Source organism: Muntiacus reevesi, chromosome X (assembly GCF_963930625.1).
Source record: "Muntiacus reevesi chromosome X, mMunRee1.1, whole genome shotgun sequence".
In the NCBI taxonomy this organism is placed as follows: Eukaryota; Metazoa; Chordata; class Mammalia; order Artiodactyla; family Cervidae; genus Muntiacus; species Muntiacus reevesi.
In genome coordinates, this window is record NC_089271.1 from 84,888,480 (window position 1) to 84,960,568 (window position 72,089).

Consider the following 72,089-nt stretch of genomic DNA (forward strand, 5'->3'; position numbering starts at 1 on the left):
TTTCTATGTGAGTATTAAAGGTTTTTTTCTCCTTTAAACTGTATGCATTTTGTCTGTTATAGCTATTAACCTTTCATCTGCCTCATTTATGTTCTTAATTTGTCCCCTGCCTTTTGAGTTGATTCGTGGTGTTTTTCAATGTTCAGAAACTTACAATATTACACATAGTTCACTCTATCACACAATTTGTATCTTTTTTCATGACTTAGGTTATAAAAAGTTCCTATCCATTCTAGACTAACCTATATTTAACTAATTTTCAAAATGTTATCTTTTGGGAATTTATTTTGAGGCAATATATGGTAGAAGTGAAAATCTTACTGGATATTTTTTGGCCAATTACATGGACAAATTTCCACTCTCAACTAACCTTTACTATTGGTTTATAATGCTTCCATTGCTGTATATTAAATTCCTGTCTATTCTCTCTTACGTGGCAATTTACTGTATTCTATTTATCTGACTATAGATTGCAGCACTATTATGCTATGATTTTAATTATTATATTTAAGAAAAAGTCATATTTTGTGGTAAGATAAGTACCTTTCTTTATAACTTATTTTTCAAAATTCCTTTAGGTATTCTTCAAGATTGACTTTAGAACAATTTCAGGAATTGTGCTAATTCTATACATTCTACAAATTGATTTACTTATTATATTTAATATTCCCACCCAAGAACATGACATATTTCTTTTTCTCAAAAAAATTTAAATGTATTTCAGCTATGAATTTTATTTTTAATTTTCTTACTGTTTTGGGGGTATTCCTAGGCATATTGTGTTTTTGTAAATTTAAGGTTATCCCAACTAGAGCTACTATTATTGGTATATAGGAATGATATTGATTTATATATATATATATATATATATATATATGTATATATATATTCTTGCCATGGGTCGTTTACTGCAATGTCACTCTCAATTTTACACTTTATTTTCATGGGTTTTTAGGTGTATAGTTATATTTTCTACAAATAATGCTACTTTTCTCCTTTTAACCAAATTTTTTCATCCTTGATATGATTCTCTTTTTCAGCAAACAAAAGACACTCATCACAAAAATCATTTTTAGTTCCATGAGCATCTACTTTTCTTGATCCTTTAACCTCTCCACCTAAAAACTTAGTTCTGCTTTTTTCCTCAAGTTTTACCATCAGATATCACTCACCTTTCCCCAGCCCTTTCTTGACCCTATGGTTGTATATTCTGAGCACATACTTAATTACTTTTCCAATAGTAACTCCAGTGTCCCAGTACCTGACCTTTCGGAAATCTGTAGGGAAGTCACTAAACTACTTTAAGTATCGACTCTTTCTCTTCACACTGTGCAACCTAGCATATAGAGGGAAAGGTAAATTGTGTGTGTATTTGTGTTATGTGTGTGTGTACTGGGAGAATATAGGTTGAGAGATTCAGGGAATGAATAAATGATGTTTTTGTCCTACCTCTCTTAGTAGCTCATTTTTCTCCGTTTCTCAAATCTTACACCAACTCCTATTTCTTATGTGCACACTAAGATGCTTCGGTCATGTACAACTCTTTGCAATCCTATGGACTATAGCTTGCTAGGCTCCTCTATCCATGGAATTTCCCAGGCAAGAATACTTGAGTGAGGTGCCATTTTCCTCCTCCAGGGAATCTTCCCAACGCAGGGATCGAACTTGCGCCTCCTGTGCTTCCTCCAATGCAGGAAGATTCTTTACTGCTGAGCCACCAGCCCCACAAATCAACGCTCCCTCTCATACCTGTATACAGAACAGGGCTATGCACAAAAAGATTACCAAATGCCCTGACATGCTTTCAAGACTACCGTTTTCATAAGGTCATAAATCTCATTTCTTATATTTACCACTGAATGCACAATATTTAGCAAAATCCCTTGTACATACTAAATATCACTTATTCTATATTTATTAGACACATTAAGTCCTCCCACACCTCCTACAGTTTCTTTTCAGTAATTATTAATGATGGCATAGATTGTTTTCTAACCCCACAATCCTAAGATCTATCTAGGAGGTAATGCTGAAGCAACCAATCCAGTCAATACCGCAGTCACTCAATTTATTAATGCATTCATTATGTACTTTCTGAGCACTTATTATGCGAAAAACACTGTGCTAGTTGGCTAAGCACCGAGGATACAGCACTAAACATGAGACACACAGTGCCTGCTCTTATGGAGTTTAAATTATCATGAAGGAAAAAAACAAAAACAAGAAAATGTTGTTACAGTACATAATTAAAATAGCAAAGTTGTGAAAGAAATAAAGAAGTCTAAAACAGGGAGTAAGGGGGGAAAGCTAGTTGAAATTTGTGGTAATGAAAGTCATGTGATGATTTAGGATAAAAGATTTGGGGCAGATGACTGCATGCAGTAACAGTTCAGTTCAGTTCAGTTCAGTCGCTCAGTAGTGTCTGACTCGTTGTGCCCCATGAATTGCAGCATGCCAGGCCTCCCTGTCCATCACCAACTCCCGGAGTCTACTCAAACCCCTGTCAATCGAGTCGGTGAGGCCATCCAGACATCTCATCTTCTGTCGTCCCCTTCTCTGCCCCCAATCCTGCCCCCAGTCCCTTCCAGCATCAGCGACTTTTCCAATGAGTCAACTGTTCGCATGAGGAGGCCAAAGTATTGGAGTTTCAGCTTCAGCATCAGTCCTTCCAATGAACACCCAGGACGGATCTCCTTTAGGATGGACTGGTTGGATCTCCTTGCAGTCCAAGGGACTCTCAAGAGTCTTCTCCAACACAACAATTCAAAAGCATGAATTTTTCGGCGCTCAGCTTTCTTCACAGTCCAACTCTCACATCCATACATGACCACTGGAAAAACCATAGCCTTGAATAGACAGACCTTTGTTGGCAAAGTAATGTCTCTGCTTTTTTAAATATGCTATCTAGGTTGGTCATAACTTTCCTTCCAAGAAGCAAACATCTTTTAATTTCATGGCTGCAATCACCATCTGCAGTGATTTTGGAGCCCCCCAAAAAATAAAGTCTGACACTGTTTCCACTGTTTCCCTATCTATCGTCCATGAAGTGATGGGACCAGATGCCATGATCTTAGTTTTCTGAATGTTGAGTTTTAAGCCAACTTTTTCACTCTCCTCTTTCACTTTCAGCAAGAGGCTTTTTAGTTCCTCTTCACTTTCTGCCATAAGGGTGGTATCATCTGCATATCTGAGGTTACTGATATTTCTCCCGACAATCTTGATTCCAGCTTGTGCTTCTTTCAGCCCAGCGTTTCTCATGATGTACTCTGCATAGAAGTTAAATAAGCAGGGTGACAATATACAGCCTTGATGTACTCATTTTCCTATTTGGAACCAGTCTGTTGTTCCATGTTCAGTAACAGTAGTTAGTAAAAATTATCTACGCCTGGCAAAACTTTATAAGTTTCAGGAACAGAAAGAGAGCTGCTGTGATCAGAACATTGCAAATGAGGGAAATCATGATGGATAAGGTCAGAGAGGTAGACAGGGGCCATATTCTAGAGGGCCTTTTTAGGCCACATTACAGACCACAGCGTCTATTGTAAATTCAATGTGTAGCCATTGAAGGGTTAAAATAGTGATGTGGTGTGATTTCATTCAAATTTTTAGAAAAAGAATTATCTGCTTTCTCTGCATAGAATAAACTATAGAGTTATAAAAAAAATTGAAACAGATAATCAGTTAGATGGCTGTTGGAATAGTCCAGGTAAGGGGTTCTTGGTTTGAACTATAAATGTAGATAATTGTATGGATTTAAAATATATTCTGGACTTCCCAGGTGGCACTGGTTGTAAAGAACTCGCTTGCCTATACAGGAGATGTTCAATCCCTGGGTTGGGAAGAGCCCCTGGAGGAGGACATGGCAATCTATTCCAGTATTCCTGCCTGGAGAATCCCATGGACAGAGGACCCTGGTGGATTACAGTCCACGGAGTCACAAAGAGTCGGACACGACTGAAGCGACTTAATATGCATACCTGATATATTACAGGGACTTCCCTGGTGGTCCAGTGGTTAAGACTACACCTTCCAATGCAGGGTTTGTGGGTTTGATCCCTGGTCACTAAACTAAGATCCAACATGCCTCACAAGCAAATAAATAAATAAAATAGAAGCAATGTTGTAATAAATTCAATACAGACTTAATAAAATATATTCTAAAAGAAATTTATATCATACTTATGAAGAATTATATATAAATATGAGGAGAATGAAGCAATAAAGAACACTTTAGTCTCTGCCTTGTAGAGATGAGTACCATAGATTTACTGAGTCAGGAGATCAGCTTAAATGGGAAAAATAGAGTCTACTTTGGACAGTACATTTAAGATGTTTTCAAGGCATGCAAGTGGAAATGTCAAGTAGGCAGTGGTTCAGGAAGATATATGAGTAGGGAATATACATCCAGTGTAGCATTTAATTAATGAATAAAAATCAATAAGACCAACTTGGGTTTTAAACCAACATGGGTTTTAAAAATACCTAAGAACATACCATAAGTTATTCTAACATTTAGAGGATTTGTAGAGGAGTAAAATTCAGCAAGAATGAATGGATATAAGATCCAGGTTATGATCACTGCAAACAGTAACTTTGATAAAGTGTATGAAAAGATTTCTGGAAGAGAGTGAGATCAAGGGATTGAGTTACCAAGCCACTGAATGATTCAGAAAGGTATGTAAAACTAGGAATCATAAAAAGCTTATGTATGAGGAGGAAGAAAGTGAGCAAGATGCATGATTCAGGGAGCCTGACTAGGATGTCAGTGGTTGTTGTTGTTCAGTCAGTAAGTCCCCTCTATCTCTCTGCGACCCCATGGGCTGCAGTACTCTAGGCTTTCCTGTCCTTCACTATCTCCTGGAGATTGCTCAAACTCATGTCCATTGAGTCGGTGATGCCATCCAACCAGCTCCTCCTCTGTTGCCCACTTCTCTTCCTGCCCTCAATATTTCCCAGCATCAGGGCCTTTTCCATTGAGTCGGCTCTATAAGGCCTATAAGGAAGGCTTTGTAGGTCTTCACAGAACCATTCAACTTCAACTTCTTCAGCATTAGTGACTGGGGCATAGACTTGGATTACTGTGATGTTGAATGGTTTGCCTTGGAAGTGAACAAAGATCATTCTGTCATTTTTGAGACTGCACTCAAGTGCTGCATTTTGGACTGTCTTGTTGACTATGAGAGCTAGTCTATTTCTTCTAAGGGATTATTTCCCACAGTAGTATACATAATGGTCATCTGAATTACATCTGCCCATTCCTGTTCATTTTAGTTCACTGATTCTTAAAATTTTGATGTTCACTCTTGCCATCTCCTGCTTGATCACATCCAATTTACCATGATTTACCTGACATTCCAGGTTCCTATGTAGTATTGCTCCTTACAGCTTCAGGCTTTACTTTTACCACCAGACACATTCACAACTGTGCATTGTTTCTACTTTGTCTCAGCTGCTTCATTCTTCCTGCAGCTATTAGTAATTGCCCTCTGCTTTTCCTCAGTAGCATATTGGATGTAGATGACAAGAAGAAGAAGGATTAGCAGATGACAGTGAGTGACAGCATTATAGCATGAAGGTAAAAAATGCAGAGAGTATTAAATAGGAGAATGAAGGAATAATGATCTATAAAGAACAATGGGGATCAAGGAATATAATTATTCAATATATTTTATCTAAGGCTTATGTGATATAAGAACAGTGTCTTTGAATTTGAGAAAACTGTAAAGAGTCTGGTTTTATTTAAGGTAAAGAAGTGAAGAAAACAGACTGAGAAAAGAGGAATTTGTTGCTCATAGAAAAGGAATATCAATTTTCATTGGTGTATAATAAAGCATCCCCAAATTGAGAAGCTTAAGAAAACAGCTATTTTATATATTTATGATTCCATAGAATGGTCTCAGTTAGGTGATCCCTCTGATGCTATCAACTTCAGCTTCCTATTGACTCAGCTGAGAATGAATCATTCCATATGGCCTCACTCATTTGTCTGGAAGCTGATATGAGCTGTAAAATGGACCATGTGACCTCATCCTCAGATACCATCCCAGACTTTATTGACAGGAAAGTCTCCGGGCAGCACTATAGTGAGAGCAGAAGTTCATAGGGTTAAGGTTAGAACTCCAAAACTCACTTCCACCACATTTTATGAATCTAAGCAAGTCAAAATTTTAGCCTAGATTCATAGGGAAATGGATATAGAGTCTATCTCTTTGGAGGAGCAGCAGAGTCAAATTACAAAAGTACATACATATGGGATAGATAAACTATAGCAACTAATTTTCCACAATCTATCATAGTATACTTTATTTTAAAAATAGTTCAACCTGCTTTTCTTTATTATCAGTTTAGTAGTGTTGCATTCTAACCAGATAGAATAAAAGTAAAGAGAGAAATATATACCAAGGTAACATAATCAAATAAAAGATGGAGTAGCTATATTAATTTTATGCAAAAAAAATTTCAGAGGTAAGAAAATCATCAAGACTAAATGGGGGTATTACATAATGATAAAGGGATAGATTCTCCAGAATCGCTTAACAGTCCTGGATGTGTATGTATACAGATATAGAACATGAGAATATGTGAGGCAAATGTTGATAGAACTGCAAGGGAAAATACACAAATCCACTATTAGAGTTGGGAGATGTCAACACACTTCTATAAGTAATTGACCAATTCAGCAGGAAGGAAATCAGTAAGGATATACAGTAAATCACCTACACACAAATACATACTATGAATGTGTATATACTACATAGTTTAAAAATATTTTGAATTAAATGAAAATGGAAACACAGCTTACTAAAATGTGTAGGATACAGTGAAACCAGTGCTTAGATGGACGGAAATCTATAGCACTATATAGATAGATAGATAGATAGATAGATAGATAGATAGACAGATAGATAGATAGATAATTATATAGATATACATGCACACATGTATGTGTGTGCCTGTGTGTATGTATATATTAGGAAAAAATATCTGAAATCAATAATCTAAGTATACAACTTAGAAACAAGAGAAAGAAAAGAAAATCTAAAGCAAGAAGAGGAAAATAAATAATAAAAATGATAAAATGTAAAGATAACAATAGAGAAAAATCAACAAAACTAAAAGTTCTCTGACAAGATAAATAAAACAATTGATCTGATTTTAGCTTAGCTGGGCTTCCCTGGTGGCTCAGATGGTAAAGAATCTGCCTGCAATGCAGGAGACCTGGGTTCAATCCATGGGTCAGGAGGATGTCCTGGAGAAGGGAATGGCTACCCACTCCAGTATTCTTGACTGGAGAATCCCATGGATGGAGGAATATGACAGTTCATGGGGTCGCAAAGAGCAGACACGACTGAGTGACTAACAAACCACCCTGGCTAGAGTTTATTATATTATAATCAAGAACAAAGAGATTACACTAGTTACTAATAACAGAAGTGAAGAGAGATCATCGCTACTGATCACATAGACGTTAAGGAATATTATGTCCATACATTCAACAATTTAGTTGAATTTCAGTTGAAATTGGAAAGACAGTGAAAGACATTGTCTTAATTCATTTGAGCTGCTGTAACAAACTTCCATAAACTGGGTGACTTATAAACATCAAAAATTTCTCACAGTTTTGGAGGCTGAGCAGTCCAAGACTAAGGTGCCAACAGATTCAGTGTTTAGTGAGGACTTTATGGTTCATAGATGAATGGCTGCATTCTCACTGTGTGTTCACACAGCAGAAGGGGCAAGGGAGCTTCCTGGGGTCTCTTTATAATCTCACTAATCCCATTTATCGAGGCTTTGTCTTCATGAACTAGTAACCTCCTAAATGGCCCTACCACCAAACAACAAAACATTGAAAAATAAATTTCAATGTCTGAATTTTGATGAGATACAAACGTTAGTAGCAGACAAAATCGACCAAAACCCAGAAGGAAAAATGGCTAATCTGTTTTGACTATATCTATTAAAGAAATTCAATCAGTAATTAACAACCTTTCAAAAGAACACACTAAGCTCAGATAGTTTCGTTAGTAACTTCTACCAAATATTTAAGGGAAAAAACATATCAGTTCTGTACACCTCTTCTGAAAAATAGCAGCACAGTGAACAACTCCCGACTCATTCTATGAGGTCTGGTTAATACTGAAAAAATACCTTATAAGAAAGGAAAACAATAAATCAATCTCTCATAAACATAGCTGCAAAACTCAACAAAATTTAGTAAATCATATCCAACAATGCATAAAAGAATTATGCACCATGACTGAATGGAATTTATTCAAAGTGTTCAATGCTAATTCAACATTTAAATTTCAATTAATTTAATCCATCATATTACCAGGCAATAGAAGAAAAATAACCTGATCTTAACACTAGATCAAAAAAAAAAAAAAAAAAAAAAAACCCCAACAGTCATTCATGATAAAAGCTCTCAGCAAATTAGAAAGAGAGGAACTTCTTCAAGTTGATAACTTAAAATCTACCAAAAAAAAAAAACACTAAAGTTAATATTATGGTGAAAAACTAAATACTTTCTCATTAAGATCAGGAAAAAGACAGGGAAGTGCCTTCTCATCATACCTATTCTACATTGTTCTGGAACTCTTAACTAAGTGTAACAAGACAAGAAAAGAGAATAAAAGATGTACAGAGAGGGAATGAAAAAAATAAAACTGTTTACAGATGACATAATTTTGTAGAAAATCCTAAAGAATCAACAACAAAAAACTTCCAGAACTAATAAGTAATTACAACAAGTTTATAGGCTACATGACTGATAAACAAAATCAGTGGCTTTCCTATATACTAGTAATGAATAATTGGAATTTGAAATTTAAAAAACAATACCAGTTGATTAACACCTCATAAAATGATTTAGAAATAAATCTAACAAAATATATGCAATATCTATATGAGAAAAATTATAAATCTTATTGACAGAAATCATAGAAGTCTTAAGCAGATGAGGAAGTATTCCATGTTCATGGATAGGAAGACTCAGTATTATTATAATGTTGATTCTTCCCAATATTCAGTATTAACTTAAACAAAAGCTCAATTATTAATTTTGTGGATACTGACAAACAGGTTATCGAGTTGATATGCAAAGGCACAAAATGCAGATAGCTAACACAAGACTGAAGAAGAATAAAGTCAGAAAATTGACATTATTCAATTTCAAGAGTTACTATAAAGCCACAATTATCCAGTGAGTGTGATATTGGTGAAAGAATAGACAAATAAATCAATGGAACAAAACAGAAAGTCCAGAAATGGACTCACACAAATATAGATAACCAAACTTTAACAAAAGAGCAAATGCAATTCAATGAAGAAAAGATGGTCTTTTCAATAAATGATGATGGAATAACAACACTCACATACAAAAAATGAATCTACATACAGACCACTTATCAAAAATTAATTCAAAATGAAGTATAAACTTAAATGTAAAACGCAAAATATAAAATTTCTAGGAGGTAATTGTGATATTATGGTTTATAGTAAGAAATATATATATTTGAATTTCATCTCTGTTTCTGGCACATAACTCCTAAAACTTTTTAAAAATTTTCTAAGTAGTTGGAGTGCTAAAAGGTGTCTTTTTCATGTTAATGATGTAACTTGGACCCCACCTAGGGATGAGTACTGATTGCTTGCCTCTCTCTTCCACCAAACGGTGGCTAGAGGTTTGAACCAGTCTCCAACAGCTCACATGGGAAATTTCCACTAAAACTCAAAAGAACAGTGTTTCTGGGTTGATGAACACATGGAAGTGCTGGGACAGTGAGTGACATGCCTGAAGAGGGATGGAAAATCCTTGCTCCTTCCCACCCTTGCCCTATGCATCTCTACCATCTGGCTGTTCCTGAGTTTCATCTTTTTGTAATAAATTGGTGATCTAGTAAGTTAAATGTTTCTGAGTTCTGTGAACTGCTCTAGCAAATCAGTCGAACCTGAGGAAAATGTCCTGGGTTTGCACCTCTGATGTACAGTCAATTGGATAGAAGCTCAGGCAATAACCTGGACTTGCATTTCATATATGAAGGGCAGGGAGTAGGGGGACATTCTTATAGGACTGAACCTTTTTTGTTAGAATTGATTTAACTATAGTACATCCAGACGATGCTGAAGAATGGCTTGGTGGTGTGGGGGAAACTCCTATTCATTTGGTTTGCCTATGGCTTTTTTTCACAATAGTAAAAGATGTTTATCAGTTTTCCCAGCCAACAGTCAGACAAAAAATAATTACAGTCCCAAGCCATAATGGAAGCATGATTAACCTAACAATATAAAATAATTACATACAATTTGGGGGTTAAGTAGAGTGATGTGATAAGTGGAAGTGCATACATCTACATGTTTTCATCTGCCTGGGCAGTCTATGTCTTTTGGTTGGTGCATTTCATCCATTTGCATTTAAGGTAATTATCAAGATGTACGATCCTATTATCATTTTCTTAAATATTTTGGCTTTGTTTTGTTTAGGTTTTTTCTTCTCTTCTATCTCCTGCCTAGAGAAATCCCTTTAGCATTTGTTGTAAAACTGGTTTGGTAGTGATGAATTCTCTTAACTTTTGCTTGTCTGGAAAGCTTTTTATTTCTCCATCAAATCAGAGAAAGGCTGCTGGATAGAATATTATTGTATAGGTTCTTCCATTCATCACTTTAAATATATAATACCATTTCTTTCTGACTTACAGAGCTTCTGTCAAGAAATCAGCTGATAACCTTATGGGAGTTCCCTTGTATATTATTTGTTGTTTTTCCCTTGTTACTTTTAATATTCTATCTTTGTCTTTAATTTTCTTCATCAGTTTGATTACTGTGTGTCTCGATGTGTTTCTCCTTGGGTTTATCCTGCTTGGGACTCTGATTCTTGGATTTGTTTAACTATTTCCTTTCCCATGTTAGGGAAGTTTTCAGCTATTATCTCTTCAAATATTTTCTCAGATTCTTTCTCTCTTTCTTCTCTTTCTGGGATCCCTATGATATGAATGTTGGTGTGGTTCATGTTGTGCCAGAGGTCTCTTAGTCTCTCTTCATTAATTTTCATTCTTTTATCCATATTCTGTTTTGTAGCTGTGATTTCCACCATTCTGTCTTCCAGGTCACTTATCTGTTCTTCTGTCTCAGTTATTCTGCTTTCGATTCCTTCTAGTGTAGCATTCATTTCTGTTTGTTGTTTAGCTCTTGTAAGTCTTTAGTAAACATCTTTTCTATTCTTCTTCTGAGATCCTGAATCATCTTCACTATGGTTATTCTGAATTCTTTTTCTGGAATCTTGCCTATTTCCACTTCATTTAGTTGTTTTTCTGGGGGTTTATCTTGTCCTTTCATCTGGGACATAATTCTCTTCATTAAAAAAAAATAATTTATTTATTTTAATTGGAGGCAAATTACTTTACAATATTGTGGAGGTTTTTGCCATACATTGATATTAATTAGCCATGGGTATACATGTGTCTCCCCATCCCGAACCCCTCTTCCACCTCCCTCCCCCTCCCATCTCTCTGGGTTGTCCCAGTGCACTGGCTTTGAGTGCCCTGTTTCATGCATCACAGAGTGAAATAAATCAGAAAGAAAAACACCAATAGAGTATATTAACACATATATATGGAATTTAGAAATATGGTAATGATGACTCTATATGCATTTTTTAAATAACTATCTGTGATGTAGTTTTAATTTTGGTGGCTGTCAGACTGTAGTTCTTCTTGCTTCTCCTACCTGCTCTCTGGTGGATGAGGTTAAGAGGCTTCCTGATGGGAGGGACTGGTGATGAGAAAAACAGGATCTTGTTTTGTTGGGCAGGGCCATGCTAAGTAAAATGACCATTCAGTTGTCTGCTGATGGGTGGGGTTGTGCGCCATCCAAGGTAGCTGTTTTACCTGAGGCAACCCATTCTACAGGCTATCAGTTCAGTTCAGTTCAGTCTCTCAGTCATGTCCAACTCTTTGCGACCCCATGGACTGCAGCACACCAGGCCTTCCTGTTGATCACCAACTCCCGGAGTTCACTCAAACTCATGTTCATTGAGTCAGTGATGCCATCCAAACACCTCATCCTCTGTGGTCCCCTTCTCCGCTTGCCTTCAATCTTTCCCTGTATCAGGGTCTTCTCCAATGATTCAGCTCTTCGCATCAGGTGGCCAAAGTACTGGAATTTCAGCTTCAACATCAGTTCTTCCAATGAATATTCACGACTGATTTCCTTCAGGATTGACTGGGTGAATCTCGATGCAGTCCAAGGGATTCTGAAGAAGCTTCTCCAATAGCATAGTTCAAAAGCATCAATTCTTTGGTGCTCAGCTTTCTTTATAGTCCAGCTTTCACATCCATACATGACCACTGGAAAATCCATAGACTTGACTAGACGGACCTTGTTGGCAAAGTAACATCTCTGCTTTTTAACATGCTGCCTAGTTTGGTCATAACTTTTCTCCCAAGGAGTAAGCATCTTTTAATTTCATGGCTGCAATCACCATCTGCAGTGATTTGGAGACCCCCCCCCCCCAAAAAAAAATGTCTGTCACTGTTTCCACTGTTTCTCCATCTATTTGCCATGAAGTGATGTGACTGGATGCCAATATCTTAGTTTTCTGAATGTTGAGCTTGAAGCCAACTTTTTCACTCTCCTCTTTCACTTTCAACAAGAGGCTCTTTAATTCTTTTATAATTTCTGCAATAAGGGTGGTGTCATCTGCATATCTGAGATTATTGATATTTCTCTCAGCAATCTTGATTCCAGCTTGTGCTTCATCTAGCCCAGCGTTTCTCATGATGTACTCTGCATATAAGTTAAATAAGCAGGACGACAATATACAGCCTTGATGTACTCCTTTTGCTATTTGGAACCAGTCTGGTGTTCCATGTCCAGTTCTAGCTTTTGCTTCCTGACCTGCATACAGATTTCTCAAGAGGCAGGTCAGGTGGTCTGATATTTCCATCTTTTTAAGAATTTTCCACAGTTTATTGTGATACACACAGTCAAAGACTTTGAAGCAGAAGTAGATGTTTTTCTGGAACTCTCTTGCTTTTTCGATGATCCAGCAGATGTTGGCATTTTGATCTCTGGTCCCTCTGCCTTTTCTAAGTCCAGCTCGAACATCTGGAAGTTCATGGTTCAAGTACTGTTGAAGCCTGACTTGGATAATTTTGAGCATTACTTTACTAGTGTGTGAAATGAGTGCAATTGTGCGGTAGTTTGAACATTTTTTGGCATTGCCTTTCTTAGGGACTGGAATGAAAACTGACCTTTTCCAGTCCTGTGGCCACTGTTGAGTTTTCCAAATTTGCTGACATATTGAGTGCAGCACTGTCACAGCATCATCTTTCAGGTTTTGAAATAGCTCAACTGGAATTCCATCACCTCCACTAGCTTTGTTTGTGGTAAAGCCTCCTAAGGTCCACTTGACTTCACATTCCAGGATGTCTGACTCTAAGTGAGTGACCATACCATCGTGATTATATGGGTCATGAAGACCTTTTTTGTACAGTTTTTCTGTGTATTCTTGCCACTTCTTCTTCATATCTTCTGCTTCTGTTAGGTCCATACCATTTCTGTCCATTATTGAGCCCACCTTTGCATGAACTGTTCCCTTGGTATCTCTAGTTTTCTTGAAGAGATCTCTAGTCTTTCCCATTCTATTTTTTTCCTCTATTTCTTTGCACTGATCACTGAGGAAGGCTTTCTTATGTCTCCTTGCTATTCTTTGGAATTCTGCATTCAAATGGATATATCTTTTCTTTTCTCCTTTGCTTTTTGCTTCTCTTCTTTTGACAGCTGTTTTTAAAACCTCCTCAGACAGACATTTTGCTTTTTTGCATTTCTTTTTCTTGGGGATGGTCTTGATCCCTGTCTCCCTTACAATGTCTTGAACCTCCATCCATAGTTCATCAGGAACTCTATCAGATCTAGTCCTTTAAATCTATTTCTCACTTCCACTGTGTAATCGTTAGGAATTTGATTTAGGTCATACTTGATTGGTCTAGTGGTTTTCCCTACTTTCTTCAATTTAAGTCTGAATTTGGCAATAAGGATTTTATGATCTGAGCCACAGTGAGCTCCCAGTCTTGTTTTTGCTGACTGTATAGAGCTTCTCCATCATTGGCTGCAAAGAATATAATCAATCTGATATCAGTGTTTACCATTTGGTGATGTATATGCGTAGAGTATTTTGTATTGTTGGAAAACGATGATTGCTATGACCAGTGCGTTCTCTTGGCAATACCCTATTAGCGTTTGTCCTGCTTTATTCTGTATTCCAAGGCCAAATTTGCCTGTTACTCTAGGTGTTTCTTGACTTCCTACTTTTGCATTCCAGTCCCCTATAATGAAAAGGACATCTTTTTTGGGTGTTAGTTCTAGAATGTCTTGTAGGTCTTCATAGAACCATTCAGCTTCAGCTTCTTCAGCATTACTGGTGGGGGCATAGACTTGGATTACTGTGATATTGAATAGTTTGCCTTGGAAACGAACAGAGATCATTCTGTCATTTTTGAGATTGCATCCAAATACTGCATTTTGGACTCTTTTTTTGACTGTGATGGCTACTCCATTTCTTCTCAGGTATTGTTGCCCACAGTAGAGGGCTCACTCCAAGGGGAATCTCTCAGGACTGCTGCTACGAGGGCCTCCATCCCTGCAGTGAGCCACTGCTGACGCATGCCTGCACAGGAGACCCTCCAACACTAGCAGGTAGGTCTGATTCAGTTTCCTGTGGGGTCATGGCTCCTTTCCCCTGGGCCCTGCTGTATGTAAGAGTTTGTTCACAAGATTGGGGTCTCTGTTTCCCCCAGTCCTTTTGAAGCCCTGCAATCAAGTCCTGCTGGATTTCAAAGTCTTATTCCCTGGGGATCCCTAGTCCTTTTGCTGGATCCCCAGGCTGGGAAGCCTGATGTGGGGTGCAGAACCTTCACAACAGTGGATGAACTTCTTTGGTATTATTATTCTCCAGTTTGTGTGTCGCCCCCCTGGCCAGTATGGGATTTGATTATATCATGATTGCACTCCTCCTACCATCTTGTTGTGGCTTCTCCTTTGACTCTGGATGTGAGATATGTTTGTTTGTTTGTAAATTTCTTCATCCTTTTGCCAATGGTTGTGCAGTAGCTAGTTGTGATTTTGGTGCTCTCACAAGACATGCGTGCAGGTCCTTCTACTCTGCCATCTTGAACCATAAAAGTCTCTTTAGATTAAAAAAAAAAAAAGTACGACTCATGAAAGGAAAAACTGATAAGTGAACTTCATGAAAATTAAAAATACGTATTCTATAAAAGACACCATAAGATAATGGTTAAAAAAAAAAAACTGGGAAATATTTCAACAATGTATATCTGATAAATAACTTATATCCTAAATATGAAAAGAACACTTAAAGCTCAACAAAAAGAAAACAAGCAACTCACATAAAAAATGGACAACAGTTGTGAATAGGTATTTCTACAAATAGGATTGCAAATAAACATATGAAAAGATGCTCAACATAATATGACATTAGAAAATTGTAAATTAAAATAATGAGATACTACTACATACTCATTCAGTTCAGTTCAGTTCAGTTCAGTTGCTCAGTCGTGTCCGACTCCTTGCAACCCCGTGAATCACAGCACGCCAGGCCTCCCTGTCCATCATCAACTTCTGAAGTCTACCCAAACCCATGTCCATTGAGTCGGTGATACCATCCAACCATCTCATCCTCTATCGTCCCCTTTTCCTCCTGCCCCCAATCCTTCCAAGCATTAGAGCCTTTTCCAATGATCTAACTCTTCACATGAGGTGGCCAAAGTATTGGAGGTTCAGCTTCAGTATCAGTCCTTCCAATGAACACCCAGGACTGATCTCCTTTAGGATGGACTGGTTGGATCTTCTTGCAGGTCAAGGGACTCTCAAGAGTCTTCTCCAACACCACAGTTCAAAAGCATCAATTCTTCAGCGTTCAGCTTTCTTCATTCATTAGAATGACTAAAATCATAAAAAACTGGCAATATCAAATGCTGACAGGGATATGGGGCAATAGGAGATCTCCTTCATTGTTGGTGGGAAAGTGCAAAGATACAGGCATTTTGGAAGAAAACTTTGCAGTTTCCTGCATAGTTAAAGGGCTTCCCTGATAGCTCAGTTGGTAAAGAAAATGCCTGCAATGCAGGAGACCCCAGTTTGATTCCTGGGTCAGGTAGATCCTCTGGCGAAGGGATAGGCTACCCACTACAGTACTCTTGGGCATTCCTTATGGCTCAGTTGGGTAAAGAATCCGCCTGAAATGTGGGAGACCTGGGTTCAATCCCTGGGTTGGGAAGATTCCCCAGAGAAGGGAAAGGTTACTCACTCCAGCATTCTGGCCTGGAGAATTCCATGGACTTCGCAAAGTCCATGGGGTCTCAAAGAGTCGGGGACATGACTGAGTGACTTTCACTTTCACAAGATTAAATATCATCTTACTGAATAATCCAGTAATGACACTCCTAGCTTTCAGGCAGACCCACATAATACAGAATTCAGAACATAATACAGAATCCAGAAATTGATTTATAAATATATGGTCAATTAGTTTTCAATAAAAGTGCCAAACTGTTTCAACAGAGAAGGGAAAGTCTTTTCAACAAATGGTGCTAGGAAAAATGGATATTCAAATGGAAAGTAATTGCCATAGAACTTCACCTTATACAATATACCATAATTAATGTGTGGTTCAGGCATCTAAATATACAAGTTAAATCTATAAAACCTTTATAATGACAGTACTTAATACAACAGACAATCATATATCTCAATTTATATTTAATGTTAAAACTAAAGTAAAATTTAAAAATAAGCTCTTCAGCCTCACTAATCATATCTCAAGCACTTGGTAGTCAAAATTAGCTAGTGATTCCCATGTTGGACAGTGCAGCTATTGAGTATTTCCATCAATCAGAAAGTTCTATTGAACAGTTTTATTCTAGAAGAAAACATAGGAGAAAATCTCTGTGACATTTAGGTTAGGCTTCTTAAAGATACAAACGAAAAGCACAAATGGTAAAATAAAGAATTGATAAATTCTACCCTTTAAAAATTTAAAAACATTGATCTTCAAAAGATACCAAAAAAAAAAAAATGCAAAATGGGAGATAATGTTTTCATTAAATTTTTCTGAGAAATTATTTACATTAGGATATAAAATGACTCATAATTAAATAATCACAAGACAAAAACAATAGAAACATGAATAAAAAGTTTAAACAGGCTCTTCACAAAATACATAAATAGCCAGTAAGCATATGAAGAGATACATGACATCAGAGAAATGCAGATTAAGAGAACAACATACAACTATAAACCTTTTAGAAGTCTATTTCTATAAAAAGAAAAGAAAAATATCACAAATTAACAAGGGTATGGATTGAATAGCACTGTTGTAGCAAAGATGTGGATCAAATGGAACTATTGTAATGTCCATGTGGGAATGGATATTACAATAGTTTAGAAAACTGGTCAGCAATTACTTTAAAAAACTGAACATACACCTATCATATATCCTACCCACATTCCATGAATGATATTTATCCCAGAAAAATCAAGATATATGTACACAAAAACACTTGTGCATGCATGTACATAGCAGCTTTATTCAGAGTGCCTAAAACTGGAAACAATCCAAATACCTATAATAAGTAGATGGATAACCAGTGGTAGTACTTACTCATCAATAAAATGAATGAATAAATGGAACATGTAACAGCAAGCATAGATCTCAAAATAATTATGCTGATTGAAGTCAGACACAAAAGAATACATAGATATGATTCTATTAATATAAAACTCTAGAAGATGCTAACTAATCTATGATGACAGAAGGCAGATCAGTGTGACCTTGGGATCAGCGACAGAGGTAGGGGTAGAATACAAAGTGGTATGAGGAACCTTTTAGGGTGTTAGAATTGCTCTATATCTTGTTTGAGGTAATGGTTTCACAGCGGTAGACATCTGCCAAAATTCATCAAAATTTACATTTTAAATAGATGCATCTGATTGTACATAAGCCACCCCAATAATATTGATACAAAAATACTTAAACTTAGAAGCAGCAAATTTTCAAACAGAATGTAGACCTTTCATTTGGGGTCCAAAGATAATCCACTGGGAAAACCTGAGTAGGATATGTTTTGAAACTCACTGAGACACTTATTTTCCAACAGATGGCTCTCTTGTAGGCTTGAATCAGATTCCTAGCAAATCTATCCAAGGAGCTCCTACTAAAACTAATGAGTAAAATCACATCTAAAATTATCATCACTAATCAAAGTCATTGGTTTAGCTTATTGTGACATGACATATCCCTTTTGGAAACTGGTAAAATATAAATTATTGACAGGCAAATGGCTTAAGCCATTCAAGTGTTAGACATTCAGTCGTGTCTGACTCTTTGGGCCTCTCTAAAACCACTTCTGAAATTCAAAAATAGTATTTGGAAAAGTGACATTAGTATGATTTTGTTACCTTGTAATTCTTTTTGGTTTTTTTTGAAAATTAAAAAAAATTAAGTTTATTTATTTATTTTTGACTCTGCTTGGTCTTCGTTGCTGCAGGGGCTTTTCTCTAGTTGTGGTGAGTGGGAGCTACTCTCTAGTTGAGGTATGTGGGCTTCTCATTGCCATGACTTCTCTTATGGTCGAGCACTGGCTCTAGGGCACAGGGGCTTCAGTAGCTGCGGCACATGGGCTCAGTGGTCGCAGCTCCCAGGTTCCAGCACATAGACTCAGTAGTTGTAGAGCAGGGACTGAGTTGCTCTACAGTATGTGGGCTCTTCCTGGATCAGGAATTGAACCTGTGTCTCCTGCATTGTCAGGCCACTGAGCCAATAGAGAAACCCACCTTGTGATTCTTATAGTATGATCCTAAAGATATATCACAGATATATTTCAAAGCAGGTTGAACAGATATGAAAAACACTGGAAGTGTAAAAACTCATTAGGAAAGAGACTCAACAGTTTAAAGGCACTGGGAAAAGGTAAACAGACAAGAACAGGAGGGACACCAAAGTCAAATAAAGTCATTTGCTTGACTGCTAAAACTTTTGATTTAGGAAATATCGAGGAATCTTATGTAAGATTTTACTATGAGAAAATCACTGTCACTCATTTGAAATCTCAAAATTCTTGGTAAAAGAGATGTTTCCTTTTTCTAATCTGCTATTCCCTTATGCTACCATCCTTACCCTTGTTTGTTTTGTAGCATAATTACTGAGTATTTACACCAAATGCTATACTTGCCTACCTAGTTTCTCATTTGATACTTACAAAGATAGCATCATCTTCATTTCAGAGGTAAGTATTCACCTGATACTCATCATAAAATTATTTAAACGGAGAGGTTATATCTCTATTTTTTCATACCTATCCCAATTTTAGCCTCTTTCAAGCCACTGTTTGTTCTCAACATTTCACTGAAACTAACGTAACCAAGAACTGGTAACCAAATCTAATGGCCTCCAATCCATTCTTTAAGGTCCAGTACAAGTGTCACCCCATTCCCAATGTCTTTCCTGGTATTCCTACCTTTCCCTTCTCCAAGCTAGAAGTAATATTTCCCTACTCTACATCCCTGTACCCATCGCTACAAGGATGATCAGATTTTTCAGTCATATGATTATGCCTTTATTTACATAGTCACATTTAACATTCATTTATTGAACACATAATGTGCCATGCTTCCCTGGTGGCTCAGATGTTAAAGCATCTGCCTGCAATGCAGGAGACGTGGGTTCGATCCCTGGGTTGGGAAGATCCCCTGGAGAAGGAAATGGCAACCCCCTCCAGTACTCTTGCCTGGAAAATTCCATGGACTGAGGAGCCTGGTAGGCTACACTCTATGGGGTCGCAAAGAGTTGGACACGACTGAGCGACTTCACAATTCAAAAATTCAAGTCAATGTGTCAATCACTGTGCTCAGTAAGGGGAGTATAGAGATGACTAAGGCATAATCTCTCCTCTCCTAAAGAACATAGGGAAAAAGGTAAACAATAATTATAACTCAGTGCAATGAACTACTCAAAAGTGGCACAGGTTAGACAACCAAAAATATTTGTGGCCCAAATGCATTATTCTTCCATTTTCAAAATAACTAAAGGAAAGCATGTATGAGGTATTCCTATAGTCATGCTAATTCTTACCATTTTGTGGGAACTGAAAGGCTATGAGTTGATTATTTTTAGCCAAATATTATATAGTAATTATCTTAAACTCTCTGGGGGCAAGTTCTTATTGTTTAGTCACTAAGTCGTGTCCAACTCTTTTGCAACTCCATGGTCTCTAGGCTCCTCTGTCCATGGGATTCTCCAGGCAAGAATACTGGAGTGGGTTGCCATGCCCTCCTCCAAGGGATCTTCTCAACCCAGGGATCGAACTCATGTCTCCTGCATTGGCAGGTGGATTCTTTACCACTGAGCCACCAGGGAAGCCCCTGGGGGCAGGTATGGACATCCAACTGGAAAACTTAGATTTGGGCTGTGAACATAAAACATTACATATACCCATCCTCTCCTCCAAATCTACACAGAAATCCACTGCCTTAGCACATAAAAGCAAATCTTCTAGTTAGAGTATACATAGATAAAGCAGTAATAAAATATTTATGTGGAAATCTTATTAGATTTGAGAGAAGTACAAACTTGATGCCATGAATTCTTAAGACAGCTCTGAATCAATCAAATCAATTCTTAAGACAGCTCTGAGTATAGCCATTTTGTGGGATGAAATAGTTAACGATGATGCACACCTTGGCTGATTTTCTGTACAGAGTATATACCACTAAACATCTCATCTGTGCTCCATTTTTCATTTGCTATAGTCATAAACCTTGAGAAAATTTAAGAGCTGCTTGCTATTTAATAACATCTAAAAATTTCCACGATATTAAACCTGTAGTCTAGATTCCCAGGCCCTGACTTCTGAAACTTAAGTGCTTAGATATTTGGAGTTATATGGATACAGTGAAAAATTGAATGCAGTTTCTTGAGAGATCTATCAAAACGAAGTCATCTGGAAATAAACAGCTATGGCTTGGCAGATAGGTACAGCATCAGCTTTTGCCTCTTTAATCTTGGCATGAAATAACACACTTATAGTGACAAACCAACAAATGCACTTCTCCTGCTCTCTTTAAAAGTAGCATTTTTGTTGAAAACATTACAAAACAAATGTTTAGAAAATAATTATGTGTTCATCAAATGCCCATATGTTCATTAAATATCTGCCTCTGTGGAGTAAAAACATGTGTCGTTCTCATGGATAACTGCCCATTTTAAACTTCACTTAACAGTTACAAACTATTTCATGCATAGCAGGCAAAAAAAAGATAGCAAGCTACATAGGCCTACAATGGACTTATCCTTTCTGTTTAAGTTTCCTCTTTCAGGAAACAAAGGTTTGAGCAAGAGGAAAAAGTGACAGATACTATAGCATCTTCATGCACTGATGTTCTTCTCCCCAAATATTTTATTCTAGAATATTTTTTTGTCCAACCTGGAACAAACATTCCATTAAGACAAACCATAGTCCTATAGAAATGGTCTTTACTAGTTGACTTGATGGTTCAAAAATGATTAGCTCATGTATGAAAGAGTATTACTTTGCTTCACTCGAATTTCGCCATAACCAAAGCAAAACTAAAAGACTGATATCTGGACCATGGCTTAAATGTTCACTTATTTTAATACATGAATTTTTAAAAAGGGAATATTCCTTGCAGTGACAGTACAGCTGAATTTGAGTAAAGCAAGAATATGAATACAAATGTATGACTCTACATGTACAACATTTTTTTTGCATTTTTTGCATTTTTGAATCCGAATGTCCCAAAAGGCAAGGCAAACTAATGATGCTATCAATCTCATTTCACCCGTTTCATTTGACACTGTGTATTACTGACAGCATCCTTTGAAATTCATCTCTCTCTCCTTTGTGGGTCTCTTTCTCCTTCCAAATTCATTCCACATTCAAGGACAACCATATACAGCTGCTTGCCTACCACATATAATTACCACCTTCCATGAGGCTATGCTGACAAAGCCAAGAAAAGCAAAGGGCCTCGCACTTATTTAGCTAAATTAATCACATTCCTACTGTCAATCAAGGCAATTCAGACAGGGGCAACATGTTGGGATTTTTCAAAGCCAACAAATAAGTGTACAACATGTTAGCTCTATAAACAAGGCTGGGCAGAGTTCATAAGTTGAATGGCACTGGCAATGATTACTGTAATCACAAAGCAATCCTCAGTATTGGTAATAGAAACAAACCATCACAGTCACTGTATTCAACGTCTCTGGCCATCATCCAGTGAAGGGTCCTACTTGCTGTAGTTACTAAAGCACACAACTCAAGTAACCAGAAGCTGAGTCATTAAGTTTCATTTTCTCTATATTTTTAAACCACATACTCCCAAGGCTTTCTGACTGGTGACAGAGTTAGACACATTTTGGATAGCTTCTCTAACACTAAGTATCTTATAAATTCTTGAGAGCTTATTATTCAAAGGGTACTAACTGTAAGAATTTTCAACTGTTTTCTACTGACCAGAGTTAGGCATTCATTTCATAGAAAGCTACTGGCAGGTTCTTATTTTAATGCAGCATCATTTAAATGTGCCAAATGTGTTCCTCTATCTGAGCAATAAAGCCAAATGAATTTTATTCACTGACTTATCACATAGCAGTCAGTTCCTATTCCTCAAAACAAATGCATTCCTATCATCACACAAGTGTAATGTCAAAGTGAAAGGATATACATTGTAGTGATTAATGACATGACTTCAAATTTAGTCCTAAGACCTTCCCTATGTAACTTTGGGAAGCTTTTTAACATTCTGAAAGTCATTTTTGTCATCATTAAAATGGGTACAATGGTGTTAACCTCATAGATATTTGGTAGGAATTAAATAATATAATTAAGCAATGTATCTGGCATGTATTAAATACTCAAAAAATGCTAGCTAGTAGTGGTGGGAGGGGAGGTAATATCTATGGTGGTCCACATATTATTTAACATTCCTCCTACCAAGACGTGGAAAATGAATCCTCCTTCCCTGAATATGAGTGAGCGTATATCGCTTCTTCCTCATGTGTTCACTCTCTGCCTCATGTGTTCACACTTCCATTGTAGGCTAAGGCATGAAGTACCACCACCACCACGGCAAATGTTTGTTGACAAATGTATAGCTTACAAGGGCTTCCCTTGTGGCTCAGCTGGTAAAGAATCTGACTGCAATGTGGGAGACCTGGGTTCGATCCCTGGGTTGCAAAGATCCCCTGGAAATGGGAAAGGCTACTCACTCCAGTATTCTGGCCTGGAGAATTCCATGGGATCCATATAGGCAATGGGGTTGCAAAGAGTCAGACACGACTGAATGACTTTCACTTCACGTCATAGTTTACAAAGCAGTTTCTTAACTGTCATCTCACTTGATGCCCTACAACAACTCTAAAAGACAGGTAGATTTACATGTATTCCCCATCCCCATCCCTCCCACCTCCCTCTCCACCCGATTCCTCTGGGTCTTCCCAGTGCACCAGGCCCGAGCACTTGTCTCATGCATCCAGCCTGGGCTGGTGATCTGTTTCACCCTAGATGATATACATGTTTTGATGCTATTCTCTCAAAACATCCCACCCTCATGTCAATGTATGACAAAAACCACTACAATATTGTAAAGTAATTAGCCTCCAACTAATAAAAATAAATGAAAAAAAATAAAAAATAAAATAAAAAATTCCAAATAGGAAAAAAAAAAAAAGAAAAAAAAATTCCAAATAGAAAAGAAAAAAAAAAAAAAAAAAGACAGGTAGAATCACTGACTCCTTTTATAGAATAGACAATCAAGGTTCAGAGAAGTTAGCTAATTTGTACAAAATCACTCAAATATTAAGTGATACAGTCAAATATGGATTCTACATACTGATCTTTATTATGTGTGACAATACATAGGATTCCTCTTAGGTTTTATTTTCTTCCCTAGAACCAGTTGGTCTCATATTTGGTGGTCACTTCTATGGGCTTCCTTTACTTTTATTCCCAAAACAGTTATTGGCATTCTGGAGTCTGCTTGATACACGGAAAAAGGGCTTTTCCATCAGACTGCTAATAATCTAATAAGAGACTAGAAACATGTGACACTATATGAAAGACACAGTTAGCAAAAAATGGCAATGACACAACACCAACAGAGAATATCACTCTTGACAAATCATTCAACTAGCAATAATAGCATAATTATATGGTGATATGTCTGTCAGGCACAGGCAGAATTGCATGGAGAAGATTCTAGGCCAAAGGATGAGATGCTAGAAAAAATTTTCACTATGTCCATCATCGGGCAATGGGAACAATGTGAAATGGGCTATTCTGACCTCTATGATTGGAAATAGATGGCCATATGTGGCAACACGCTGATATTTTAAGGTTGTGGATGGTAAAAAAATAAATAATGATAATAATAATTTGAGAAGTTAAAGGCAAGGGAAAAGACAGAGAGGGCAAAGATCAGAAACTTTTTCAAAATCCTATTTGTATACTCAGCACATATATAGCAGTTTAATATTTTTGAAATATGAAGTACTCTTTTTCTTTGCCTTCCTCTCCTCCCACCAGTTTTTCAAACTTGGGCAATTATGATCCAATGAAACAAAAAGTTAATAAAAGTAGCTAACATTTGTTGAACACAAACTGGACCATGCACTTGCGTAAGAACTTTACATTCATTATTTAACCCACATAACAATATTCTGAAGTAGGTCTTCCTTTTACAGCTAAGAGAACAGGGGCATGAAGAGGTTGAAAATGTTGCCCAGTGTTAAACTGTCCTTGGTACTTGGGTACTTGGTGGGGTTGGAACTTAGAAATTTGTCTCTAAAGGGTATCCTCTTAATCTCTACCCTGTACCACATCGACTAATTTAAAGTGCATGGCTGAGTGTTAGTATCATTAGAGAGCATTGTGAAAGAGACAGAGTCTTTAATTTTCCTTTCTGGATGATGCTGCATGCAAACCATGCCAGAAATTTTTTAGTTCCTTTCTCATTGTGGGCGCATATTAAGTCCATGTCATTTTCTCTGTCCTCTGCCTAGTATATAATCTCAGACACCTGGTGTTTGAAAAGTACAATTTTACAAGGCTAAATAGATGTCAGCTATAATCAGTATTATTAATATAGGGTAGTTTTCATTGTACAATTAGTGACCTCTTTACATGTAAAATAGATTTTTATGTCTCTACTGTTAGGATACATAGATTTATAAACAATAAGTGAGAGGCAATTTTAAGTCATGGTACAATTAAACCCGGAAATACAAGTCCATATTTTCTTTACAGAAATGTTGCATCTTGTCCATGAGAATTTCAGCTTGTATTTCAACCAGATTCATTTTTACCACTCTGCGTGCTAAGTCGTTTCAGTAGTGTCTGATTCTTTGCGACCCTATGGACGGTAGCCCACCAGGCTGCTCTGTCTATGGGGATTCTCCAGACCAGAACACTGGAGTGGGTTGACATGCCCTCCTCCAGGGGATCTTCCCCACCCAGGGACTGAACCCATGTCTCTTTTGTCTCCTGCATTGGCTGGCAGGTTCTTTAGCACTAGCGCCACCTAGGAAGCCCTCTATCACTCTAGTGTCTACACAGCTGCAATCAGATAACAATAGAATAGTAACAGCGCTATCAGGCATATGATCAAGTCAGTTCTCTCTATCTCATGGGGAAGAATGGAGAAGGAAATGGCAACCCACTCCAGTGTTCTTGCCTGGAGAATCCCAGGGACGGTGGAGCCTGTCTGTGGAGTCGCACAGAGTCGGACACGACTGAAGCGACTTAGCAGCAGCAGCAACAATGGGGAAGAATTGTCCACTGTGAGTTTTTAAAATGTTAGACCCAAAATAAGGAATTTCATTAGTTTGGGAATCCAGCCAGTACTGCAGTAAAGTGGTTTCACAAAAACAACCCAGAAGAGAGTGTCAAACTTTGACCGACCTAGAACCCATCCCCTCCCTATCCTCCACCAGTATGTTCAGTCACTCATTAGTGCCGACTCCTTGTGACCTCATGGGCTGCATGCAGCACACCAGGCTTCCCTGTCCTTCACTATCTCCTGGACTTTGCTCAAACCCTCCACCAGTATGAGGCTAGTTAAAAGGTAATGGAAGGCCAGTTCCCTGGCATTCCACTCCTACTCGGCTCCACCTTAACCACAATTACCATGAATAGATGAAGTAGGTGAGGCAGTACCGTGTGACACCCCTATTCTTCTGGACTTGAGAAACAAGTTTCCTGACCATGAGAATAAAGCAGGGCAGGAGCCAGAGTGAGGAAGGCAGACACAGCAGACTTGTGATTTTTTCCCCCCATTATCTTGGCTTGACTAGAAAAAAACTCCTTTGCTGAGGAATAAGAAAGATCACGCTGAAAACAATGGAGTTCAGCCCCACTCCTAGTCACTCAGCCGTCTCCTTCATAAACCTTCTGGTAGATTTCTGGTTATTATTAGTACCTCCAATATTATTTTTTCTCCCTTAAAATGTGGGCATGGAATATCTTTTCTTCGTTCCAAGCCCATGCAGTTAAGTTCACTCCTCCCTGAGAGGATAGATTAGAGCTCAGCAAGCAAACGGCTGCTTATTCTTTGACAAAGATAGTAAGAGTAAAAAAGAAGCTTCCTGTAGCACTGGGGAGAGAATGAAGGTAGCTTAAGAAAAGGAATATAAATAGAAAACAACCATTTGCAATATAATAAAATCATTAATATGCTTCTCAGCAATATTACTGTTGTATTATATGCATGTCACTTATTTTCTGCATTTCTTAACAGGAATTAAACATTAATCCCCAACACATGATCCACCCCCTCCCCGAGTCTGTCTTCTCTAGATACAAATAATAAAGCCTAGAGCATATGGATAGTTCCTTCTCTGTATTTTTTAATTTCTTTTACACTTATGTCATAGTCATTATATTTAAACAAAACGCTTTTTCTTAAAAAAAAAAAAAACAAAAACAAAAAAACCTATGCTACATTTTTCTTTCGGTCCCAGCCAAGATTCAGCTTTTACATTCCCAAACATTTTTTGTATCATTGCATCTGGTGATTACATTCTATTAATTAGATTTTTTTTTTCCATTTTTACATTTCTATCCTACCAGATCAGCTCAAGTTATTAGAAATGGAAGGTTTAAGCATTGCAGGCACCAGTGACATCACGGTTACCATAGAAATAAAACTCTAGCAACAATAATACTAGGTTTCTTTATCAGCCATGCTGCATTGCTGGTGTTCAAATCTCCCACCTGAGGATAAAAGCTCAGAAGCTCCCTGTCATTACATAACCTATACTACTCCAAACACATTTTCAGAATTTAGAAATGAGAAGAAGAAGAAAAAAAAGGAGCGAAGATTACTTATACCCAATCTGTCAACTTACATAATTAGTCACAGGTACTTCAAAGCCCTAAATGAAGATAAGGTAAATAAAACATACACTTGAAACCTGGAGATAAACAAGACTTCTATTACGTGGTATTCATGACCAAAATAAAAAGCTGTATCGTAAGCTAAATGACAAATTATAAAATCCCTAGGTGTGAAGTCTGCCTTCCTTTTACAAACTCATTCTAGATTCTTTTCTATACCATTTTAATGAGTGTCTGAAAACTGGACTGTACCTTTAGAATATTTCCATTTTGAAAGCAAGAAAAGAGGTTACTCTGGGCTGTTTTTCACCTTCTACTTGAATTCTTACAGCAAGCCATCTGCTTTTAGACTGAATAGCTAGGTATTTTCTGTCAGTTACATTTCTGAGAGAAAAAAGATTACTGTCAGAAACCAATTACTCAACTTGATTGTGGCCTGGTAATATCAGGTTGCTATTGACCTTGATATGACTACATACACACACTTCACCCTACTCTGTTTAACAAAATGTAACACAGAATCATTTTTGTAATTTTAAAATTTTAATTTATATTCTCACTTTCTCTCTCCTTTCTCACCTCCCTTGCCCTCTACCTCTCCCTCCTCCTCCCTCCCTTCCTCACTCTCTCTGAGAAAAGCTGTGGCTCAAATTGGGAATGATTTTGAAATAAGTTTTAAACTTGCCAAAACCTCCAACCAGTTTCCATAAATTAATGACTCTTTTAGTAATCAATAACAAGACATGATTTCCCACTGAATCCCAACACTGCAGATCAATCTTCGGTTGCTACTATCTCCATGACTTAGTGTTCCAAAGATTTATGATGGTGGCAAATATGCTTTATTGAAATACAACATGAACCTAATTGAGTACAACCCTGTACAAATTTCAAAGATATGTAATGCTACAATTAATGTAATTAGAGAGGAAAATTGATGGTCATTACAAATGCAATCAGAGTTTTTACATTATTATATTTATCACACTAATGGGCTTATTGTCACTATAAAATACATGCTCATTTTAACAGTAAAATTGAGTAAAAATATCAATAAAGTAAAATAAACAATAAATGGGGTATTCTTTGAATTATTTAGGAGTAGCTTTAAGTAGTGGCAAATTCATACCATAGCACTGTCAGTCCATTAATTTCAGCCATTTTCCTGATTAATTCTGATCACCACACCTGGATCAATCAAGTGGTGATCTTCATTGATTGCTGAGGCAATATAAAATGAATCCATTTTTATTTCCATACACCATTTATTTTGTAGCTACTGGCAGAGTCATACTCTCTTTGATCCTCTGGATAAACAAGGCTAGCAAACAAATGGTTTTGACATTCAAAATGCTACTTTACTTTGTCAATGCCAGACAGAGCAGTTGCCACATAAGTATAACAATACTGAAATATCTCAGACTGTTTCTATAAAACAGCAAGCCTAGCTGAAAAAAAAAAAAAAAATGGAAATGTTACTCACGATTCTAATCTGACATCATGTAGATAGAATCAAAGCATTTTTTTTTTTCCTTAATTCAGGTGAAAGCAGTGGTAGGTTTAGAAGTTGTCTGCATCTGGAAGTCAGGTAGTACATATACTTGAATGGAGAGTTAGAGAAGACAGCTCATAGATAAATGGACAGTAGCACAGGCGCTGCAGACTAGAAAAACCTGATTGGTTTCAGACCATGGATGTCGAAAATGAATGAATCATCAAATAGTCTACTCAATTTTCTCATTGAAATGAAAATAACTGAAGACTAAAATAGCTTGAAGTATGCTATGAGTAGTTGCACCAGCATTACATTGAAGAGACCTCAAAGGAACATCACAGGAGCCCAAGAAAAAGTTCAAACCCTGCTGGAACTGTGGGTTTAGACAGGAAACTTCATGGTGACCGCAGCCAACAATTTGTGTGTGTGTGCACAGGCACAGGCATTGGGGTGGGGGATGGGCTCCAGGAGGAGAACTCTATTTCTACTTCAGGCAGGCTCCTGAAATTGGAAAATCCCCGGGGTTCTGAAGAACTCCCAGAAATTTTAATTTATCCAGATTATTGTTATTACTCAAAATAGAGTTTTTCTAGAAGAGTATTTGAAACATCAATATATATTCAATATATAACTCATGAATTAATTTAGAGAAATCTTAGATTATCTTGATATTTTTCAGCACCAAAAGAAAATGTGTAATCCATTTTAACAAGTTAATACTACTGTTTTTTTCAACCCTTTCAACTCAGGACAAATTGTGTCATCTATTATTCTGACAAGAGTGTGAAAGGTAGACAGAGGCTCTGAATTTCTAAATCTGAAGACCTCAAACTTTTTTACTTTATCATGAAAAGACTGTTTTACATTGTGAATTAATACACATGCATGTGTATCTGCATACATTTGCATGTACCCCTGAAATCAGGTTTTAGAAATCAGAACTTTATATGTGATGCACACTGATATGTTTTATTCTATTCTACTTTTTAAATATGCTAGTTGTAACCTACTAAATAGATTTTATAATCCTCTAATAGTTCTCAAACTGTAGTTTGAAAAGCATTGTTCTAAACCATAGTAATTGGTAAGTTTCTAAAAGCCATAGCTTCCATGGCCACTGTCATTCAGTTGTAACATCCACGGTTTTCCCCAAGAAAAACTACAACCTTACCCCAAGAAGCAAAAACCAACCCCCAACACACATACCCTGACATTTATAAATGACAAACAGAACCCCAATCACTTCAGCTGAATATTCATGAGTTAAAACATAGCTTTTCCTGTGTCATCACTCTAATTTTTCAAGTGGCTTTCTTCCAAGGCCAGAAAAAGAAGCTTCCTCTCAGAACTCAAATTATTATTGAAGTGCTAGTAAATCTCAGAGATAAGGCAGGGAAATAATTTCAACTTCCTCTATTTATTTTCTTTCTTAATTTAATTAAAACATGAATCATTTCAGGTTTTTGCCCCTATAATATAGTTATAAAGTTGAGAGAGCTATTTAGCTTATGAGTTTATACCTAGGCAGTGTGAAATACTGGCAAATGGAAAACTTGATAGTAGTCAGGAAAACACACTACAGATGGCTCCCAGTCAGTCTACCAAAACTTTGAGAGGAAATTTAGCAATTGCAAAATTTAGAATGGCTCTGTGGTTATCTTTGCTGACAAGGAATGTAATAAGTTGCACTGTAACATGATGTTCAGTCAAGGATTTCATAGTATAGGAATGACACCAGATTTGGAGACATGATCCAAAATTGCTAATATCTATATCCAACTGTCAAGTAGATAATGGGAAAGTTCATTAAACACAAGAGAAACAATGTCATTCACATTGCATAAAGCAAGTTATTGCAATAAGTAAAGCTCTTTTTCTTTGTGAAACAGATGTGTTTCCAAAAATGTGACTGTAAAACTAATTTATGTAAAACAAATCTTACATTTCCATTGGTTTCCATTATAAAATTTGAGATGAGTCCCCAGCAAAAAGATATTTTAACAGACTGAATTCAAAAGTTTTGGTGACTAGCTGAGTTAGTACTATGTTTAGAGACTAAATACGTTGTTACCAAAACAGTATGATTTAGAAGTAAAAAAAAAAAAAAAAAAAAAAAACTGTCTGCTCCAAAGAACCTAAAACATTGCCTTCCAGTCACCATCAATTATTTGAGTTTAATAGCATTAGAAAATCAAGAAAATATATATATATGTGTGTGTGTGTGTATACACACACACATATATATAATCACAAATCACCAAGCAGTAGTTATTTAATCTGAATTAAAAAATTCAACAAATATTTACTGAGCACCTAATATATTCTAAACCATCAGCTAGGAACTGAAAATATAGATTTAAAGGTTTTCTGCCCTTAAATATATGATTGTGGAGTAGATAAAAAATGTCCACATGTAACTGTGGAAAGTAACTGGCATTAAGTAGAAAAGTATAACCTCTTCACTATGCTTCCTCAAAGGGCATTTGAGGAACAATTCACTACCATAAAGAGGGGATTCCAGAACTGTGGTCAAAGGAATGCTGGACCGGCTATCTGTGGGATACAGTGAAGTACAGCTATGAAAAGTGGGCATGAGAAAGAGAGATAGAAGAAATGTTTTATCATTAATGGAAATTAAGGAGGCCTAATCTATTTTTATTAGGTTATAGTTTTCTAAATAATCATATATATGATTATTTAGACATATTAGCCTTAATTAGAAAAGGATATAGGGGATATGAGTATGAACTCTTGAGCAAGAGTGCCTAGATCTGAATTCTGGATCGGGATGCAATGACTTATTTTATTTTTTTAACATTTGTATGCCCTGCTTTCCTCATTTGTTACATGGAAATAACATTATTGCCTATTATTTACTTAACAGGGTTATTGTGGGAATGAAATTGACACAAAGTGATTGTATCTCTTTTTATCATTATCATCATCAACAACATCATATAGGTAAGGATATTGTGAATTGTAGAGGAATTAAGAAGTGTTATCAGACTCATAAAATTAGCAAGTGGCATGGTTGGAGTTTAAATTTAGGTTATTTTAAATTATACTTTATGACTTTGTTTTTATTGAAATCAAAATACACTTATAGGAAAATGGAAGGATAAAAAGTATACAGATATATGTTTTTTTACAAGCCTGGTTGAGAAACTTAAGTATTGGGAACTGAAAACCCATCCTTCTCATGTTCTGTCCAGTCATTTCCTCCTCTTAGCACAAACACAGTGTTGAGTCTAAAACAGAGGCTAGTTTTGCTTTTCTTAAACTTAATGCAGATAAAGTTATATAGTATTTACTCTTTTGTGTCTTGCTGTTTTCAAGGTTCTGATGTTCATCCATATTATTTAGTGTACTCAGAAATCCTTTATTCTTATTACTGTAGAGCATTGCATTGTATGGCCAGACCACAACCAATTGACCCATTCTACATTCAGGGATGTTGGGCCACTTTCCAGTTTTTGTATATAACAAATAGAGCTGTTTTGAAAATTCTAGTGTGTACCTTTTGGTACATAGGTATGACTTTGTTTTGGGTATATGCCTAACAATAGAATTTCTGGGTCTTAGTTATGCCTATGTTTAATTTTATTGTATACTAATAAAACAGTTTATAATAAATTACATGTCCACCTCAGCAGTATGTGAGCTCTGGTTGTCCCATATCCTTTCCAATACTTGGTATCCTCCATCTTTTTTATTTTAGCCATTCTGGTGGGTATGTGCTGAGTCATACTGTGGTTTTAATTTATATTTTATCAGAGAGAGAGAGGAGAGAAAGGCTGGTTTTATAAGCACTCTTGAAGATAGTCAAAGTTCTCAGCAATCAAGCAAATGCCCAATTAAGAGAAAGCCATGTTCAAACTGGTAGAGTAGTTGTGTCACTTTCACTTGCCTTGGTCCCAGCCCCTCCCTGGTATGGCACAAACTTTTATGGAAAAGTTGGAAATCTAGTTTCAAATTAGTCTCAAACCAGAGGAGGCAGAACATAATTTATCTGTAATCTTCTAAGCTGTCTGAGAGTTGCCTGATGAACTAGTCTCTGTTTTACCTAACACATAGTTCAGACAGGGTAAAGCAGGATAACTTGGATCTCAGAGTGGAAAAAGAGACAAAGTGTTAGGCATTGGTCTCAAAAGCTGCAAAGGAGCAACAGACCTGAAGAGGTCTAGGGCAACAGAACACAGGTGGAGGCATACAATAAGCCATTTAAGCTCATTAGGGGATGATGGGGAGGGGACCTCTTTGGGAAATTTAGACTTTCAAAAGCATACTTTATGTCTACACACACACACACACACACACACACACACACACACATACACACACATGCATACATATACATAAAGGAATTAAAAAAAAAAAAAAAAAAACCATATACAGGCCCAGGCAAGATAGGAAAATACTTGAGAATAGCTTAAGCCTTCACCTGGGGCTTTTCCTAAAACTGAAAACATATCCAGCTAGTAAGTACTCGACTGCTCTAGTACAGAGCCAATCCACATAAACTGGAAGAGGTGGCTGGTTTGGATTCCCCAAAACCTTGGAGGCCAGAGGCAGCAGGATGATATTTTTAAGAATACCAAAAGAAAAAGAATCTGTCAACTAAGAATTATATACCCAACAAAACTGTTTTTTAAAGATGAGTTTGAAAATAAGACATCCCCAGAAAAACAAAAGCTTAGGGAATTCATTACCACTAACCCTGCCCTATAAGACATGCCTAAAGGAGTCCTTCAGTTTGAAATGAAATAACACACAGAAACTCACTATAGAGATATAATGATCTCAAGCAAAGGTAAATACATGGGTAAAGTAAAAAATATTCCTTAACTGGTTCTATGAGGCCAGCTTTACCCTGAAACCAAAGCCAGAAAAAGATCCTAGAGAAAACTACAGACCATTATTCATGATGAATGCTGATGTAAAAAATTCAGCACAATATTAGCACACTAGATTCAGAAGCATATTAAAAGGATTACACAACATGACCAAGTGAGATTTATTTCTGGAATTCAAGGATGTTTGAATATATGTAAATCAATCAATGTCATACACTACACTAACAGAATGAAGAAAAAAAAGAAAACATGGTGCTTTAAATGATATAGAAAGAAAAAAAAAAAACTTCTGACAAAATTCAGCATCCTTTCATGATAAAACTTTTCAACAAATGGAATAAAAGGAAACTGCCTCAACATAATAAAGGCCATATATTAAAAAAAAACCTACAGCTAAAATCATACTCTATAGTGAACAAAACTGAAAGCTTTTCCTCTAAGATCATGAATAAGACAAGAAAGCCCGTTTTCACCACTTCTACATATAAAATCCTAAATAGCACACACACACACAAACACACACCTGTTAAAACTAATAAGCGTATCCAGCAAAATTATAAGATACAAAATCACTGCTCTTCTGTACACTTAAACTATCTGAAAAGAAACAATTCCATTCACAACAGCATCAAAAATACTTAGGAATAAGCATAACGAAGGAGTTGAAAATTTTGTACACTAAAAACTACTAACACTGCTAACAGAAATTTTAAAAGACATGTATAAATGGAAACATATTCCATGGTAATGGGCTTGGCAGACTTAACATTAACATGACAGTGCACATGAGTTTGGGTGAACTCCGGGAGTTGGTGATGGACAGGGAGGCCTGGTGTGCTGTGGTTCATGGGATTGCAAAGAGTCGGACACAGCTGAGTGACTGAACTGAACTGAACTGAGCTACTGAAAGAAATCTACAGATTTAACGAAATACAATCAAAATATCAATGACATTCAGAAATTAAAAAATCCATACTAAAGTGTATATGGAATTTCAGGGGACCACAACAGCCAAAAAATCTTTTAAAAAGACAAAGTTGGGAGACACGATTTTCAATTTCAAAACTTACTACAAGTCTACAGTAATCAACACAGTGTGACACTGGCATAAAACAGATACAGAGCATTGGAACAGAATAGAGAACCCAGAAATAAACCCACTCCCTCACACATACATATATGTATATGGTGAAATGATTTTTATTTTTATTTTTTTAATAAAAGTACCAAGACAACTGAATGGTGAAAGGACAGCTTTTTCAACAAATTGTGCTGGGAAAATGGGATATCCACGTGCAAAAGAATGAAGCTGAATCCTAATCTAATATAGAAAGAAAGTAGATCAAAGAGTTAAACATAACACCCAAAGATAAAAAAAATTTCAGAGGAAAACATGGAAGGAAAGTTTCATAACACTATATTTGGTAGTGATTTCTTGGTATGATACTTAAAGCATAGAAAAATTATATTTCATCAAAATTAAAAACTTTTCTGCATCAAAAGGACACTATCCACAAGTGAAAGAGCACCCCACAGAATGGGTGAAAATATCCTAAAATCATACATCTGATCAGGGATTACTATCTAGAATATACAGAAGAAACAGTGAAAGTGTTAGTCGTTCAGTCATGTCCACTCAATCCCATGGACTGTAGCCTGAGAGGCTCCTCTGTCCATGGAATTTTCCAAACAAGAATAGTGGAGTGGGTAGCCATTCCTTTCTCCATGAGATCTTCTCAACCTAGGGATAAAACCCATGTCTCCCACATTGCAGGCACATTCTTTGTTCTTTACTGTCTGAGCCACCATGGAAGAATATAAAAAGATCTACCACAATTCAAGAACAAAGGGAAAACAAACAAACTAACGGAAAAATGGGCAAAGACCTTGAATAGATATTTCTCCAAATATATACAGATGTCCAATAAGCACTTGAGAAGATGCTCAACATCACTAATCATTAGGTAAATTCAAATCAAAACTACAAGGAAGTACCATTTCAATTCCATTAAGATGGCTATTACAAAATTTGTTTTAATAAAAACAAAAACAAGATAGAAATAACAAGCATAAGATAGGATGTGGAGAAACAGGAAACCTTGTGAATTGCTGGTGGGGATATAAAATATTACAGCCTCAGTAGAAAACATTGCAGTTTCAAAAACTTAAACAGAACTACCATAAGACTGAAAAATTCCACTTTTGGTTATATACCCAAAAGAATTTAAATCAGGGACTCAAACAGACATTGGTACACCCATGTTCACAGCATCATTATTCACAATATTCAAAAGGTATCCCAGGTATGGAACACCTGGGTTGTTTCCATATGTTAGCTATGGTAAATAGTACTATTGTGAACATTGGGGTTCATGTATCTTTTCAAATTAGTGTTTTTGTTTTATTCAGATAAATATCAGGGGTGGAATTGCTGGATCATATGTTAGCTTTATTTTTGTTTGTTTGTTTGTTTTTGAGGAATCTTTATATGTTTTCCATAGTGGCTGCACCAATTTACATTCCCACCAACAGTGCACAGGGGTAGATTTTTATTCACATCCTCGCCAACATTTGTAGACTTTTTGATGATAGCCATTCTGACAGGTGTGATTTTCAATCTTCTTTTGATTTGCATTTCTCTAATAATTAGCAACTCAAGATGGGGAAGCAGAAGTTGTGGTACATATATACAAAAGATTATTACTCAGCCATAAACAGTAATAAATTTAAGTCAGTTCTACTGAGGTGGATGAATGTGAGCCTGTTATGCAGAGTAAAGTCAGAAAGAGAAAAGCAAATATCATATATTAACACATATATATATGGAGTCTAGAAAGATGGTACTGATGAACCTATTTGTGGCATAGGAATAGAGATGCAGACATAAGAGAACAGATATCTGGACACAGCAGGGGAAGGAGAGGGAAGGATGAATTGAGAGAGTAGATTGAATCATATATATTACTACATGTAAAACAGAGAGCTAGTGGGAAATTGCTGTATAACACAGAAGGCTCAACCTGGTGCTCTCTGACAACCTAGAGCGGTGTGATGGGGTGGAGGTCAGGATATAAGTTCAAGAGGGAGAAGATATATGTATACTTATGATTCACATTGTTGTATGGAAGAAACCAACATATCAGTGTAATGCAATTATCCTCCAATTAAAAAAAAATAAAGATATGGAAGCAACATAAGTGTCTATCAGCAGACAAATGCATATAGAAGATATGGTATATAGTATATATGTGTGTGTCTGTACACACAATAGATCATTCAGTTCAGTTCAGTTCAGTCGCTCAGTCAGGTCCGACTCTTTGCGACCCCATGAATTGCAGCATGCCAGGCCTCCCTGTCCATCACCAACTCCCAGAGTTTACTCAAACTCATGCCCATCGAGTCTGTGATGCCATCCATTACTCAGCCGTAAAAAGAATGAAATTCTGCCATTTGCAGTGACATGGCATGAATAGACCCAGAGAACACTATGCTTAGTGAAATAAGTGGGGCAGAGAAAGACAAATACTGTATGATTCCATTTGTATGTGGAATCAAAAAAATAATACAAACAAATGTATATAGCAAAACTGAAACACACAGATACAGAAAGCAAACTAGTGGCTACTAGCGGGGAGAGGGAAGGGGAATTACTATGTGTAAAATACATAAGCAACAAGGTTGTATTGCATAGCACAGGAATTATTAGACATTATCTTGTAATAATTTTTAAAAATATTTATTTATTTTTGTCTGCACTGGGTCTTTGTCACTGCATGTGAGCTTTCTCTAGTTGTAGCAAGCAGGGGCTATTCTCTAGTTGTGGTGTGCAGGCTTCTCAATCCAGTGACTTCTCTTGTTGTAGAGGATGGGCTCTAGAATGTGTGGGCTTCAGTAATTCTGTCTCATGGGCTTTGTTGCCCTATGGCTTGTAGAATCTTCCTGAGCCAGGGATCAAACCTGTGTCCCCAACATTACCAGGCAGATTCTTAAGCACTGGACCACCAGCCAAGTCCTTGTAATAACTTTTAATAAAGCATAATCTATAAGATTATTGAATCACTATGTTGTATACCTGAAATTAATAAAACCCTGTAAATCAACTATACTTCAATAAGAATGGTGGTAGCAACCCAAATATACATTTATGGATAAATGGATAAACAAAATGTAGCACTTGCTTAGAATGTTGAAAGTGAAAATGAAAGTCACTCAGTCATGTCCGACTCTTTGTAATCCCATGGACTATACATGGAATTCTCCAGGCCAGAATACTGGAGTGGGTAGCCTTTCCCTTCTCCAGGGGATCTTCCCAACCCAGGGATTGAACCCAGGCCTCCTACACTGCAGGCATATTATTTACCAGTTGAGCCACAATGGAAGCCCGTTCAGCTTTAAAAATGAATGAGATTCTGATATACTACAACATGGTTGAACTTTGAAGACATGATGTTAAGTGAAATAAGCCAGTCACAAAAGTAAAAATATTATGATTCTACCTAGATGAGGTACTAAGGATAATCAAATTTATAGAAACAGAAAGTACAATAGTGGTAACCAGAGACCCATGGAGAAGAAAGAATGGGAAGTTATTATTCAGGGGGTACAGGGTTTCAATTTGGGATTCTGGAACAGGATAGTGCTGATGGTTGCACAACAATGTAAATGTACTTAATGCCACTTAATTACACTTAAAAGTGGTTAAAATTGTAAATTTTATGTCATGCATATTTTAGCAGGAAAAAATAATCTTTCATAGCACAAAGGTTAGGGGCTCTAGGTTTACACTTGCTTGGAGCTGGTGATAGTTCTGAGGCAGAGGAAATTATCTTGCCTTAAAAGTGGGCCAATGGGGGGAAATTTTTCAAGTAATTATTAATGATACCTGGGGTATCATTAAGGTGCCAGTACTGGGTCAATTCAAGGTAGGATTTCACCAAAAACTCACGATATGGACAACTGAGTCTACTTTTCACAATAGTGGTAGGTGAAATTTCAAGAGCATTAAGTCACCAGATAGTTGGACTGTGACTTAAAATAGCCTTGTTCTAACAGACAAGTTGAATGGTAGAAGGAAAAACTGAAATTGAAGTTCAACTATATATATTGCACCAAATAAGAAGCTAGGCATTGGTGTCAGTGAGTATTGGCATTAAACAGGATTGAAGGCTACATACCCCAGATCACAGCAGAAACTCCATTTAGTGAAACATGATTTTAAGTCCCAAGCTAAAACACAACATTGAAAAAAATTAAGATCATGGCATCTGATCCCATCACTTCATGGCAAATAGATGAGGGAAAAGGAGAAAAGTGGAAACAGTGTTAGATTTTACTTTCTTGAGCTCCAAAATCACTCTGAACAGTGACTGAAGCCATGAAATTCAAAGATGCTTGCTCCTTGGAAAAAAAAAAAACTGTAAAAACCTAGCAAGCATATTAAAAAGCAGAGACATCTGTGTAGTCAAAGTTATGTTTTTTCAAGTAGTCAAGTACAGATGTGAGAGCTGGGCAATCAAGCAGGCTGAGAGATGAAGAATTGATGCTTTCAAACTGTTGTGCTGGAGAAGACTCTTGAGAGTCCCTTGGACTGCAAGGAGATCCAACCAGTCCATCCTAAAGGAAATCAGTCCTGAATATTCATTGCAAGGACTGGTGCTGAAGTTGAAGCTCCAATGCTTTGGCCACCTGATGCAAAGAGCCAACTCATTGGAAAAGACACTGATGCTGGGAAAGATTAAAGACAACAGGAGAAGCAGGTAGGAGAGGATGAGATGCTTGGATGGCATCACCGACTCAACAGATACAAGTCTGAGCAAACTTCGGGAGATAGTGAAGGACAGGGAAGCCTGGCACGCTACAGTCCATTGAGTTGCAAAGAGTCAGACACAACTTAGTGACTGAACAACAACAAAGCCTTTGTAATATTCTCTGCCTCAGTCAAGTCTGGACTTCAGATCTGGAGTAGGCCTGGGGCCTCTGGCACCAAATCAATATATACAGCTGTCCTGGTATCCTCAAAGTGTCTGGGGGTGATAAGAATAAGAAATTAGTGGGGATTGAAAGACTGAATGGAGAGGATGCTTTTAACCAGGAAGCTACTAGTTAGAAGGTGCCAGTGTACAGTTCATAGAGGCAAGAGACCTATCTAAAGAGTGATCCTAAATAACAGGATAGTCATTCACTTGCTCCAGAAATCCAAATGTTTGCCCCAAGGGGACTGAGCAAGCACAAAATATCTAATTGACTAGAATAGCTCATACTGAAATTTGGTGATTGCTCAAATATCAAAAGTGAAAAATATATATTTAATTATTTGTATTTAACTCTTGCATTACATATATATATATTATATACACATGTGTGTTAGTCTCTCAGTCATATCTGACTCTTTGCTACCCCATGGACTGTAGCCCACCAGGCTCCTCTGACAATGGAACTCTCCAGGCAAGAATACTGGAGTGGGTAGCCATTCCCTTCTCCAAGGGATTTTCCTGGCCCAGGGATCAAACCTGGGTTTCCTTCACTGCAGGCAGATTTTTTGCCATCTGAGCCATGACAGAAGCCCACCCATATATATGAAATCTTCCAACTTTGTTGAAAAATTCATATATTTTATAGATTCATTCTAGTTTTACATTTTTGAAACAGAAGGTTTAAAAACACAAAAGACAAGTACATAAAATCAATAAAGCATATATATGCTTTATAAAATATTTAATGTTTTCATAACATTCTGCTGATAGAAATTTTTTGGTAAAATTAATTCAAACATTCAGTAAAATGAGTTTAGAAAGAAAATGACATATATCTAATGAAACCAACAATCTAAATTTTGATACACGTGACTTTTCTAACTTCAAATTTTCAAAGATGTGTGTTAAGGCTATTTCTAACAGGAGAAAAAAATGTAAAAGATAGCCACCCTCTGCTAATCAGATGTAGAGCCTGTGTGGCAGTTAAAACGGACATCATCTCAAATCTTCTCTTTCATGCAATCTGGGCTCAGATCCTAATTTGTGAATTATAGCAGACCAGCTGGAGCTGAGGCTGATTGGAAGTATTGGCAATTCATATTTGGATGCCCAAATATCAGCTTTGTAGAATCACTTTCAAGTTATTAGTAAGGAACAAATGTTCCTTTCTATTTCATACTTCATTCTTCAAAGATAACTCTGAATACATACCTTGTCAGAGGATTATCAAGTCTTAAAGAAAGAACTGCAAGGAGATCCAACCAGTCCATCCTAAAGCAGATCAGTCCTGGATGTTCATTGAAAGGACTGATGCTGAAGCTGAAACTCCAATACTTTGGCCACCTCATGTGAAGAGTTGACTCATTGGAAAAGATCCTGATGCTGGGAGGGATTGAGGGCAGGAGGAGAAGGGGACGACAGAGGATGAGATGGCTGGATGGCATCACCGACATCTGTTTGAGTAAACTCCGGGAGTTTGTGACGGACAGGGAGGCCTCGTGTGCTGCAATTCATGGGGTCGCAAAGAGTCGGACACGACTGAGTAACTGAACTGAACTGAAAGAAGTAAGGATGAAAGAGATCAGCAAAAGACTGAGCTATTGCATGTGGGATATTGGTAACCGAAGAGTGTTGCCTTTGGGAAAACAGCTTACAAAGTAATTCTCTAATCCCGGACTCGAGTCAAACTGCCTGGATTTCAATTCTGCCACTGCGAGCTTTGAGACCTTGAGCTATTCACCTACCTCTTATTTCACATTTGTGAGGATTAAATGATTTACTGTGAAGAATGAATGAGTTAACACAGTTAAAACATGTAAAGCTGTGCTCAGTCGTATTCAACTCTTTGTGACCCCATGAACTGGACCCCACCAAGCTTCTCTGTCCATGGTATTTCCCAGGCAAGAATACTGGAGTGGGTTCCCATGCCCTTCTCCAGTGGGTCTTCCCGACCCAGGAGTCAAACCTATCTCTTGCATCTCCTGCACTGGCAGGCAGAGTCTGCTGCTGAGCCATTGAGGAAGCTCCCTTCATGGAGATTTTTGCAATGTCTTAAGTGTATTAAAGGCCCTGAGAAGTTTACGATAAAACAAATTTCTTTTAGCACATCAATATAGCCCATTTCCTCCATTGGCAAGCTGCTTCTTTACAACCAGCACCACCTGGTAGAGAAGTATCAAGATGATGGTTAGTGAAATACAAACATGAGCAATTATTATTTTGACTTTTATTTATTATTTTTCTTCAGAAAAAAATTTTTTTCCAAAGTATTTATTTATTGGTTTTTAATAAATTTATTCATTTTAATTGGAGGCTAATTACTTTACAATATTGTGGTGGCTTTGCCATACGTTGACATGAATCCACCATGGACGTACATCTGTTCTCCATCCTGAACCACCCTCCCACCGCCCTCCGCATCTCATCACTCTGGGTCATCCCAGTGCACCAACCACGAGCACCCTATCACATGCATCAAACCTGGACTGGCGATCTGTTTCACACGTGATAATATACATGTTTCAATACCATTCTCCCAAATCATTCCACCCTTGTCCTTTCCCACAGGGTCCAAAAGACTGTTCTATACATCTGTGTCTCCTTTGCTGTCTCACATATAGGGTTAACATTACCATCTTTCTAAATTCCATATATGTGTGTTAGTATACTATATTGGTGTTTTTCTTTCTGGCTTACTTCACTCTGTATAACAGGCTGCAGTTTCATCCATCTCATTAGAACTGATTCAAATGCATTCTTTTTAATGGCTGAGTAATATTCCATTGTGTACCTGTACCATAGCTTCCTTATCCATTGGTCTGCTGATGGGCATCTAGGTTGCTTCCATGTCCTGGCTATTATAAACAGTACTGCAATGAACATTGGGGTACACGTGTCTCTTTCAATTTTGGTTTCTTTGGTGTGTATGCCCTCAGTGGGATTGCTAGGTCATATGGCAGTTCTATTTCCAGTGTTTTAAGGAATCCCCACACTGTTCTCCATAGTGGCTTTTCTAGTTTGCATTCCCACCAACAGTGTAAGAGATTTCCCTTTTCTCCACACCCTCTCCAGCATCTATTGCTTATAGACTTTTGGATAGCAGCCATTCTGACTGACGTAAAATGGTACCTCACTGTGGTTTTGATTTGCATTTCTCTGGTAATGAGTGATGTTGAGCATTTTTTCATGTGTTTGTTAGCCATCTGTATGTCTTCTTTGGAAAAATGTCTGTTCAGTTCTTAGGCCCATTTTCTTATTGGGTCGTTTATTTATCTGGAATTGAGGTGCAGGAGTTGCTTGTGTATTTTTGAGATTGATTCTTTGTCAGTTGATTCATTTGCTAGTATTTTCTCCCATTCTGAAGGCTGTATTTTCACCTTGCTTATAGTTTCCTTCATTGTGCAAAAGTTTTTTAAGTTTAGTTAGGCCCCATTTGTTTATTTTTGCTTTTATCTCCATTACTCTGGGAGGTGGGTCATAGAGGATCCTGCTGTGCTTTATGTCAGATAGAGTTTTGCCTATGTTTTCCCCTAGGAGTTTTATAGTTTCTGGTCTTACATTTAGATCTTTAATCCATTTTGAGTTTATTTTTGTGTATGGTGTTAGAAAGTGTTCTAGTTTCATTCTTTTACAAGTGTTTGACCAGTTTTCCCAACACCACTTGTTAAAGAGTTTCTCTTTTCTCCATTGTATATTCTTGCCTGCTTTGGCAAAGATAAGTTGTCCATAGGTGCGTGGACTTATTTCTGGGCTTTCTATTTTGCTCCATTGATCTATATTTCCGTCTCTGTGCCAGTACAACACTGTCTTGATGACTGTATCTTTGTAGTTGAGCCTGAAGTCAGGCAGGTTGATTCCTCCAGTTCCATTCTTCTTTCTCAAGATTGCTTTGGCTATTCGAGGTTTTTTGTATTTCTGTACAAACTGTGAAATTATTTGTTCTAGTTCTGTGAAAATACCGTTGGTAGCTTGATAGGGCTTGCATTGAATCTATACATTGCTTTGGGTAGTATACTCATTTTCACAGTATTGATTCTTCCAATCCATGGACAAGGTATATTTCTCCATCTACTTGTGTTCTCTTTGATTTCTTTCACCAGTGTTTTATAGTTTTCTATATATTTAGGTCTTTTGTTTCTTTAGGTAGATATATTCCTAAGTATTTTATATTTTTTGTTGCAATGGTGAATGGAATTATTTCCTTAATTCATCTTTCTGTTTTCTCATTGTTAGTGTATAGGAATACAAGGGATTTCTGTGTGTTAATTTTATATCTTGAAACTTTACTATATTCATTGATCAGCTCTAGTAATTTTCTGGTAGAATCTTTGGGGTTTTCTATGTAGAGGATCAAGTCATCTGCAAACAGTGAGAGGTTTAATTCTTCTTTTCCAATCCGGATTCCTTCTATTTCTTTTTCTGCTCTGACGGGTCTGGCCAAAACTTCCAAAACTATGTTGAATAGTAGTGCTGAGAGTGGGCGCCCTTATCTTGTTCCTGAATTTAGGGGAAATGCTTTCAGTTTTTCACCATTGAGGATAATGTTTGCTGTGGGCTTGTTATATATAGCTTTTATTATGTTGAGGTATGTTCCTTCTATTCCTGCTTTCTGGAGAATTTTTATCATAAATGAATGTTGAATTTTGTCAAAGGCTTTTTCTGCATCTATTGAGATAATCATGGAGTTTTTATCTTTCAATTTGTCAATGTGGTGTATTATGTTGAATGATTTGTGAATATTGAAGAATCCTTGCATCCCTTGGATAAAGCCCACTTGGTCATGATGTATGATCTTTTTAATATGCTGTTGGATTCTGTTTGCTAGAATTTCGTTAAGGATTTTTGCATCTATGTTCATCAGTGATATTGGCCTGTAGTTTTCTTTTTTTGTGGCATCTTTGTCTGGTTTTGGTATTAGGGTGATGGTGGCCTCAAAGAATGAGTTAGGAAGTTGACCTTCTTCTGCAATTTTCTGGAAGAGTTTGAGAAGGATAAGTGTTAGCTTTTCTCTAAATTTTTGGTAGAATTCAGCTGTGAAGTCGTCTGGTGGACTTTTGTTTTCTGGAAGATTTCTGATTACAGTTTCGATTTCCTTGCTTGTGATGGGTCTGTTAAGATTTTCTATTTCTTCCCGGTTTGGTTTTGGAAAGTTGTACTTTTCTAAGAATTTTCCATTCCTTCCAAGTTGTCCATTTTATTGGCATATATTTTCTGATTGTAGTCTCTTATGATCCTTTGTATTTCTGTGTTGTCTGTTGTGATCTCTCCATTTTCATTTCTAATTTTATTGACTCCATTCTTTTCCCTTTGTTTCTTAATGAGTCTGGCTAATGGTTTGTCAATTTTATTTATCTTCTCAAAGAACCTGCTTTTAGCTTTGTTGATTTTTGCTATGGTCTCCTTTGTTACTTTTCCATTTATTTCTGCTATAATTTTTAAGATTTCTTTCCTTCTACTAACATTTCTTCCTTTTCTAGTTGCTTTAGGTGTAGTTTTAGGTTATTTATTTGACTTTTTTCTTATTTCTTGAGGTAAGCCTATATTGCTATGCACCTTCTCTTTCACACTGCTTTTACAGTGTCCCATAGGTTTTGGGTTGTTGTGTTTTCATTTTCATTCGTTCCTATGTATATTTCTGTTTCTTTTTTATTTCTTCTGTGATTTGTTTGTTATTCAGCAGCGTGTTGTTCAGCCTCCATATGTTGCAATTTTTAATAGCTTTTCTCCTGTCACTGACATCTAATCTTACTGCATTGTGGTCAGAAAAGATGCTTGGAATGATTTCAATTTTTTTTAAATTTTCCAAAGCTATATTTATGGCCCAGGATTTGATCTTTCCTGGAGAAAGTTCCATGTGCACTTAAGAAAAAGTTGAAACTCATTGTTTTGGAGTGAAATGTTCTATAGATATCAATTAGGTCTAACTGGTCTATTGTATCATTTAAAGTTTGTGTTTCCTTGCTAATTTTCTGTTTAGTTGGTCTATCCATAGGCGTGAATGGGATATTAAAGTCTCCCACTATTATTGTGTTATTGTTAATTTCCCCTTTCATACTTGTTAGCATTTGCCTTATATAATGCTGTGCTCCTATGCTGGGTGCATATATATTTATAATTGTTATATCTTCTTCTTGGATTGATCCTTTGATCTTATGTAGTGTCCTCCTCTGACTCTTTTTGCAGCCTTTGTTTTAAAGTCTATATTATCTGATATGAGTATTGCTACTCCGGCTTTCTTTTGGTCTCTATTTGCATGGAATATCTTTTTCTAGTCCTTCACTTTCAGTCTGTATGTGTCCCTTGTTTTGAGTTCGGTCTCTTGTAGACAACATATAGGCGGTTTTGTTTTTGTATCCATTCAGCCAGTCTTTGTCTTTTGGTGGGGACATTCAACCCATTTACATTTAAGGTAATTATTAATAGGTATGGTCCTGTTGCCATTTACTTTGTTGTTTTGTGTTCGCGTTTATACACCCCTCTGTGTTTCCTGTCTAGAGAATATCCTTTAGCATTTGTTGAAGGGCTGGTTTGGTGGTGCTGAATTCTCTCAGCTTTTGCTTGTCAGTAAAGCTTTTGAATTCTCCTTCATAGCTGAATGAGATCTTTGCTGGGTACAGTAATCTGGGTTGTAGGTTATTCTCTTTCATTACTTTAAGTATGTCCTGCCATTCCTTTCTGGCCTGAAGAGTTTCTATTGATAGATCAGCTGTTATCCTTATAGGCATCCCCTTGTGTCTTATTTGATGTTTATCCCTTGCTGCTTTTAATATTTGTTCTTTGGGTTTGATCTTTGTTAATTTGATTAATATGTGTCTTGGCGTGTTTTGCCTTGGGTTTATCCTGTTTCGGACTCTCTGGGTTTCTTGAACTTGGGTGACTATTTCTTTCCCCATGTTAGGGAATTTTTCAACTATTATCTCCTGAAGTATTTTCTCATGGCCTTTTTTTTTTTTTTTTTTTTTTTTGTCTTCTTCTTCTTCTGGGACTACTGTGATTCGAATGTTGGGGCGTTTAGCATTGTCCCAGATGTCTCTGAGGTTGTCCTCATTTCTTTCAATTCTTTTTTCTTTTTTTCTCTCTGCTTCATTTATTTCTACCATTCTATCTTCTACCTCACTTATCCTATCTTCTGTCTCCGTTATTCTGCCTTCATTATTGGTTCCCTTGAGAGTGTTTTTGATGTCATTTGTTGCATTATTGATTATATATTGACTCTTTTTTTATTTCTTCTAGATCCTTGTTAAACATTTCTTGCATCCTCTTGATCCTTGTCTCCAGGCTATTTATCTATAACTCCATTTTGCTTTCAAGATTTTGGATCATTTTCACTATCATTATTCCGAATTCTTTATCAGGTAGATTCCCTATCTCTTCCTCTTTGGTTTGGTTTGGTGGGCATTTTTATCCTGTTCCTTTACCTGCTGAGTATTTCTATGCCTTTTCATCTTGTTTAGATTGCTGTGTTTGGGGTGGCCTTTTTGTATTTTGACAGATTGTGGTTCCTCCTTATTGTGGAGGTTCCTCACTGTGGTTGGGGACGGATGGGTGGCTTGTCAGGGTTTCCTGGTTAGGGAAGCTTGCATCGGTGTTCTGGTGGGTGGAGCTCAATTTCTTCTCTCTGGAGTGCAATGAAGTGCCCAGTAATGAGTTTTGAGATGTCAGTGGGTTTGGTGTGACTTTGGGCTGCCTGTATATTGAAGCTCAGGGCTATTTTCCTGTGTTGCTGGAGAATTTGCATGGTATGTCTTGCTCTGGAACTTGTTGGCTCTTGGGTGGTGCTTGGTTTCAGTGTAGGTATGGAAGCTTTTGGATCAGCTCTTTTCGATTAATATTCCCTGGAGTCAGGAGTTCTCTGGTGTTCTCAGGTTTTGAACTTAAGCCTCCTGCCTCTGGATTTCAGTCTTTTTCTTACAGTAGCCTCAAGACTTGTCCATTTATACAGCACTGATAATAAAATATCTTGGTTAATGATGAAAAGTTTTTCCACAGTGAGTGACACCCGGAGAGGTTCACAGAGTTACATGGAGAAGAGAAGAGAGAGGAGGGAGATAGACGTGAGCAGAAGGAGATGTTCAGTTCAGTTCAGTTTAGTCGCTCGGTCATGTCTGACTCCTTGGGACCCCATGAATTGCAGCATGCCAGGCCTCCATGTCCATCACCAATTCCCAGAGTTTTCCCAAACTCATGTCCATCGAGTCGGTGATGCCATCCAGCCATCTCATCCTCTGCCATCCCCATATCTTCCTGCCCCCAATTCCTCCCAGAATCAGGGTCTTTTCCAATGAGTCAACTATTCACATGAGGTTGCCAAAGTATTGGAGTTTCAGCATCAGCATCAGTCCTTCCGATGAACACCCAGGACTGATCTCCTTTAGGATGGACTGGTTGAATATCTTTGCAGTCCAAGGGACTCTCAAGAGTCTTCTCCAACACAACAGTTCAAAAGCATCAAATTTTGGTGCTCAGCTTTCTTCACAGTCCAACTCTCACATCCATACATGACCACTGGAAAAACCATAGCCTTGACTAGACGGACCTTTGTTGGCAAAGTAATGTCTCTGCTTTTTAATATTCTATCTAGGTTGTTCATAATTTTCCTTCCAAGGAGTAAGTGTCTTTTAATTTCATGGCTGCAATCACCATCTGCAGTGATTTTGGAGCCCAGAAAAATAAAGTCAGCCACTGTTTCCTCATCTGTTTGCCATGAAATGATGGGACCAGATGTCATGATCTTAGTTTTCTGAACATTGAGCCTTAAGCCAACTTTTTCACTCTCCTCTCTCACTTTCATCAAGAGGCTTTTTAGTTCCTCTTCACTTTCTGCCATAAGAGTGGTGTCATCTGCTTATCTGAGGTTATTCATATTTCTCCTGGCAATCTTGATTTCTGCTTGTGCTTCTTCCTAGCCCAGCGTTTCTCATGATGTACTCTGCATATAAGTTAAGTAAGGAGGGTGACAATATACAGCCTTGATGTACTCCTTTTCTTATTTGGAATCAGTCTGTTGGTCCATGTCCAGTTCTAATTGTTGCTTCCCTACCTGCATATAGGTTTCTCAAGAGGTGGGTCAGGTTATTTGATATTCCCATCTCTCTCAGTATTTTCCACAGAAGGAGATGAGGGGGAATCAAAAGGTGAGAGAGAAAGCTAGCCAGTAATCAATTCCTTATGTTCTCTCCACAGTCTGGACCCCTCAGAGATGTTCATGGAGTTACACAGAGAAGAGGAGAGGGAAGAAGGAGACAGAAGTGACCAAGAGGAGAAAAGGGGGAATCAAAAGGAGAGAGGTAGATCCAGGCAGTAATCCGTTCCCTAAGTGTTCTCCACAGCCTAGAACACACAAAGAGATTCACAGAATTGGGTAGAGCAGAGAAGGGGGAGGAAGGAGATACAGGTGACCTGGGGGAGAAAAAGGAGAGTCAAAAGGGGGAGAGAGCAGTCAAGCCAGGAATCACACTCCCAAATAAAAGTGGGTACTAAGATTTCGTTCTTAAAGGTACAAAATTGATAACAAATACCAAAAAGCAAAGATGAAAAATATAGAGTAGGAGTTAGATTCTAAAAATTCCAATATTAAAAGAACAAAACAGTCACAAAAATTATAAAACATATATATGAAATTTGCTTTAAAAATAGCATCCTTCTTTGCAAGGTAATATATTATAAAAATGAAAATTAAAGGAGTAATAAAGGACTTAAAATAAAAAATTAAATTTAAAAAAATGACAATAGTAAAAATATATCTAGGAATTTCTCTGGAGCTGTTGCAGACAGTGTGGGCTCAGTTCAGTTTCAGATAGTTCCTTGATCCAGCTTATACTTCTCAAGATCTATAGGCCCCTTCCAATATAGTCGGTGCTAACTACAGGGTTTTAATCTGTTGCACCTGTCACTTCCAAAGCAGTTTCCTTTGTTTATTTTAGCTTCTTCTGTTTGCTGGTCTCTTCAGTGTTTAATTTCTTTCCCGACGCAAGGGAGCGAATGTGGTCACTTATTTAGGCTCACTTGTTCAGTCGTGCTGTGGGGAGGAAGGAACACTGCAACCAAATATCACTGGCATGTGTGGGGAGTGCTCGCAGTGTTTCAGCCACACTGGATTTGCTCCCGCTCAAGGAGGATATGTGTGCTTTCATGGTCTACACTTCTCAGGCTCTAGGTTGCTCTGCTGGGAACTGTCTGAGGTGGACCCTGGGTTGTGTGTGCTTCCCAGGTCTAAGCCGCTCAGGTTCAGGTTCTCGAGTACTCCACAAAGGTGCAGACTTGGTTGAGCCTGAGTTTTGTGCCCTTTCCAGGTCCGAGCAGTTTAGATGACCAGATGCTTGGTGAGCGCAGTCACCCGCAGGTGGGCAATGCATCTTATCACTTCCCCTGTCCCAACCACTCGGTTTTCTGGGTGTACAATGGTCACAGCTTCTCAGGTGCGCCGTGTGTCTCTTCTGGGGAGCTCATCTCTGGCTGTGACCATCCCGGTGGATGTCAACCATCCAGAATCCCAAGAATTCTTGATTAGCAATGGAACCTGTTTGCACTTTGGTAGAGGATGCCTCTCTGGGGCCACAATTGCCCCTTTCTGACTCTGGCTGCCCTCTGTCTGTCTCCTGCAGGGGATGGGTCAGTCCGTAGCCTGCTAGCTCTTTTCTGGTATTTGCTCAGTCCTTTTTTCTGTGAGTGGGCCTGGCAGTGCCTCAAGTTAGGGCTTATCACAGGATAGCTCTCTCTCTCTCTCCCACAGTATAGGTTGCTATCTCAAGTTAGTTTCCTCAGATTGCCCTTGGGGCATTCAGGCCTGGTCCTTACCCTAAGCAATGTAGCTGGTACCTCCCTGTTCAGCCCCCACTTGCTGGTGGTGGCTGCAAGTGCTGGGAGTTGCTGTTAAACATGCAATCTGTGGGTTTTAATTATTTATTTATTTATTTTTCCTCCCAGTTATGTTGCCCTCTGAGATTCCAATATTCCCCACAAACCCGCCAGTGAAAGTATTTCCTGGTGTTTGGAAACTTATCTTTTAAGACTCCCTTTCCAGGAGGGATCTCTGTCCCTACCTCTTTTATCTCTCTTTTTATCTTATATTTTGTCCTACCTCCTTTAAGACAATGGGCTGCCTTTCTGGGTGTCTGATGTCCTCTGTCAGCAATCAGAACTTGTTTCGTGGAATTTGCTCAGCATTCAAATGTTCTTTCAATGAATTTGTGGGGGAGAAAGTGGTCTCCCCGTCCTATTCCACCGTCATCTTAGGACCGCCTCCGCCACTTCCCTATTTTGACTTTTAAAAAGTAATATAATCAAAGCAAGGAGCCCAGTGGCTCTTGCCATCCTGAATAAATGCAGTTCAAACTTAATCAAACTCACACAATGCAGAGTAAGTTATAAAGCCTGTAAGATCATTTCGTGTTTCCAGTTTAAGTTCAAGTGAGTAAATTTCATCCCTGTATATGTAGGGTTTACCTTTTCTAAGTTTCAAAACCAGAGGTTAACAACTAATACAACTTCAGTTCAGTTCAGTTCAGTTCAGTAGCTCAGTCGTGTCCGACTCTTTGCAATCCCATGGACATCAGCACTCTAGACCTCCATGTCCATCACCAACTCCCAGAGTTTACCCAAACTCATGTCCATTGAGTCAGTGATATCATCCAACCATCTCATCCTCTGTCGTCCCCTTCTCCTCCTGCCCTCAGTCTTTCCCGGTATCAGGGTCTTTTCACATGAGTCAGCTCTTCGCATCAGGTGGTCAAAGTATTGGAGTTTTAGCTTCAACATCAGTCCTTCCAATGAACACTCAGGACTGATCTCCTTTAGGAAGGACTTGCTGGGTTTCCTTGCAGTCCAAGGGACTCTCAAGAGTCTTCTCCAACACCACAGGTCAAAAGCATCAATTCTTTGGTGCTCAGATTTCTTTATAGTCCAACTCTCATACCTATACATAACTACTGGAAAAATCACAGCCTTAACTAGATGGACCTTTGTTGGCAAACTAACGTCTCTCCTTTTTAATATGCTGTCTAGGTTGGTCATAACTTTCCTTTCAAGGAGTAAGCATCTTCTAATTTCATGGCTGCAGTCACCACTTAGGAATAAACACAAACTTTGACATTACTGTAGAGCACTAAACTATTTTATATGATGAAATTGAAGAGTTGAATATTACTTTTTCTTGGACAATCTGACAGTTGTCACTAATTTATCTTGCAATAGCACATGGTTGGACCTTGAGGCCTTATCACCAAGATAACATCAATTCAAAATATAAATAGCTGCTTCTGACCAAGGCAAAAGTAGGTTACAGCAGTGGGTTTTCCCTCCTTTCTTTTGGCTATGCAATTACAGAAGTAAATTCCTTAATCAGAAAGCAGACACACTTGTGACTTCTTCTTTTGCATGTTGATTTCATTTAAATTAGCTCTCTTGAAAGCAATCTTTAATGCAGCACAGTAAATGAACATTTCAATACCATATTTATTGAAATCAGAAGATTTCCACAGCAAACATAATGGCAACTTTCTGGTATTGAAAAATTTTTTAATCTTAAAAAACAAAAGCAGGAGTATTCCCCTTTAACATCTAAGTATAAAAAGTACATTTCATGGTTGCATACAATTTATAGCAAGAAAGAACACTGCTCTGAGAATCTGAAGATCTATTTCAAGTTTCATCTCTACTGGTAACACGTGTAGGAAATCTGGATTTTCCAACAATTTGATTCTAAAGTTCTACAGAAAAGTAAAACCTGTTTGCTCTAAACTTCTTTCTATGAACTTCCCTGGTAGCTCATATGGTAAAGAATCTGCCTGCAGTGCCGGAGACCCAGGTTTGATCCCTGGGTCATGAAGATCCCCTGGAGAAGGGAATGGCTACCCACTCCAGTATTCTTGCCTGGAGAAATCCTTAGACAGAGGAGCCTGGTGGGCTACAGCCCATAAGATCACAAAAAGTCAGACATGACTGAGCAACTAACCCTTTCACTTTCATTCTTTTTGCAGGTGAAAGTTCTGAGGTCCAGGGAAATGAAGATCCTAAGGCTAGTTAGCAACACAACAGGGAATAACTCCTGACACCAACGTACAACCTTTTCTTTAGAACATTCTGCTTGCTAACAGATTCAATCAGTATTTATGGAGCATTTCCTATAAAATAAGCACTGTAGTAGATATTTTCACATGTGTTATCTCTCATGAAAAGTGAAAATGTTAGTTGCTCACTGGTGTCCGACTCTTTGCAGTCCCATGAACTATACCTTGCCAGGCTCCATTTTATTTTCCAGGGGATCTTCTGGACCCAGGGATTGAACAGAGGTTTCCTGCAGTACAGGCAGATTCTTTACCATCTAAGTCACCAGGGAAGCCCTATCTCTCATGCCTTTTAAAAATTAGGCAAGCTCTATGATTATATTAGTTTGTTATGGTTGCCGGAACCAAATACCACAGGATGGATGACTTAAAGAATAGAAATTAATTTCCTTGCATTTCCAGAGGCTGAAACTCCAAGGTCCAGGTGTTCATAGGATTAGTTCCATTCTGAGGTCCCTGTCCTTGGCTTGCAAATGGCCGCCTTCTCCCTGTGTCCTCATATGATAACCCATCTCTTGTGTTGTCTGTACCTTAATCTCCTCTTCTTATAGGGACACAATCCTATTGGATTAAGGACCATTCATATGAAATTAAAGATGCTTGCTCCTTGGAAGGAAAGTTATGACAAACCTAGACAGCATATTAAAAAGCAGAGACACCACTTTGCCAGTCAAGGTCCATGTAGGCAAAGCTATGGCTTTTCCAATAGTCATACAAGGATGTGAGAGTTGGACCATAAAGAAGACTGAGTGCGAAAGAATTGATGCTTTTGAACTGTGGTGCTGGAGAAGACTCTTAAGAGTCCCTTGGACAGCAGGAGATCAAACCAGTCAATTCTAAAGGAAATTAGCCTTGAATATTCATTGGAAGAACTGATGCCAAAGCTGAAGCTCCAACACAATAGCCAATTCATCGGAAAAGACCCTGATGCTGAGAAAGATTGAGGGCAAGAGGAGAAGGGGGCAGCAGAGGATGACATGGTTAGATGGCATCACCGACTCAATGGATATGAGTTTGAGCAAACTCTGGGAGATGGTGAAGGACAGGGAAGCCTGACATGCTGCAGTCCATGGGGTCACAAAGAATTGGACATGATTTAGTGACTGAACAACAACATAAGACATCATGTTACCTTAATTACCTCATTAGAAGCCTGATCTCCAAATACAGTCACATTCTGAGATACTGGATGGTAGCAGCTGCTGATTTTCAGTGCCTGAAAGGAGTTTAAGGTGGAGAGAAGAAATGAGTCACTCTGTGCTGGGGGTGGAGAGGGGATTGGCAGGACAGGTCTTCAGATAGTTAATTTTCAGTAGCTGATTTTATGAGCCCAATTCTTGTATATCCTGATATTTAGAAAAGCACTAAAATCCTTCATGGTGATGACTGTTTCTCATAACAAGCAGAAGGTTACATCAGACTAGGAGAAATTTTCTGGAAAAATATGTGCTTGACTGTATTTTCCCACCGCGAAAATCACATATATTCTGACCTCCCCTGCATTTTTGGAGTAATTTTTCAGAGCTATCTGAAATGCTCTCTCCAGGGATGCAGTCCTCATTTTGACCCAAATAAAACTTAACTCGCAAATCTCACGTTGTGTGTGTGTGTGTGTTTTTTTTTTTGAGTCAGCAATATTGGTACTTTGAAGGTAGACACAACTGAGTCCATGACAATGGTTTCCACCTCACTCTAGCATAACTTGTTATAATTGAACTTGTAAAACCTTAACCTGTTGTCTCCTCCCACTTCAGTAAATACTTACTCACTTCTTAAAACTAGTCCTGCTCCAAACCAAATGCATCATTTTCTTTCATCTTTTCCTTTTGCTAAATGCTTCTGAATTTTTTTCCTTTTCCTCTCAGTTCAGTTCAGTTCAGTCACTCAGTTGTGTCCGACTCTTTGCGACCCCATGAATCGCAGCACACCAGGCCTCCCTGTCCATCACAAACTCCCAGAGTTTACTCAAACTCATGCCCATCGACTCGGTGATGCCATCCAGCCATCTCATCCTCTGTCGTCCCCTTCTCTTCCTGGCCCCAATCCCTCCCAGAATCAGGGTCTTTTCCAATGAGTCAACTCTTTGCATGAGGTGGCCCAAGTATTGGAGTTTCTGCTTCAGCATCAGTCCTTCCAATGAACACCCAGGAGTTATCTCCTTCAGGATGGATTGGTTGGATCTCCTTACAGTCCAAGAGACTCTCAAGAGTCCTCTCCAAAAACACAGTTCAAAAGCGTCAATTTTTCGGCACTCAACTTTCTTCACAGCCCAAATCTGACATCCATACATGACCACTGGAAAAACCATAGCCGTTACCAGATGGACCTTTGTTGGCAAAGTAATGTCTCTGCTTTTTAATATGCTATCTAGGTTGGTAATAACTTTCCTTCCAAGGAGTAAGCGTCTTTTAATTTCATGGCTGCAGTCACCATCTGCAGTGATTTTGGAGCCCAAAAAAATAAAGTCTGACACTGTTTCCACTGTCTCCCCATCTATTTCCCATGAGGTGATGGGACCAGATGCCATGATCTTAGTTTTCTGAATGTTGAGCTTGAAGCCAACTTCTTCACTCTCCTCTTTCGCATTCATCAAAACGCTTTTTAGTTCCTCTTCACTTTCTGCCATAAGGGTAGTGTCATCTGCATATCTGAGGTTATTGATATTTCTCCTGGCAATCTTAATTCCAGCTTGTGCTTCTTCCAACCCAGCGTTTCTCATGTTGTACTCTGCATATAAGTTAAATAAGCAGGGTGACAATATACAGCCTTGACATACTCCTTTTCCTATTTGGAATCAGTCTGTTGTTCCATGTCCTGTTGCTTCCTGACCTGCATACAGATTTCTCAAGATGCAGGTCAGGTGGTCTGGTATTCCCATCTCTTTCAGAATTTTCCACAGTTTATTGTGATCCACACAGTCGAAGGCTTTGGCATAGTCAATAAAGCAGAAATAGATGTTTTTCTGGAACTCTCTTGCTTTTGCGATGATCCAGCAGATATTGGCAATTTGATCTCTGTTTCCTCTGTCTTTTCTAAAACCAGCTTGAACATCTGGAAGTTCTCAGTTCACGTTTTGCTGAAGCCTGGCTTGGAGAATTTTGAGCATTACTCTAGTAGCATGTGAGATGAGTGCAATTGTGCAGTAGTTTGAGCATTCTTTGGGATTGCCTTTCTTAGGGATTGGAATGAAAATGGACCTTTTCAAGTCCTGTGGTCACTGCTGAGTTTTCCAAATTTGCTGGCATATTGAGTGCAGCACTTTCACAGCATCATCTTTCAGGATTTGAAATAGCTCAACTGGAATTCCATCACATCCACTAGCTTTGTTCGTAGTGATGCTTTCTAAGGCCCACTTGACTTCACATTCCACGAAGTCTGGCTCTAGATGAGTGATCACACCATTGTGATTATCTGGGTCATGAAGATCTTTTTAGTACAGTTCTTCTGTGTATTCTTGCCACCTCTTCTTAATATCTTCTGCTTCTGTTAGGTCCCTACCATTTCTTTCCTTTATTGAGCCCATCTTTGCATGAAATGTCCCCTTGGTATCTCTAATTTTCTTGAGATCTCTAGTCTTTCCCATTCTGTTGTTTTCCTCTATTTCTTTGCCTTGATCGCTGAGGTAGGCTTTCTTTCATTTGTAATAAGAGTTACTATTATATAAAATGCTAGGCTCCCTAATCTTTCATATAATCTCTTATGCTTTTCACAATAAGCAGAGAAGGAAAATTTTAGTAAGCCTATTTTATAAATGTAAAAGCCAAGGTTTAGAAAAGTTGAGTTACTTTCCCAAGTCACACAACAAGTAATGGAGGATCTGTAGTTTGTACTCAGATCTGACTCCCAAATCTATTCTTTCATTTCTCATAACTTAACCATTTCTATTTTTTCTTATTATTTGCTAATACCTTAGGCCTGGCAGTTTTCAATGGCACTGAAGGGCCATGCTGAAGGAACACCTAGTGATGACACAAGTGCCTTTAAAAAAAAAAAAAAAAAAAAAAAAAAAAAAAAAAAAAAACCTCAGATGTCTTCCGTTTCCTGTAGTTATCAATTTAATTAATGCAATAAGTGAATGAATTATATTAGATGAGAATTAGCCTTAAGCTAAAAGGAAACAAAAGGTCTTAAGTGTTTTAAATACCTTCATAAAATTGGTCCTGTTATAAATTATATTATTCATCCTACTTACTTACATCTGCCTGTATCATATGAATGTGAAATGAGGGCTTTTCTACCTGAACTCAGAGAATGACAGAAAATCTCTCATTACGCTTAGTGTAAATTATATTTATACCTTTGAAAGCAGCAGATGCCCTGAGTATAAACCCAAGCACAGTGGAATAGATTGCAATTCTTCCAACATCTCTTTCATTCATACAACAAATACCTATTGAACTCTGCCACAATGCTAGGCCTCGTGGGAATTTCCAGGGGTAGCACTATGAACAAGACAAGGAGAGTCTCTGCCTTCCTGAAATTCAGAATTTAATGAGGAAGAAAGACATTAGACAATGATTTGCACAAACAGCAGAAGAGTTACAATTTGTGTTAGCTCTATGAGGGAAAGTAAAACAACCTGGGTGAGCAGATAACTGGGGGAGTTTTTTCTATTCTGTGAGACCAAGAAAGACCTTCTGAAGAAAACAGCATTTAAGTTAAAACAAAAATGAAGTTAAGATGTGGAATCTAAAAAATTTGATACAAATTAAATTATTTACAAAATAAAAATACATTTTTAGACATAGAAAAAAAACTTATGGTTATCACAGGGAGAGCAGGGGGTGAGGGAGAACAAATTAGGAGTTTGGGATTAACATATACATACTACTGTATATAAAATAAGTAACAACAAGGACCTTCTTTAATGACCTATAATGGGAAAGAATCTTAAAAAGAATACACACACACACACATGAATGAATCACTGTGCTGTATACTTGAAACTAACACAACATTGTAAATTAAATATACTTCAATTTAAAAAAAATAATAATTACTTAGAAACTAACAATTGCACAATTTAAAAATCTGGAACAGATGATTTTCTTGAGTTAAAAAAAAAAAGATGTTAGCCAAACAAAGAAGGAAAGTGCTTTTCAGGGAGAGGGAATCGCATCTACAATGGTCATAAGGGAGCAAGGTGCCCAGGGAACTGGAAAGACAGAGGATGGTCAGGGAGGCTCTCAGGAGGAGTAAGGAGAAAATGTGAGGAGGGTGGCATAGCCCAGGCATACACCTTATAGGTGAGGAAGACGAATCAGAAAGAAAGATACAACCCAGATTGCTTTTGAGGCAAATGCTATTGTGATATTTTCATTGCTATTGTTTAGTCACTAAGTCATGTCCAGCTCTTTGTGATACCATGGACTGCAACACACCAGACTTTTCAGTCCTCCACTATCTCCCTGTGCATGCATGCTCAGTCTCTTAGTCGTATCTGATTCTTTGCAACTCCATGGACTGTAACCTGCCAGGCTCTTCTGTCCATAGAGTTTTACAGGCAAGAATACTGGAGTGGGTTGCCATTTCCTACTCCAGAGGATCTTCTTGACCCAGGGATTGAACTCAAGTCTCCCAAGTCTCCTTCATTTGCAGGCAGATTCTTTACCACTGTGCCACCTGGGAAGTCCCAGAGTTTGCTTAAACTCATGTCCATTTTGTTGGTGATGCTATCTAAATATCTCATCTTCTGTCACCTCCTTCTCCTCCTGCCCTCAAATTGCCCAGAATCAGGGTCTTTTCACAATGAGTCAGCTCTTCGCATCAGGTGGCCAAAGTGCTGGAGTTTAAGCTTCAGCATCAGTCCTTCCAATGAATATTCAGGGTTGATTTCCTTTAGGATTGACCGGTTCAATCTCCTTGCAGTCCAAGAGACTCTCAAGAATCTTCTCCAGCACAACAGTTTGAACACATCAATTATTTGGTGCTCAGCCTTCTTTATGGTCCAACTCTCACATTCATACATGACTACTGGAAAAACTATACCTTTGACTATACAGATCTTGATCAGCAAAGGGATGTCTCGGCTTTTTAATGTGCTATCAAGGTTTTTCATAGCTTTACTTCCAAGGAGCAAGCGTTTTTTAATATCATGGCAGCAGTCACCATCTGCAGTGATTTCAGAGCCCAAGAAAATAAAATCTGTTCACTGGTTCCAATTTTTCCCATTCTATTGCAATGAAATGAGGGAAACTGATGCCATGATCTTAGTTTCCTGAATGTTGAACTTTAAACCCGCTTTTTCACTCTCCTTTTTCACCTTCATCAAGATGCTCTTTGGTCCCCTTCAATTTTTGCCATTAGAGTGGTATCCTCTGAATATCTGAGGTGGTTGATAGTTCTCTCAGCAATCTTGATTTGAATCTGTGATTCAGCCAGCCTCGCATTTCACATGATGTACTCTGCACAGAAGTTAAATAAGGTGACTATATACAGACTTGTCGTACTCCTTTTCCAATTTTGAACCAGTCCATTGTTTCATGTCTGGTTATAAATGTTGCTTCTTGACCCTCATTACAAGTTTCTCAGGAAGTAGGAAAGATTGTCTGGTACTCCCATCTCTTTAAGAATTTTCCACAGCTTTTTGTGATCCACACAATTAAAGGCTTTAGCATAGTCAATGAAGCAGATGTTTTTCTGGAACTCCCTTGCTTTCTCCATGAGCCAACAAAAGTTGGCAATTTGATCTCTGGTTTCTCTGCCTCTTCAAAACCCAGCTTGTACATCTGGAATTCTTAGCTCATGTACTGCTGAAACCTAGCTTGAAGGATTTTAAGCATTATGTTGCTGGTATGTGAAATAAGTGCAATCATATGCTAGCTTGAACATTCTTTGGCATTGCCCTTCTTTGGGATTGGAAAGAAAACTGACGTTTACCAGGCCCGTGACCATTGCTGAGTTTTCCATATTTGCTGACCTATTAAGTGCAGCATTATTACAACATCTCTTTTAGGATTTTAAATAGTTCAGCTGGAATTCCATCACCTCTATTAGCTTTGTTTGGAGGAGGAAATGGCAACCCACTCCAGCATTCTTGCATAGAGAATCCAATGGACAGTACAAAAAGGCAAAAAATATGACACCAGAAGATGAGCCCCTCAAGTTAGAAGGTGTCCAATATGCTACTGAGGAAGAGTGGAGGGCAATTATTAACAGCTCTAGAAAGAAAGAAGAGGCTGGCCCAAAACGGCAATGACACTCAGTTATGGATGTACCTGATGATGAAAGTAAAGTCCGATGATGTAAAGAATATTGCATAGGAACCTGAAATGTTAGGTCCACTAATCAAGGTAAATTGGACATGGTCAGCATGAGATAGCAAGACTGAATATCAACATCTTAGGAATCAATGAATTAAAATGGATGGGAATGGGCTAATTTTGTTCAGACAACCATTATATCTACTACTGTGGGCAAGAATCCATTAGAAGAAATGGAGGAGCCCTCAGAGTCAACAAAATAGTTCAAAACACAGTACTTGGGTGCAACCACAAAAATGACAGAATGATCTCAGTTCATTTCCAAGGCAAACCATTCAACATCATAATAATTCAAGTCTATTACCCAATCACTGATGCTGAAGAAGCTAAAGTTGACCAGTTCTATGAAGACCTACAAGACTTTCTAGAAATGACACCAAGAAAGATGTCTTTTTCATCATAGGGGAATGGAATGCAAAAGTAGGTGATCAAGAGATACCTGGAGTCACAGGCAAGTTTGCCCTTAGAGTACAAAATGAAGCACAGCAAAGGCTAACAGAATTTTGTCAAGAGAATACATTAGTTATAGCAAATACTCTTTTCCAACAACCCAAGAGATAACTCTACACATGGACATAACCAGATGATCAATGCTGAAATCATGTTGACTATGTTCTTTGCAGTCAAAGATGGAGAGGCTTTATACAGTTGGCAAAACAAGACCTGGAGCTGACTATGACACAGATCACGAGCTCCTTATTGTAGAATTCAGGCTTAAAATGAAGAAACTATGGAAAATATCTAGGCCATTCAGATATGACCCAAATCAAATCCCTTAGGATTATTCACTGGAGGTGAGGGATAGATTTAAGGGATTAGATCTGGTAGACAGAGTGCCTGAAGAACTATAGATGGATATTTTCATAAAGGCAAATCTAGTTCACTGTGTCTTTTACAAAAATGAAGAAAAAACTCTGTATCGTTACCATGGAAATGTAACCCCCTGTAACACATCACTGTGAGGTACATTTCATTGGTTCCCATGAGTATTATTCTGTGTATTATCTAGAAAAGTAAAAATGGATAATAATAAGGGATGGTAACAACCACAACAATGAAATCTTGCTACCATCATGGAAACCTCAAAAGAAAGCTGAGAAATTTGCTTTTAGTAAAAGAGTAGACTTCAGTACAACTGGCCAATAAGCACATAAAAAATACTCAACATCACTAATTATTGAAGTGAAGTGAAGAAGTGAAGTCGCTCAGTTGTGTCCAAATCTTTGTGACCTCATGGACTGTAGCCTACCAGGCTCCTCCATCCATGGGATTCTCCAGGCAAGAACACTGGAATGGGTTGCCATTTCCTTCTCCAGGGGATCTTCCCGACCCAGGGATCGAACCCGGAATGTAAATCAATACTATTATGAAGTACCACTTCACACCAGTTGGAATGGCCATCATTAAAAAGTTTACAAATAACAAATGCAGGACAGGGTATAGAGAAAAGGGAACCCTCTTACACCATTGGTAGTAATGCAAATTATTGCACCCACTATGGAAACAGTATGTAGATTCTTAAAAAAAAAAAAAAAAAAAAAAAAAAAAAAAAAAAACAACTAACAATTGAATTACCATATGATCCAGCATTGCTGGGCATATATCCAAAAACTCTTGGGCATATGTCCAGACAAAGCTGGATTTATATGTAAATGAAAATTACATATTTCTATTTGTAATAAAAAAATAAATAACTGTGGTGCTGGAGAATACTCTTGCTGGAGAGTCCCTTGGACAGCAAGGAGATCAAGCCCGTCAATCTTAAAGGAAATTAATCCTGAATACACTTTGGAAGGACTGATGCTGAAGCTGAATCTCCAATACTTTGGCCACCTGATGTGAATAGCTGACTCACTGGAAAAGAGCCTGGTGATGGGAAAGATTGAAGATAGGAGGAGAAGGGGATGACAGAGGATGAGATGGTTGGATGACATCACTGATGCAATGGACAAGAACTTGGGCAAACTCTGGAAGATGGTGAGGGACAGGGAGGCCTGGTGTGCTGCAGTCTGTGGGGTCATGAAGAGTTAGACACGACTTGGTGACTGAAAAACAACAACATATAAACTCACATACACAGGGGAATACTACGCAGTCATAAAAAAGAATGGAATATTGCACTTACAGCAACATGGATGACTCTAGAGATTATCATAAAAAGTAAGAAATAGAAAGCCAAATACCATATGATATCACTTATATATGAAATCATAAATATGACAAAAATGAACATACCTGCAAAAGAAAAAACAGAGTCAGATACATAGAAAACAGACTTCTGGTTGCCAAGGGGGAGTAGGGTGAGGGAGGGAAGAACTGGAAGTTTGGAATTAGCAGACTCATTTTATTTTATTTTATTTTATTTTTGAAAATAAAAAATATTGTATCTTTTTATTTGGCTGTTTTGTTACAGTGAAGTTTGATTTTTTAAAAACTGGTGTTACTGCTATTCATTTTTTTTTTTTTTTTTTTGCTTTTTTATTTTTTATTTTTATTTTTTTCAGTGGGTTTTGTCATACATTGACAGGAATCAGCCATAGAGTTACACGTATTCCCCATCCCGATCCCCCCTCCCACCTCCCTCTCCACCCGATTCCTCTGGGTCTTCCCAGTGCACCAGGCCCGAGCGCTTGACTCATGCATTCCACCTGGGCTGGTGATCTGTTTCACCATAGATAATATACATGCTGTTCTTTCGAAACATCCCACCCTCACCTTCTCCCACAGAGTTCAAAAGTCTGTTCTGTACTTTTGTGTCTCTTTTTCTGTTTTGCAAATAGGGTTATCGTTATCTTTCTAAATTCCATATATATGTGTTAGTATACCGTAATGTTCTTTATCTTCCTGGCTTACTTCACTCTGTATAATGGGCTCCAGTTTCATCCATCTCATTAGAACTGATTCAAATGAATTCTTTTTAACGGCTGAGTAATATTCCAGGGTGTATATGAACCACAGCTTCCTTATCCATTCGTCTGCTGATGGGCATCTAGGTTGCTTCCATGTCCTGGCTATTATAAACAGTGCTGCGATGAACATTGGGGTGCACGTGTCTCTTTCAGATCTGGTTTCCTCAGTATGTATGCCTAGAAGTGGTATTGCTGGGTCATATGGCAGTTCTATTTCCAGTTTTTTAAGAAATCTCCACACTGTTCTCCATAGTGGCTGTACTAGTTTGCATTCCCACCAACAGTGTAAGAGGGTTCCCTTTTCTCCACACCCTCTCCAGCATTTACTGCTTGTAGACTTTTGGATAGCAGCCATCCTGACTGGCGTGTAATGGTACTTCATTGTGGTTTTGATTTGCATTTCTCTGATAATGAGTGATGTTGAGCATCTTTTCATGTGCTTGTTAGCCATCTGTATGTCTTCTTTGGAGAAATGTCTGTTTAGTTCTTTGGCCCATTTTTTGATTGGGTCATTTATTTTTCTGGAATTGAGCTTCAGGAGCTGCTTGTATATTTTTGAGATTAATCCTTTGTCTGTTGCTTCATTTGCTATTATTTTCTCCCAATCTGAAGGCTGTCTTTTCACCTTACTTATAGTTTCCTTTGTTGTGCAAAAGCTTTTAAGTTTCATTAGGTCCCATTTGTTTATTTTTGCTTTTATTTCCAATATTCTGGAAGGTGGGTCATAGAAGATCTTGCTGTGATTTATGTCGGAGAGTGTTTTGCCTATGTTCTCCTCTAGGAGTTTTATAGTTTCTGGTCTTACATTTAGATCTTTAATCCATTTTGAGTTTATTTTTGTGTATGGTGTTAGAAAGTGTTCGAGTTTCATTCTTTTACAAGTGGTTGATCAGTTTTCCCAGCACCACTTGTTAAAGAGGTTGTCTTTTTTCCATTGTATATTCTTGCCTCCTTTGTCAAAGATAAGGTGTCCATAGGTTCGTGGATTTTTCTCTGGGCTTTCTATTCTGTTCCATTGATCTATATTTCTGTCTTTGTGCCAGTACCACACTGTCTTGATGACTGTGGCTTTGTAGTAGAGTCTGAAGTCAGGCAGGTTGATTCCTCCAGTTCCATTCTTCTTTCTCAAGATTACTTTGGCTATTTGAGGTTTTTTGTATTTCCATACAAATTGTGAAATTATTTGTTCTAGTTCTGTGAAAAATAACGTTGGTAGCTTGATAGGGATTGCATTGAATCTATAGATTGCTTTGGGTAGAATAGCCATTTTGACAATACTGATTCTTCCAATCCATGAACACGGTATATTTCTCCACCTGTTTCTGTCCTCTTTGATTTCTTTCATCAGTGTTTTATAGTTTTCTATGTATAGGTCTTTTGTTTCTTTAGGTAGATATACTCCTAAGTATTTTATTCTTTTTTTTTTTGCAATGGTGAATGGTATTGTTTCCTTGATTTCTCTTTCGGTTTTTTCATTGTTAGTATATAGGAATGCAAGGGATTTCTGTGTGTTAATTTTATATCCTGCAACTTTATTATATTCATTGATTAGCTCTAGTAGTTTCCTGGAAGAGTCTTTAGGGTTTTCTATGTAGAGGATCATGTCATCTGCAAACAGCGAGAGTTTCACTTCTTCTTTTCCTATCTGGATTCCTTTTACTTCTTTTTCTGCTCTGATTGCTGTGGCCAAAACTCCCAAATCTGTGTTGAATTGTAGTGGTGAGAGTGGGCACCCTTGTCTTGTTCCTGATTTCAGAGGAAATGCTTTCAATTTTTCACCATTGAGGGTGATGCTTCATGTGGGTTTGTCATATATAGCTTTCATTATGTTGAGGTATGTTCCTTCTATTCCTGCTTTCTGGAGAGTTTTAATCATAAATGAGTGTTGAATTTTGTCAAAGGCTTTCTCTGCATCTATTGAGATAATCATATGGTTTTTATCTTTCAATTTGTTAATGTGGTGTATTACGTTGATTGATTTGCAGATATTAAAGAATTCTTGCATTCCTGGGATAAAGCCCACTTGGTCATGGTGTATGATTTTTTTAATATGTTGTTGGATTCTGTTTGCTAGAATTTTGTTAAGGATTTTTGCATCTATGTTCATCAGTGAGATTGGCCTGTAGTTTTCTTTTTTTGTGGCATCTTTGTCTGGTTTTGGAATTAGGGTGATGGTGGCCTCATAGAATGAGTTTGGAAGTTTGCCTTCTTCTGCAATTTTCTGGAAGAGTTTGAGTAAGATAGGTGTTAGCTCTTCTCTAAATTTTTGGTAGAATTCAGCTGTGAAGCCATCTGGTCCTGGGCTTTTGTTTGCTAGAAGATTTTTTATTACAGTTTCGATTTCCTTGCTTGTGATGGGTCTGTTAAGATCTTCTATTTCTTCCTGGTTCAGTTTTGGAAAGTTATACTTTTCTAAGAATTTGTCCATTTCATCCAAGTTGTCCATTTTATTGGCATAGAGCTGCTGGTAGTAGTCTCTTATGATCCTTTGGATTTCAGTACTGTAGCAGACTCATTTTATACAGGATAGATAAACAACAAGATCCTATTGTATAGCACAGGGAACTACATTCAATGAAAGTGAAAGTGTTAGTCATTTAATCATGTCTGACTCTTTGCGACCCTATGGACTATAACCCACCAGGCTCCTCTGTCCATGGAATTCTCCAAGCAAGAATAGCGGAGTGTGTTGCCATCCCTTCTCCAGGGGATCTTCCCAACCCATGGATCGAACCTGGGTATCCCACATTGCAGGCAGATTCTTTACTGTCTAAGCCACCAGGGAATATCCTGTGGTATATCATAATGGAAAATAATACAAAAAATAATAAATATACATATTACTCAATCACTCTACTGTACAGAAAAAATTAAAACAACATTGCAAATCAACTATACTTCAATAAAATTAAAAAATAAAAGTAGATGTCAGTTGTTCTTACCACACATACACACAAAATGATAACCATGTGAGGGATGGATATACTAATTAGCCTTACTGTAACAATCATTTCACTGTATGCATTTATATAAAAATAGCATCATGTTTTAAACATCAAATATATACAACTTTCTTTAAAAAAAAAAAAGGTGAAAAAAGCAAAATGGCACTCTTTCTGAGATTTTGCAAAGCAGTCTGGCTAAAGAAGGTGACTGATTTTAAAAGTAGTACTACTGAACTAAAAATTCAGGGAACTTTCCTGGGATTATAGCAAGTCTTGAAAATTCTGACTTTCCTCCATGGCTCCTTTCCCATTCCCTTTAGTCATTTCTTCTTAAATGTCTGTTCTCACAAAGACAAGAGTAAGTAGGAGTCAACATTACATTAAAGTGTATAAGATTTCTAATTGAAGTATCAACATAAGGCAAATAAAATACTATATTTGCTATTTCTGATAAAATATAAAAGCATATGCATGTAGAAGTGACACTTTTCATCATCGGTAGTCATTGCCTCACTGTGACAAAATCTTTATAAGACACTGATAAAAATGCAAAAGAGTTTGATCTTTATGATAAACTACAAAGAATGCATAATAAAGAAAAAAACGAACAAACAGAAGGCTGACAAAATGTGCAAAGTCCAACCTGCCATAACACTGATACCAATACCTAACATTTGTTGAGTTTGCAAGACAATATAATTTGCAAGGCACTATTCTAAGGTCTTCATATCTGTTTTCTCATTCATGTTTCACATTGTACAGAAGAAGACCTAAAGGCACAGAACAGTTAAATAAATAAATTTTCAACTAGTCTGAGTGAGAACTAACACTTAATAGAAATGAACAAGTTTCTTGAACTTGTTTGTAACTCTGCAAAGTGGTTTATGTATATTACCTAATTTACTCTCCATATAAACATTTTGTAGTTTGTATTATTGTCCCCATTTTTTTCAGATATGAAAACTGAGATTCAGAGATACAAAGTGATAACTAATATATGATATTGCTGAGATTCAAATAAAATCTATTTGTATATAACACACTACCAGACATTGCAAATTGCAATAGATAAATATATACCCTTTTAGGTCATGTCTTTCCCACATAACAAGGGTGATATTTACAATATTAACATAATAATATAATGAACTAATTTGAAAAGATACCTGTACCCCCATGTTTGTTGTAGCATTATTTACAATAGCCAAGACATGGAAACAACTTGTTGAAAGATGAATGGATAAACATGTGTCATACACACACATACACAGACATATATAAATATATATATATATATGCATATGCAATTAAATGTTACGTAGCAATAAAAAGAAAGCACCCTTGCCATTTGTGACAACATGGATAAACATTCTCAAGGGCATTATGCTAAGTGAAATAAGTCATACAGAGAAAGACAAATACCATATGATTTCAATTATATGTTAGATCTAAAATATGAAAAAAACTAATAGAAATAGACAACAAATTGATGGTTGCTAGAGGTGGGGATGAGGGTGGAGGAAAGGTGTGAAGTGAGTCAAAAGGTATAAACTTCCAGTTATAAAATAAATAAGTCCTGGGGATGTAATATACAACATAGTAACTATAGATAATAATACTGTATTGAACATCTGAAAATTGCTAAAAGAGTAAATATTAAAAGTTTTCACTGCAAGAAAAAAAATTGAAACTGTGTGGTGATGGGTGATAACTAAACTAATTGTGGAGATTTTCATAATACAATATATACAAATATCAAATTATTATGCTATATACTAGAAACACACAAAAAACACTAAATTTTCTGAAAGTATATAAACTTTATTAAATGTTAAAATAATAACAGCAGCCAACCCTCCAGAGTGAATGACCATTTATTGATATTGTTATTCTGGTTTTGAAGTGAAATGTGACACTTTTAGTAATAAAGGATTTAGAAAAAGAGAAGAAAGGGAAGGCAGAGCAGGAGTGAAAATTCATGCATGGAGAAATGGTAGAGATGTTTGAATGCAGGCAATTTGGCATCTAAAAGATTCTGGGTTGCAAATCAGGTGAAGAAGGTGGACTCTGGATAAGGAAAGGAGAAACTTTGCCAGGTATTTCTCACCATCCAAATGCCACCCCTCTTTTGCCACACAGTCTCAAAACTGGGAGAATCCTGGTGCCCCCTGTCCCATGATGATGCTCATCTCTAGCCAAGAGACATGAGTACACACAATCTTAAATATAGTTTAGTGTATTCATGGCTACCTCCAAGAAATCCGTCAATTGGCACACACTAATGAGGATCCTGAGAAGCCAGGGTAAGGCCCATGAACTATGGAACTGAAAGATGAGAATGGAAGCTTTCAAAAGCACCTCTCTCCCAATGCAGTTTTCCCTGATGCCTATCCATTGCACATGATTTATCCAGGCATAGGTTATAATATGCCACCATTCATTTTTTTTTTATCTTTCTATCACATATTTTTAGATACCTGTTATGTACTGTGTTGGGCTCTTGAAACATAAACACACACAATATAGTCCCTTCCTTAATGTTCAGTGAAGAAATCACACACATACACCTACACACACACACACACACACATACACACACATGCATATATAGAGTGAGAAACAAAGGCAGAGAGATCCAGAGAAAGAAAGAGACAGTGACAGACATAGAGATAAAGGGACACAGAAACAAAATGGCACTACAAAACACAGTGCAGCTTGCTATGGGAACCTCTAGAAGGCTCATTTGCTATCTAACAAGATTGAGGGCTTCAGCCTTCATCTACCAATGGGCAGCAAACAGGACTTTCACACAAACACAAAGCATGATCATGCGTGACTGAGTACTGTAACCCACAATAACGTAGAGTTGAGAAGTGACGTGATCAGAGCTATGGATTACAAAAATTTTATTGGCAGTACAGGATAAATTATAGAGGTCAGGGTGGAGAGAAAAAAAAAATAGAAGGCTATCATAATAGTTGAAAAGAGAAGTTAGGAGGGTGTGAGATGCTTCAGTAGACAAAGGACTGGAAAGGAAAGGAGGGGACAGATGAGAGAAGAGTGAATCAAAAGAAGCCGATGAATGTGAAAAGCTGTAAGAATGGTGGACTCTCAGATTTTTAGCTATTGAGCCAGCATGACTGGGGAAATGGTGAGATAAGAGAAGCTATTTTCATGAGCTCCATTTGGGGCCTATAGAATTTTAGGCACCAGAAAGAGATGCCAGATAGAGGTATTTAGTAGGCATCTTAAATTCAGTAACTCTTTTGGGGAGGGATATTGAATTTTCTGAGAACTATAGTCAGTCACTTATTCATTTACTGAACCCAAGGATATACCAGCATTCTACAAGGCACTGAAGAAATAAAGATGAATAATAACACAGCATTTTGCCTTCAAAAAGCTGGAGATGTGTGGGAGCTTGTCTTCAAGATGGCCATCATGAATTCCTTCCCTCCCTTATATGTGTATACCATCCCTTCATGTGTGTAGGAAGTCGCTTCTGTCATGTTCAACTCTTTGCAATCCTATGTGCTGTAGCTCACCAGGCTCCTCTGTCCATGGGATTCTCAAGCAAGAATACTGGAGTGGGTTGCCATGCCCTCCTCCAGGGGATCTTCCCAACCAAGGGACTGAACCTGCATGTCTTATGTCTACTGCATTGGCAGGCAGGTTCTTTACCACTGGCGCCACCTGGGAAGCCCATCCACCATCCCTTTATGGAGAGGAAGAATCTATTTCTTCCCTTTTCTTGAATGAAGGCTGGCTTAAAAACACATTTTACTGATTCAGTGTGGGAGAAGTGATGTTCTAAGAGTTTTGAAGCTAGGTCACAGCAAGTCTTGCCACTTCTGCCTGGGCCTCTAGGAACACTTGCTCTGGGGAAAGCCAGCTACCATATAAAAAGCCTGATCACTCTTAGACTACCATGTTGTGAGAAGCCCAGGTCACACAAAGAAGTCCTGAATAAATGAGACACCAGTTGAAGAAAGAGGGAGAAGTCAAGGATCATCAAGATATCAGAGGATATTTATGTCAAGAAATCATATTGTACATAGGTACTCCAGCACCAACTGCCTAGACTTAAGCCATGTAGGTCAGAGGTGAACTACCCAGCCAAGTTCTTGCCAAATTTCTTACCCACAAATTCATAAAATATAACACTATTACTACTACGACTCTTACTACCACTAATATTAAGAAATGGCAGAAGAAGAGAAAAATGTTGTTGTTTCTAGCCACTTTAAACCATCAAGTTTTAGAGTATTTTTTATGAAGCAATAAATATCCAGGACAAGATGTGATAGTAAACTAGATGACACAGTATACTTGGAGAGGCAGGCATGCAGCAACGGATAATGCTGCATGATACATGTAATCTCTTAACTAGAGAGACAATACAAAGAGAGAAGAAAAGATGACCCAAAAGTAACCTTTTTTCAAAAGGACCAAAGAAAATTAAATTAGCAAGCTGTTCTAGATAATTGAGAATATATATTAGAAAGATATATTTTACTCACTTCATTTATTTACTTTCATGGTTTCCATTCAGTTTCACTTCTACAATAAAGGCAAGCAGTATTCAAAGAGAAATTACAAATTATCGCAAGCAGTCGTAAAGTTGACTATGGCAATTTAGAGGTGTGAAGGCCATTTATGAGTTATATTTTCAGTTAGTAACAATAGAGTGGAAAGATGTATATAATTCATGGCAAGTTGAAGACAAATTAGGTCTAAATAGTTTTAATTAAGCTTATATAGATCTAACTATCATGGAAGTCAGGTCTCCCTGACTCCAACTTCGGGAGTTTACCCAAATTCATGTCCATTGAGTCAGTGATGCAATCCAACCATCTCATCGTCTTTCGTCCCCTTCTCCTCCTGCTCTCAATCTTTCCCAGCATCAGGGTCTTTTCAAATGAGTCAGCTCTTCACATCAGGTGGTCAAAGTACTGGAGTTTCAGCTTCAACATCAGTCCTTCCAATGAACTGGTTGAATCTCCTTGCAGTCCAAGGGACTCTCAAGAATCTTCCCCAACACGACAGTTGAAAAACATCAATTCTTCGTTGCCCAGCTTTCTTTATAGTCCAACTCTCACATTCATACATGACCACTGGAAAAACCATAGCCTTGACTAGGCGGACCTTTGCTGGTAAAATAATGTCTCTGCTTTTTAATATGCTGTCTAGGTTGCTCATAACTTTCCTTCCAAGGAGTAAGCATCTTTTAATTTCATGGCTGCAGTTACCATCTGCAGTGATTTTGGAGCCCAAAAAAATAAAGTCAGCCACTTTTCCCACTGTTTCCCCATTTATTTGCCATGAAGTGATGGGACTGAATGGCATGATCTTAGTTTTCTGAATGTTGAACTTTAAGCCAACTTTTTCACTCTCCTTTTACTTTCATCAAGAGTCTCTTTAGTTCTTCTTCACTTTCTGCCATAAGGGTGGTGTCATCTGCATATCTGAGGTTATTGATATTTCTCCCAGCAATCTTGATTTCAGCTTGTGCTTCTTCCAGCCCAGCGTTTCTCATCATGTACTCTGCATAGAAGTTAAATTAGCAGAGTGACAATATACAGCCTTGACGTACTCCTTTTCCTATTTGGAAGCAGTCCATTGTTCCATGTCCAGTTCTAACTGTTGCTTCCTGACCTGCATACAGGTTTCTCAAGAGACAGGTCAGGTGGTCTGGTATTCTCATCTCTTTCAGAATTTTCCACAGTTTATTGCGATCCACACAGTCAAAGGTTTTGGTGTAGCCAATAAAGCAGAAATAGATGTTTTTGTGGAACTCTTGCTTTTTCGATGATCCAGTAGATGTTGGCAATTTGATCTCTGGCTCCTCTGCCTTTTCTAAAAGCATCTTGAACATCTGGAAGTTCATGGTTCATGTATTGTTGAAGCCTGGCTTCGAGAATTTTGAGCATTATTCTACCAGCACATGAAATGAGTGCAATTGTGCCTGGCGTGCTCCGGTTCATGGGGGTCGCAAAGAGTCGGACAGGACTGAACAACTGAACTGAACTGATCATGGAAGTTGTCTTAAATTTCCTGAAAAAGTGCTTGTGAATAGGTCAGTTCTACTGTATAAAACACAATAAGCTTAGTAATATAATTGCTAAGAAGATGATACACAAAGTATGGTCAATAAACAGTAA